Source organism: Trichosurus vulpecula, chromosome 4 (assembly GCF_011100635.1).
Source record: "Trichosurus vulpecula isolate mTriVul1 chromosome 4, mTriVul1.pri, whole genome shotgun sequence".
NCBI lineage: Eukaryota > Metazoa > Chordata > Mammalia > Diprotodontia > Phalangeridae > Trichosurus > Trichosurus vulpecula.
Genome location: NC_050576.1, coordinates 163,998,158 through 164,067,570, shown reverse-complemented (window position 1 = coordinate 164,067,570; position 69,413 = coordinate 163,998,158). Strand labels below are relative to the sequence as shown.

General features: G+C 45.0%; 5 protein-coding genes and 1 long non-coding RNA gene across 17 annotated transcripts; 3 read left to right on the top strand and 3 right to left on the bottom strand.

Moving 5' to 3' along the window:
* Nucleotides 1–21,613: 21,613 nt before the first annotated feature.
* Nucleotides 21,614–33,110, bottom strand: S100A16 (S100 calcium binding protein A16). Of its 3 annotated transcripts, none has more exons than XM_036755261.1 (3): nt 33,063–33,110; nt 22,718–22,893; nt 21,614–22,281 (listed from the first exon to the last, which is right to left on the bottom strand). In XM_036755261.1, the coding sequence occupies exons 2-3, from the start codon at nt 22,874–22,876 to the stop codon at nt 22,123–22,125; spliced, it is 318 nt and encodes a 105-aa protein (XP_036611156.1). In that variant the 5' UTR covers nt 22,877–22,893; nt 33,063–33,110; the 3' UTR covers nt 21,614–22,122. The 3 variants fall into 3 exon arrangements, with proteins under 3 accessions (XP_036611156.1, XP_036611155.1, XP_036611154.1); XM_036755260.1 differs by lacking the exon at nt 33,063–33,110 and adding an exon at nt 30,636–30,759; XM_036755259.1 differs by lacking the exon at nt 33,063–33,110 and adding an exon at nt 23,665–23,991.
* LOC118846565 lies at nt 22,888–27,249 on the top strand. Its single transcript, XR_005010202.1, has 4 exons — nt 22,888–23,019; nt 23,113–23,279; nt 24,148–24,252; nt 24,713–27,249. It is a non-coding gene; the product is annotated as an uncharacterized LOC118846565 (long non-coding RNA).
* On the bottom strand, nt 31,973–34,821 carry S100A14 (S100 calcium binding protein A14). Its single transcript, XM_036755263.1, has 4 exons — nt 34,718–34,821; nt 34,070–34,200; nt 33,063–33,209; nt 31,973–32,762 (listed from the first exon to the last, which is right to left on the bottom strand). Exons 2-4 carry the CDS (start codon nt 34,097–34,099, stop codon nt 32,625–32,627), a joined length of 315 nt encoding a protein of 104 aa, XP_036611158.1. The 5' UTR covers nt 34,100–34,200; nt 34,718–34,821; the 3' UTR covers nt 31,973–32,624.
* A 2,379-nt stretch (nt 34,822–37,200) lies between these two features.
* On the bottom strand, nt 37,201–47,614 carry S100A13 (S100 calcium binding protein A13). Of its 3 annotated transcripts, none has more exons than XM_036755264.1 (4): nt 47,525–47,614; nt 46,939–47,149; nt 45,876–46,085; nt 37,201–37,431 (listed from the first exon to the last, which is right to left on the bottom strand). In XM_036755264.1, exons 3-4 carry the CDS (start codon nt 46,026–46,028, stop codon nt 37,276–37,278), a joined length of 309 nt encoding a protein of 102 aa, XP_036611159.1. In that variant the 5' UTR covers nt 46,029–46,085; nt 46,939–47,149; nt 47,525–47,614; the 3' UTR covers nt 37,201–37,275. The 3 variants fall into 3 exon arrangements, with proteins under 3 accessions (XP_036611159.1, XP_036611161.1, XP_036611160.1); XM_036755266.1 differs by having other exon boundaries at nt 45,876–46,036; XM_036755265.1 differs by lacking the exons at nt 46,939–47,149; nt 47,525–47,614 and adding an exon at nt 46,544–46,720.
* Nucleotides 47,615–47,805: 191 nt separating this feature from the next.
* Nucleotides 47,806–51,605, top strand: S100A1 (S100 calcium binding protein A1). 2 transcript variants are annotated; one of them, XM_036756853.1, is made up of 3 exons: nt 47,806–47,917; nt 50,558–50,711; nt 51,283–51,605. In XM_036756853.1, exons 2-3 carry the CDS (start codon nt 50,571–50,573, stop codon nt 51,424–51,426), a joined length of 285 nt encoding a protein of 94 aa, XP_036612748.1. In that variant the 5' UTR covers nt 47,806–47,917; nt 50,558–50,570; the 3' UTR covers nt 51,427–51,605. The 2 variants fall into 2 exon arrangements, with proteins under 2 accessions (XP_036612748.1, XP_036612747.1); XM_036756852.1 differs by having other exon boundaries at nt 50,554–50,711.
* Nucleotides 51,606–52,842: 1,237 nt separating this feature from the next.
* Nucleotides 52,843–62,937, top strand: LOC118846329 (chromatin target of PRMT1). 7 transcript variants are annotated; one of them, XM_036754745.1, is made up of 7 exons: nt 52,879–53,129; nt 54,076–54,157; nt 56,251–56,404; nt 57,049–57,132; nt 58,895–59,078; nt 59,798–59,935; nt 61,596–62,937. In XM_036754745.1, the coding sequence occupies exons 2-7, from the start codon at nt 54,093–54,095 to the stop codon at nt 61,796–61,798; spliced, it is 828 nt and encodes a 275-aa protein (XP_036610640.1). In that variant the 5' UTR covers nt 52,879–53,129; nt 54,076–54,092; the 3' UTR covers nt 61,799–62,937. The 7 variants fall into 7 exon arrangements, with proteins under 7 accessions (XP_036610641.1, XP_036610642.1, XP_036610640.1 ...); XM_036754744.1 differs by having other exon boundaries at nt 58,892–59,078; XM_036754746.1 differs by lacking the exon at nt 57,049–57,132 and having other exon boundaries at nt 52,843–53,129; nt 58,892–59,078.
* The last annotated feature ends 6,476 nt before the right edge of the window (nt 62,938–69,413 follow it).

Genomic DNA, 69,413 nt, shown 5'->3' with positions numbered 1-69,413 from the left:
CTCCAAATAATGCTTTTACTAGGAAGAAACTCCTAAGACAAAGGAATGACTCTCTAAGGGTGGATTTTTAGGCATTAGCCAGAGGGTTGGGCAGCATTTTGGGTGGAGATGGGGCAAGAAGACATTCTCAGGGCCTGGAATCCCACATAGCTGTTGGAGAGAAACTGAAATTTGTAAAGACGGATAACAGGGAACAGACCTACCCCAGCAAGGGAGTAAGTGCAGGAAACAGCAAGTCCCTCTAGGAACTGCGGAAATGGAGCAAACCTCAGTTACTGCAGATGGAGATGGCGCAGAGGGCTGGGTTAAAGAAATGAAGGCTGAAGCAGAACTCAAAGGAATAAAGTCATAGTGTGAGTCAAGAGTAGGGTGCAGCAATCAAAAAAGATCTTAGACGGCCCTAGCAAAAGCAGAGGTCCATGTAAGTGGTCCAGGGAAGTGGCCCTGACCCTGTTGGACCATGTCCAGAATGGTTTTCAATTCTGAGCACCACATCAAAAAAGGGACATTGATTGAGAAGCTTCTGAGCAACCAAAGAAGGGTAGCCATGGTAATGATGGGCCAAAAGACCATGAAGGACCTGAAGATAATGAGCCTGTGGGAGAGAAGAGACAGGGCAGGGACAGGGGGCGGGGGGCAGGGGAGACATTATAACTGTCTTCAAGAATCTGAAGAGCTGTGGGAGAAGTATTAGACTTGTTTTTGGGGAGCACAGCTATGAGAGATTTAGAGAAATGGTAGAGATGCAGATTTCATCTTCTTGCAAAGAAAAGCTTTCTAACAATCAGAACTCAGGACAAGTGGGCTGGGCTCCTCCTGGGAGTGGTGGGTGACCCATCACTGGATGCCTTCAAGGAGAGGCTGTACAAGCACTTGGTATGGAGGTTCCTGCTCCAATACAGACTGAGCAAGAGGACCTCTGAGGTCTATTCCTACAAGGAAGATTCTATGAGACAGGAAGAGAGGCAGAGACAGAAACAAAGGGTCAGAGATGATGGCACAACAGAGACAAAGACTGAGAGAAAAATAGACAGGTGATGGCACAAAAGACAGAGACAGAGAAAAAGAAATGGATGATGGTACCATAGAGACAAAGAGACAGAGGTGGATTAGCATAAGAACAGAGACAGAAAAAGAGACAGGATAGCACAGTATAGAGAGAGACAGAGATGATTGCACCATAGAAACAGAGACAGAAAAAGAGATAGGTGATATCACAATAGACAGAGACAGAAAGAGACAGACAGAGATGATGACACCGTAGAGACAGAGACAAAAAAAACAGAGATGATGCCACCATAGAGACAGACACAGATGACGATGGAGCAAGAGACAAAGCTAGAGAAAAAGAAACAGGTGATGGTCCAGTAGAGACAGAGAAAGAAAAAGACAGACGAGGGCACAGCAGAGACAGAAAAGGAGTTGGTGGCATAGTACAGACGGAGACAAAGAGATAGATGATGGTACAATAAAGATGGACAAAGAGACAGGGATAGCATACTAAGTAGAGAGAGAGTGACGAGACAGCATGGGATAGTGAAAAGAAAAATGGGAGAGACAGAGAAACAAAGAGGCACAGATTCAGACAAAGAAACAGATACAAGAGACAGATCCACTAAAACTAGTAGAGACGAAAAGAAGAGCTATCAAGGAAGGGAAAAAGGGAAATTGGCAATGAGAGGGAAAGGGAGATTCAGAAAGTGAATGAGGGACAGATGCTGACAAAGGAGATGCCAAGGCTTAGGAAGCAGCACATGGGTGCCTTCATAACTAAGAAATCTCCATTCCTGCAACAAATGCAGAGAAATCAAAAGCACGTGTAGTGTTATCTGGTAGTCTGTGGTTCTATGAGACATACTAAGAGGAGCCAAAAGATAAAAAGACACACCCCCACCCACCCACGTAGGGCAATGAACAAGGAGCCCTTTTACAGGACCTCCAAAACCAGTCTTGGGTCTTACCATCGAAACACAGCCCTACCCTGTTCCCAGTCTCTGCCAAAGAATCTCAAGCTTGAGTAGGGTTTTGTCCAGCTATGGCCTGCCCCCTCGTGGTAGGAAGGGGCCAAATAAGCCTTGCTGGGGAAAATGAGATGTCTCTTTGCCCTCCTTTTCCCACCTTTCTCCTCCTCCATCAATTCCTCCCTTATCTACCCCGCCCCTGCAGTCCCAGTGATTCATTGAAGAGCCTAATAAGCTGATTCATCTCTAATTAGGGGCTACCTCTTCACTAATTAGGGGCAGTTAGGTGGCTCAGTGGATAGAGTGCCAGGCCCGGAGTCAGGAAGACTCATCTTTCTGAATTTAAATCTGACCTCAGACATTTACTAGCTATGTGACCCTGGGCACTTAAAAAAAAAAAAAACAACAAACCACAATTTTGCACAACCCCCTGGTGCATGCTCTAACGACTGTCCCCTCTTTCCTTTGAGTGGAAGCTTCTTTTTTTCAGTAAGTCAGAGTCAATAAACATTTTTTTTTTCAAGCATTTACTATGTGCCAAGCCCTGAACTAAGTGCTGGGAATAGAAAGAAAGACACAAGATACTCCTGGCTCTTGAGTTCATTGTAATGGAAGATAGAAGGTGCACACCACAACTATACACGAACAAGCTAATTAACAAGAGGGAAGACATCAGAAGAAAGGGTGACAGGGAAAGGCTTCTCACAGAAGACAGGATTTTAGCTGGGTGAAGGAAGCCAGGAGGTGGAAATGAGGAGGGAGAAAAATTCTCGGTGGGAGTCAGGAGACGGAACATCTTGTTCTAGAAACAGCAAGGAAAGAAGTGTTACTGGATCTGGGAATGGAGGTAGGAGTAGGAAAGGCAGTGAAGGTAAATCATAAGAAGACTGGAAAGGTGGGAGGGGGAAGCAGATACCAAATAGGGTTTTATAAAGTATAAAATATTTTGTATTTTTACTAGAGGTGACAGGGAGCCACTAGAGTTTACTGAGGTGTGGTAAGGAAAGTGGGGTGACAACAGTCAGATCTGAGCGTTAGGACTCTCACTTTAACAATGGAGTAGCAGTTAGATGGGAGGGTAAAGAGACTTGAGGCAGGCAGACCCACCAGCAGGCTACCCCAATGGTCCCGTTGTGAGGTGATGAGGGCCTGCACCAGAGCGGTGGCAGTGTCAGAGGAGAGAAGAGACTGTATGGCAGAGATGTTGCAAAGGTAAAGTTGACAGGTCTTGGCACTGTCACCCTTTTCTCGCCTGCATTTGGCTTCTGCCGTGAAAGAGTCAAGCACACAAGATTCTCAGCAGATTCTTTTTATTTGCAATTCAAAGGATATGCATAGATAGGGATATATCTAAATACAATCTCAAGCAGACTTTACTATAGGGCTTCTTTTACACAGAAAAGCAACACTACAGAAGGAAATGCTTTCTCTCTTCTGACTGGCTACACTAATAAGGTAGAGGAACGCACGGCAGTACAGAAAAAACACTCAATTAGGAATTATCTGTGGTAAAAAGAAAGATAGATATAAGTGATATATGGTAGGGAAAATTAACTGCAGCTAACAAGACATCTACAGTTTTGGAAAATGATAAACAGCACAGGCTATTTCTTCAGATACACATTGCCTGCCAGGCACCGTGCTTACTCAGCAAACTACAGCAGGCCAGTACTTACTTAAATGATAATTGGATGAAGTTACTTAAGTTCATAATGAAACTCAGTATCTCTTGTCTTCCCCTCTCTACTCTATTAAGACTTCTCTCTCGGAGGTCACCATTCACCTCCCCATTGTTTTGGTTTTTTTTCCAGACTTGGTCTCCCTCTCTCACCCAGGCTGGAAGCTCAGCAGCCACTGTGTGTGTGTGTGTGTGTGTGTGTGTGTGTGTGTGTGTGTGTGTGTGTGTGTCTGCGTCTGTGTGTCTGTGTGTCTGTGTGTGGAGGGGGCCTGACCCTACCACTGATCATCCTGCAGCTCTGACCTTCTCCATTTCTGAACCTAGCCATTCGTTCCTCATTAGGGAGCTAATGGACACTCTACTTCAGGGATGGAGAACCTTCAGCCTGGAGGCCACACTTGAGGACCTAGAGGGCCACATGTGGCCTCCAGGCCGAAGGTTCCCCACCCCTGCTCTACCTCCTCCCTATTTCTCCCTCTTTGGCTTGAGTCCACTGCAACTCAGAATTTTCAAACCCAATCAATCCACCAGCCTCGATTTTCCCAGTAGCAGGGTCTTTTCATTTATTTGTTCATTCATTCGACAATCAACAAGTATTTCTTGAATGCCTACTGAGTGCAGAACATTGTTCAAGGCACTGGGATAAACATAAAGTTCAGAGAAGAGTCAGTGCTTTCCCTCAGGGACTTTATATTCTATTTAGGAGAAGAGGCACAAACAAAAAAATAGTGATTGATTGATAATGAATAATATTACATGATAGTTACATTAGAACAATTGTAAAATAAAATGCTTGTTGAGGTCAATGGGCAGGTCTTGCTATTCATCTGCAATATCAGGAAAGGCATTATAGATTTATTAACCCAATCACTGTGACTCACCTTGAGGTTCTAAATGGTAGGGATTTGACTAGGGGTGGGGACAGGAAATGGGGAGAGATATGTGCCCCATTCAAGGCCGGAGAGAAAAGTAGGCTTCTCCTTACCACCGAGTCCACTCACCTTGCTCTGTGATGGGCCAAATGTGGTGAGAAGAAATTGGAAGCTTCTGCCAACCAGTGACAAGTTGGCCATGACCCAGTTACCATGCCCCAGGCTGAGCTGAGATCTTGAATCCAACCATAGGTTCCCAAAGTAGCACTGGAACAATTCGGGGCGGGGGGGGGGGGGGGGCAGTATTATTTTGCAATGATGCAAATTTAAAAAAAAACTATTAAAGGGTTAAAGAAAATAGATTTCCATGTGGTCAGTGAGTATTTTTTTAAAAGGGGTGATCTGGCAAATAAGTTTGGGAACCTCTGAACCAGATCCTAAGTACCTCACTCAGGCAGTGAGCTCCAAGTCCAAATTTCTTCAGAGTTTTTGCTTCTACTTTTGATGGTCATTCAATCAGTCAATTGACATGCATTTATTAAGCTCTTACTATCTGCCGGTCAGAGTGCTATGTGTTGGAGATACAAAGAAAGCAAAAAACGCTGTCCCTGCCCTCAAGGAGCTCATATTCTAACGGCGAAGACAACATTCAAACAATTAGGTACGTACAAGATACTAGTATGAACGGAAGGTAATCACAGACCGAAGACTCTCAAAAGCAGATGGGGAGAGCAGCACCAGGAAAAGCCTCATTCAGAAAGCAGAATCTGAGCTGTCTGGAAGAAGGGCAGCTATTCCTACAAAAAGTATAATTCAAACATCCCTGAGAAATTGTGTTGGTTATATTCCTTTATTGTGTCACAGGTGACTTAATTGTGGACAACTAAACACACTCATGTTTTAGAATTCCTAGAACTCCTGGGTCCCGATCAATCCTATTTTGGAGAGAATTTCTAGGCTTTAGAGGAACAGCTGGCTCAAAGCCCCTTCTTAAATATTTTTTTCCCCATTATGTTCTTGCTGTAAGCTGTTTATTTATCAGTTTTATATGCAGTTATTACTTCGTACAGTACCCAGGTATTCCTGTATCCAGTCTTTGCAGTTGTGTCCAACATTTCGTGATCCCATTTGGAGTTTTCTTGACAAACTGGAGTGGTTTGTCATTTCCTTCTCCAGCTCATTTTACAAATGAAGAAACTGAGGCAAACAAGGTTAAGCGACTTGCCCAGGATCACAGTGCCTGAGGCAGGATTTGAACTCAAGTCCTGACTCTATCCGCTACACTTCCTACTGCGTATAGTGGGCTCTACTATGCCAGATGACCAGTTCTCACCAAAATACAGCCAGATCTTGAAAAGAAACAAGGCTTTGGTGGTTGGTGGATTTTTGTTGTTGAATGGTGTCAGACTCTTTTTTTTAACAGATGAAGAAACTGGGGCAAACAGGACAGGGTTAAGTGATTTGCCCAGAGTCTGACAGCTTAAATAAGCGTCAAGGTCAGATTTGAACTTACAAAGACGAGTCTTCCTGACTCCAGGCCCAGCTCTCTATTCACTTCACCACCTAACCACCTGGCTGGTGGGTACTCAGAGTCTAAATGAGTGGATTCACAAAGCTACACACTCCTTGACACTGAGTCAGGTACTAATCCCTAGAGGGAGGCTGAGCTGAAGGACAGAAGATTGCTACTCTTTGAGAACCATAGAAAGCCCAGCATTTTACTCCATACTTCTACCCGAGTGTGGCATTTAAAAATTGACAGTGAGCTTGGGATTCTCAAAAACGACACAGAAAAGGTAGGATTTCAGATGAATAGGTCAAGATGAGGAACCAAGTAGAAGAGGGAACATTCCTATCATAGTGAACAGCATAAGCAGAGACAGATAGTAGAGAGGACCAAAGAAAGTAGTTGGCTTAAATGGAATTCAAGGGGAGTGATATGATATGGAACTAAAAGGAGTAATGCTGGATTGTGGCATACTTTGGGTGGCATATAAAGAAATTTGAACTTTACCCAATAGGCCATTGGAGCCACCGAAAATTTTTGGGCATGACCATATCTACCAGTAAGAAAAGGTATTTTAGCAGGAGCAAGAAGAATAGAGTAGAGATTAACACCCAACCTGTTTATCAGGTATTTTAGTCTCAGAGATCTGCAACAAAAAGGATCTCAACAGCCTTCTAATCCAACCCTGACATTTTACAGAAGAGGAAAATCAAAACCTAAGTAGGTTAAGTAATTGGCCCAAGGTCACCCAAGTAGTAACATCAGAGAGAGGAAACTACACCCAGGACCTCCAGTTCCACAACTACTGTAACAGGATGCCTCCTCAAACTCTCAGAGTGAATATTAGGCTAAGGGCTCCTGGAAAAACAAGGGCAGATCCGCACTGAGAAGTCAAGCCCCTGAAGTTTGAGTACTCTGCCCTCTAGTGCTGAAGCTTCCATTTGAGAAATTATTTTTCTTTTCCCTCCCCACCCCCACCTCAGCCCTGCCACCCCGTTTAGGAATCTGGCTTCAGACACTTACTAGTTATATGACCCTGGGCAAGTCACTTCATCCTGTTTTCCTCATCTGTAAAATGAACTGGAGAAGAAAATGGCAAACCACTTTAATGTTTTTGCCTAGAAAACCCTAAATGGGATCACAAAGAGTGGGACATGATTGAAACCGACTGAACAACAAAGGAATCTCTTAGCTGAAAATTCTAATGCCTTCTCTGTGTTGATTATTTCCAGTTTAGCCTGTGTGTAGCTGTTTTGTACAAGATTGTTTGTCCCTCCCTCCCCCCACCCCCCACCCCATTAGACTGCTAGATCCTTAAAAGCAGAGGTTGTTTTTTGCTTTTGTTTTTGTCTCCCGAGCATTTAGTACACAGCCTCAAACATAATAGGTGGGGGAATTATAACCCACAGCCTCTGGGCAATTGTCACTTGGAAATTCTGCCTCCACCACAGCCCAGTGCATACACACCCTGTCCTCTCCTCAACCATCATCTCTGTGGCTCTGTGCTCTGGAGCATCATAAGAGCCTCACCCAGCCAGGTTTCATTTTTTGGTGAGAAAGAGTGATTTTTCTGCATTGAAATTCAACCTCTTAGGTAGCTATATTGATCAAATTAACTGAATAATTATGTAGTGTATCACTCTGGGCTCACTTTCCAAACTCCCACTCTCCCTCACTCCTTGGGTCCCCAGAGAGCAGCTGATGACTTTTCCCCTCAAGGTCCTAGGGGTAAACCTGAGGGGTTGTGATTTAAATTACTGATTTTCATGTTTCTGCCATGTGGGTAGGAACTTAATAAATATTGATTAACTGATTTTCTCCTTCTCAAAGTATCAGAGGATTGGGGGTTGAGAAGGAACCTTAAAGTCATCAATTCCCACCGTTCATTTTATTTAATTAATTTGTTTATTTCTTTAAAAATAAGAACAAGCTAAAGGTAAAACTATGGAGGCAGGAAGGCTTTCTAGAAGACTATTGCGGTTGTCTAGATAAGAGGTATGAAGGGTCTGTAGGATCATAGATTTCAAGCTCAAAGGAATGGTCATCTAGTCCAGCGCCCTTATCTTAAAGTAGGGTGGTGGAAGTGAGAACAAGCAGGAGACGGACTTGAGAGATGTTCCAGAAATGGATTTGATGGGAATTGGGAAATGTTAACGCATATTTTGCATTCTGGCTTCTGATCTCATCACACAACTGAAACTGCTCTCTCCAAAGTGTCGACCTGAAAGTTTGGTTAAAGAGGTAATCAGGCCAGGTGACATGTAAATTCATATTGTTTATTCCCTTAAAGCTAGAAGAATACATACATGTATGGCGCCAGATGAAGTCTGAACAAAAGAATAAGAAGGCTTAAATACATTTTAGAACAGTCCTAACTCAGAATGTCTGTGTCACTCAAATTTATGATCTCCATGTAATCATAGTATGAAAAAGGAATTTTCTTAATTGAATAGGTGGTAAATACAATAAGAAAGTTGACGAAGTGTCAATTGAAATTACGATCCAAGATATCTGTATTTTCTTTACTATTAACATGCCATAATATAGCATATGTCCATAAAATAATATGATAAGAAAAAAATCCCATTATTGAAGAGAGTGTCTCAGGTTAAGGTTCTCATCCTTAATGGCCATGAACAGAGGAAAGAATGCTCTTAAGTCAGCCTCATCCGGCCTTGTTGACATAGGAAGAGGTATTCTCTGAGTTTACTCAGAGAACAAAAAAGCTGTTAGGTCCAAGCTCGTCTTCTGGTTGACTAGTTCAGGCTCTGGACATTATTTCGGTTATTAAATTGATATTAAATGATTATCAAGTTACCCACAATCTCTTAAATGCCCAATCTAATGGTCTTTTATCATTCCTCATCCTTCTTGACCTCTTTGCTGCTTCTGACACTGTTGATCCCCCTCTCCTCCTAGATTCTCTCTCCCTTCTGGATTTTCTTGATACTACATCTTTCTGGTTCTCCTCCTACCTTTCTGGCCTCCCTTCTCAATCTCCATCATTACTTCATCATGTCATGTCCCTTAACTAAGGGTATCCCCCAAGATTCTGTCCCAAGCCCTCTTCTCTTCTCTTACCATCCTCTCTACCGGTGATCTAATCAGCTCCCATGAGTTTAATTATCTCCATGCAGCTGACTCCCTTATCTATATATCCTACCACAGTCTCTCTCTCCCAAGCGCCAGTCCCACGTCACCTATTGACCATTTTGAAAAGGGAGTTCTGTAGGCGTCTCAAACTCAACACATCAAAAACAGAACTCATCTTTTCCTCCAAACTCTCCACTCTACCCAGCTTTACTATTCTTCAATCTCCCAGGTTCACAACTTCAGCATCATCCTCAGCTTCTCCCTTGCCCTTGCCTCATGTGCCCGATCAGTTGCGAAAACTTGTCATTTCTGCCTCTAAACATCCCTCATATCTGACCCACTCTCTCTACTCGCATAGCTAACACATTAGTTCAGAGTTTCATTACCACTTGTCTGGACTACTGCAACGTTCTCCTAATTGGTCTCCCTGACTCATCTCTCCTCACTCCAATCCATTCTCTACTGAGCTGCCAAAGTTATTTTCCCTAATCAAAAATCTCAATTTGCCCTACTCAATAATCTCCAGGTGCTTCCTCTAACATAAACCATAACCTTCCAATTTGGCTTTTAAAGCCCTTCACTTATAAGCGAGGTTCCTCTGTGGATAGTACACTAGACCAAAAGTCAGGAAATTCTAAGTTCAAATCTTGGCTCAGACATTTACTAGCTTTGTGATCCTGGGCAAGCCACTTAATCGTGTTTGCCTCAGTTTCCTCATCTGTAAACAAAAAGAAACATTCCAGTATCTATGACCCTGGACAAGTCACTTAACCTTTATCTGCCTCAGTATTGGTTGGTGGTTGTTGTCCTTCATTCTCAAAGAGGACCAAAATGATATCACTATGCTTGAGTCAAGATTCAACGTGTCTGACTGTGGCTGATCAGGCCAATACAAACTTGGAATGCGCTAACACAGGTCGGGCACAAATAATTCATGTGAACGTTTGGAGTGGCTACTCCAAACTTGCGCATCCTGCATTTCCTTTGAGCTGTTTCAATTCTGTTTTGCTCACAGAGCACAGCACCTTCTCTGATGTGGGAACACCATGCTTAGCAGTCCTCTGCCAGTGTCTCCCACGTCACACAATCAATTGCAAAGTTCTTGAGAGAGACCTTGAGAGTATCCTTGTATCACTTCTTCTGACCCCCATGTAAATGCTTGCCCGGTGTGAGTTCCCCACAAAATAATCCTTGAGGCAAGCATATGTTTTGCACTCAAACAATGTGGCCAACCCGTCAGAGTTTCACTCTCTGAAGCAGAATTTGAATGCTTGGCAGTTTAGTTAGACTAAGGACCTCAGTGGCTGGTAACTTATCCTGCCAGGTGATCTTCAGAATCCTCCTAAGACAATTCAAAAGGAAGCGATTCAGTTTCACAGGCATACAACAATGAAGTCAGCACCACAGCTCTGTAGACCTTCAGTTTGGTAGTCAGTCTAATACCTCCTCTCTCCCATACCTTCCTCCGGAGCCTCCCAAACACTGAGCTGGCTCTGGCAATGTGTGCATCAACTTCATTATCAATGTGTACATCCCTGGAAAGTACACCACCAAGGTAAGTGAACTTATCCACAGCATTCAAAACCTCTCCATTTGCTGTAACCGATGGTTCCACATATGGATGGTGTGGTGGCTGAAGGAGCACCTGTGTATTCTTGGTGTTAATTGTTAGGCCAAAATTAGCACAAGCAGCACTACCTCCCGGGGTTGTGATGAGGATAAAATGAGACAATATTTGTAAAGTGCTTTGCAAACTTTAAAGTGCTATATAAATGCTTGCTCCTTAAAGCCCTTAGCAAAACTTAGGTCTAACCTATCTTTCCAGCCTGATTATATACTATTCTACTCCCTCATCTATAGTCCAAGCAAACTGGCCTTCTCTCTGTTCTTCACACAATGCACTTCACCTTCACATCTTCTGTCTCTATGCCTTTAAACTATCCCCCCACTACCACCTCCATGTCTGGAATTCACTCCTCCCTCACCTCTGCTTGATAGAATCTCTCACTTTTTTCCAGATGCAGCTCAAGCATCTTCTACATGAAACCTTCTCTGATACCCCAATTACTAGCACCTTTCCTAGCTACCCTGTAATTATTTTCTATTACATAGATATGTATATATATATATATACATACACACACATATGCACACATATATTTGTACACACTTATATATGTACATTTTTGTTTCACCAGTAGAACATAAGTTCCTCAGCAGCAGGGAATGTTTCTTTTTTTGTTTTTGTATCCCCAAATATCACAGTACCTGGAACATAGTGGCCAATTACTAGATTCTTGTTGATTGATTGATATGAGAGATGAGGGAAAAGAATCAAAGATGACCCCAAGCTCTCAAACATGGGGAACTGGGTAAATGATGGTGCTAGAAACAGCCTCTTCTTGGTATCCACCCTCCTTGATGTCTCTGTACAATTCAACACCAAAGCGGAAAAGAAGTGGTTAAATACACTCTAAGTTTGATGGAGGGATGGGGGGCAGTATAGGACAATATAGTTGATTATATGTGTATAAGCCTCAGGTTTTTGTTCCCAAAGCCTGCCACTTCCATGACTCTGAAATGCTTTTATCTGATTCTAATTTCACATCATTCCACCTGTCTCTTTCTCTCTGTCTCTTTCTGTCTCTCTGTCTGTATCTCTCTTTTTCTCTGTGTCTCTGTCGTCTATTGCTCTGTGTCTCTGTCTGTCTCTGTCTCTCTCTGTCTCTGTCTCTGTCTGTCTGTCTCTCTCTCTCTCACTCTCGCTCTCTCCCTCTGTCTGTCTCTCTCTGTCTCTCTCTTCTATTACACACAATCTTTATCCTCACCATGATTTCAAATCCCTCCACCTCCACTGGTTCCCAAACCATCATTTCTGTTCCGATTATGTTCTCTTCCCTTTTCAATCTAATAAACCATTTCAACTCTAAATTCTCCTCTACTCTCAAGCCCTGGCTCATTTGTCTGATGACTTGCCAAGGCTCATCTTAGGTTATTCCCACCATTGGACTCCTCTGCTCTTATCAACATGCTGCTGAAAAAAGCTGAAGAAGTCACAAAACTTTACTGACTAAGTCAACTACAATTTTATGTTATTATTGTTCATTCATTTCAGTTGTGACCAACTCTCTGTGACCCCATTTGGGATATTCTTGGTAAAGATACAGGAGTGGTTTGCAATTTCCTTCTCCAGATCATTTTACAGATGAGGAAACTGAGGCAAATAGGGCTAAGTAACTTGCCCAGGGTCACACAATCAGTAAGTGTGTGAGGTCAGATTTGAACTCAGGAAGATGAGTCTTCCTGACTCCAGGCCCAGTGCTCTGCGCAATATGGCGCCACCTAGTGACATAACAATTTTGTTATCCGAACTCATTTTAGCCCTCACTGCAGCAAGACAATCCTTCTGATGGGCTCAATTGATTCCCTATCCCATTCACCATAGGATCTGTTCCAAACTTTCTCTTCTCTCCTCAAGCCTCCCACATCATCCACACCTTCTCAGCCAAGAAAATTGAATCTAATGCGCCCATAAACTCACTTTTCTCCTCTCTTCCTTATGTCAAAATCCCTGACATCATCTTTCATTGTCTCCTCCTTTATTCCAGTCTCTCTTGAAGAAGTGGCCCTTCTCCTTGACAAGGTCAATCCCTACATATGTACTCTTTTTTTAAAAAAAAATAATATTTTATTTTTTCCCAATTAGGTGTAAAAGCAATTTTGAACCTTCATTTTTTACAATTTTGAGTTCAAAATTCTCTCCCACCCTCCCACATCATTGAAAAGGCAAGCGACTCTATGAATGTGCAGTCATGCAAAAACATACTTCCACATCAGTCGTGTTGTGAAAGAAAACAGACCAAAAAAGAAAAAGAAAGTTTTAAAACAGTATGCTTCAATATGCATTCAGATTCCATCAGTTCTTTCTTTGGAGGTGGATAGCATTTTTCAATTTCAATTTCAATTCCTTTAGGATTGTCTTTGATCTTTATGTTGCTGGGAATAGCTAAGTCATTCACAGTTGATCATCATGCAATATTGCTGTTACTGTGTATAACATTCTCCTGGTTCTGCTCACTTCACTTTGCATCAGTTCATGTAAGACTTTCCAGATTTTTCTGAAACCATCTTGTTCATCATTTCTTATAGCACAGTAGTATTTCATCACAATCATATACCACAACTTATTCAGCCATTCCTCAGTTGATGGGCATCCACTCAATTTCCAATTCTTTGCCACTACAAAAAGAGCTGCTATAAGTATTTTTGTGCATATAGATCCTTTTCCTTTTTTTTTTTTTAATTCTGTGGGATACAGACCTACTAGTAGCATTGCTTCATCAAAGGGTATGCACAATTTGATAGCCCTTTGGACATAGTTCCACACTGCTCTCCTGAATGGATGAAGCTCTTCACAACTCTACCAATAGTTCATTACTATCCCAATTTTTCCACATGCCTTCCAACATTTGTTATTTTCCTTTTCTGTCATATTAGCCAATCTGATAGGTATGAGGTAGTACCTCAGAGTTGTTTTAATTTGTATTTCTCTATCCAATAGTGATTTAGGGCATTTTTTCATATGACTATAGATAGTTTTGATTTCTATACCTGAAAACTGCCTGTTCATGTCCTTTGATCATTTATCAATTGGGGATGACTCATATTATTATAAATTTGACTCAGTTCTCTATATATTTGAGACATGAGGCCTTTATCAGAGAAACTTGCTATAACTATTTTTTCCCCTTTCCTTCTAATCTTGGATGCATTAGTTTTGTTTATACAAAACCTTTTTGATTTGATATAATTAAAATAATCCATTTTACATTCTATAATGTTCTCTGTCTCTTGTTAGGTAATACATTCTTCCATAGATCTGACAGGTAAACTATTCCATGCTACCTAATTTGCTTGTGGTATTTTATGTCTAAATCATGTACCCATTTTGACCTTATCTTGTGTGAGGTGTTTGTACCCATTTTCTGCTTTCCAGTTTTCCCAGTAGTTTTTGTAAAATAGTGAGTTCTTGTGTTTCCATCTCTGTATTATGTACCCAGTCTATTCCACTGATCCACCGTTCTATTTCTTAGGTGATACCAGATAGATTTGATGATTACCACTTTGTAATACAGGGTGTTCCTAAAGTCTGGACACATAGGCAACAGTGCATATTTCCAAGAAATGAAATTAATGAAATTTTCAACAACATTTTATTTAATTGGAATATTAACAACATCTTCAATATGATTTCCATCATTTGTGATGCAAAGGCTGATGCGCTGTGCAAGATTCCCGTGAATTCGATGCAATAACTCCGCATTGCTGTCAATTTTAGCACATTCCCTCTTTATGCATTCAATGAAGTGTTTTGCATCTGTGATTTTCATTGAGTGCACCTTCTCCTTTAGCATACCCCAGAAAAAGAAGTCAAGTGGGCTAAGTAAGGTCTATTAATATTCCAATTAAATAAAATGTTGTTGAAAATTTCATTTTTTTCTTATGTGTCCAGACTTTAGGGACACCCTGTATAGTTTAAGATCTAGTAAGGTGAGGCCACCTTCCTTCACATTTTTTTTCATTAATTCCATTGATATTCTTGACCTTTTGTTCTTCCAGATGCATTTTGTTATTACTCTTTCTAGCTCTATAAAATAATTTTTAGTAGTTTGATTGTCATGTCACTGAATAAGTATATTAATTTAGGTAGAATTGTAATTTCTATTATGTTAGTACAGTCTACCCATGAGCAATTAATATTTTTCCAGTTGTTTAGATCTGACATTATTTGTGTGAAAAGTGTTTTATAATTGTGTTCATATAGTTTTATTTTTTACCAATTACATGTAAAAACAATTTCTGACCTTCATTTTTTTACAAAATGGGCTTGCCTTGGCAGGCAGAATCCCAAATATTTTATATTATCTACAATTATTTAAAATGGAATTTCTCTTTCTATCTCTTGATGCTGGATTTTGGTGGTAATATATAGAAATGCTGGTGATTTATGTGGGTTTATTTCATATCCTGCAAATTTGCTAAAGTTGTTAAATATCTCAACTAGTTTTTAGTTGATTCTCTGGGATTCTCCAAGTATGCCATCGTATCATCTACAAAGAGTGACAGTTTTGTTTCTTCGTTGCCTATTCTATTTTCTTCAATTTATTCTGTCATTGCTGGGGCAGCTAGGTTGCGTAGTGAGTAGATCACTGGCATCAGGAGGACCTGAGTTCAAATCTGGCCTCAGACCCTTGACACACTTACTAGCTGTGTGACCTTGGGCAAGTCACTTAACCCCAATTGCCCTACCTTCCCCCCTGCCAAAAAATAAATAAACCTCAATTATTCTGTCATTGCTATAGCTAGCATTTCTAGCACAGTATTGAATAATAGTGGTGATAATGGGCATCCTTACTTCATCCCAATCTTATTGGGATGACTTCTAGTTTACACATATGTGCTCTTGATCCTACCCCATCTTTCCCAGCAGATTGTCCCTACTACCATGTCTTCTCTCTACAATCTTCAGTCTCTCCCTATCTACTGATTCCTTCCTTGCAGCCTACAAAACACCCAAGTCTTCCCTGTTCTTAAAAAACTCTCACTGGATCTTATCCTCTCCTCTAGCTATCATCCTATACTTCATCTTCCTTTCTCACCCAAACCATAAAAATGCTGCCTATACTTGGTGCCTTTAGTTACATCATATATATCAATTATAGATCTATAGATATACATATATACACATACAGTGCACGTGTATGCGTATATATACACATATAACCATATACACAAATGAACACATACATGACATGTATGTATATTCATATAGCTATATCACATATGTTTGTGTGTGTATATTTACATATATACAAATTTATATGTGTGTGTAGGATAGGTGACACAGTGGATAGCGTGCCAGGCCTGGAGGTAGGATAACCCATCTTCCTGAGTTCAAATCTAACCTCAGACATTTGCTAGCTGTATGACCCTGGGGCAAGTCACTTAACTCTGCCTCAGTTTCTTCATCTGTAAAATGTGCTGGAGAAGGAAATGGTAAACTACTTCAGTATCTCTGCCAAGAAAACCCCAAGTGGGGTCACAAAGAGTCAGACACAACTGAACAACAATATATAGTTTCCCCCATCAGAATATTAGAATTCTGCCTTGAAGGCAGAAACATTCTCACTTTTCTCTTTGTACTTGTAGTACCTTACACAGTGAGTTTAATGAATACTTAATGAGAGAGTGAGTCATTGAATGAGTGGGTAAGTGGGTGGGTGGGCAGGTGGGTGGATGGGTAAGTAAATGCTATAGCAGTTCAAGTCCTGAGCAACTGACTGAATTTGTGCACTAGAAATCTCTTCTTCCCTTGGTTCTTAGGCTATCACTATTGTATCCTGGCTCACCAATCTACCTCTCCTACCTTTGGTGGCCTTTTGATTCCTCTTCCTCCCTAAATGACTGTTCTTCGAGGTTCAACCCCTGCTCTCTGTATATTTTCCCAGCTTCAACTATCACTTCCATGCTGATGACTTTCAAATCTATATGTCCATATATCTGTCTAGACCACCTTTCCTAAATTATTATTTATCTCCTACTCACCACAGGACTCATTCCTATCTTCTTAGACAATTTTGTCAGCGGGCTTGAATTTCTTCTTTTCCCCATATGACTCCAATACCTACACTGCCAATGAATCAAGCCCCTTGACCTCATAGCTCCTCACTTGCCTTGACTCCGAATTGTAGAAGGTTGGTTTCTGTGATGTCCATAGTCAGCTGGCACAACTTCCTACCCGATACATGAATGCTCTGTACAACATCCCTGACAAGTGGTTACCCATTTGACTCTATTGACTTTTTTCTTCCCTCCAAATTGGTCACATATCCTGAATCTCATTATCGTATTTCAATACTCTGCCTCAGAGATATCGAACGTGATATTCTCCTATTCCAACTACATCTTTTTTTGGGGGGAGGGGGGAAGGCAGGGCAATTGGGGTTAAGTGACTTGACCAAGGTCACACAGCTAGTAAATGTGTCAAGTGTCTGAGGCCGGATTTGAACTCAGGTCCTTCTGACTCCAAAGTTAGTGCTCTACTCACTGAGCCACCTAGCTGCCCCCCAACTACATCTTCTAATTTTTTCACTCCCCATATTCACGAAACTAGCCCTTTGCTTTCTTTCAGAGCTCTGATCACTCATGTCTCTCTCACTTCCCCTGGTGTATTAACTGGTATACTCACCCCCAACAACACTGGGCTCCCTGTCCTCCTTGATCCCATATGAATCACTTCAGTAATGATCTCACCACCAATTAAATATCTTTGCCTGATTGACCTTTAATCACTACCAATTCCAGTCTCCCCTGGAGACTGGATCACTTCCAGAGTTTATCCATCTTCTCCATTCTAGCTACCAAACCACAGAATGTGTCTAGAGGAAGACAATGTTGTACTTACCTACTGCACTGCCAATCCAACCTGACACCACATGGGTGTTCCCACTGGCAAACAATGCTTTTATTTATCTCTTGTAAATGTAAAATATTATTATTATATTTAGAGTATGATTATTATTATGCTAAACTAAAGCCAACCAGATAAGCTCCTTGTCCCCACTTAAACATATCCTTGTCTCTAATCTATCCCTCCGTCCTTCCCTCCAGTCCCAGAAGAAGGAAGAGACATCTCTTCTCTCTACACCAGTGTCCATGCTCCCATCCATTCCCAAGTCCTCTGATTGACCACGGCCAGACTAATCTTCAATGATAATAGGAATACTAGCAACTGTTATTTATGTAAGACTGGTAGGCTGAGCTTTCAAAAACTATTTCCAGGCAGTATGACGTGATAGGGATTCCTGGGATTGGAACTGGAAGAGACCAGGATTTGAATTCTGACTCTAGGACTTGCCAATTTTGTGACTGTGGGCAAGTCACATAACCTTTCTAAACCTCACTTGGTCCATTTATAAAATGGTGATAACAATAGCTATAGATCTTAACCTCGCAGGGCTGTTGTGAGGATCCAATGAGATAATAATTTATGTAAATTGTTTTATGAACCTCAAAGTGCTAAAAGTTATGAGCTCTTATATCCACTCAAAAAATTTCAGTGACTTCTCATTTCCTACCACACTAAGTCTAAACTCCCACCTACCTCCCTCAGCCATCTGCCATCTGTCCTCCAACTCTACCCAGCCAATTTTCTAGGTCAATGCCTCAAGAACTATAATCTGGCTATATAGTTTTAGAGAGACACCCAAGAGTCAGAAATATTTTAATGATTTACCTGGGGTCGCACAGCCGGTATCGGAAGAAGGCATTTGAAACCAGGTCCCTCGACTCCAAGTCTAGAACTTTAACCACTAGGCCTGGATACTTCTAATCATACCCTATGTTTGTCTGTTCCTAAACATTGACACTCTTCTCTTAGGCAAGAAGCTTCGCTGTCCTTCGACGATGTCACATCTAAGCCACCTCTAAGCTTTCCCTTGTGTCATGTCGTGTCATTTATTCAACAAATATTTACGGAGCAACTACCAAGCATTAGCGTTAGTCTTCTCATCCTCTTCTCCACTAGGAGCTCCACTGGTCCTGGAGAGGACCGGGGTTCAAATATACCAGGTCTGTCACTTGTTACTGATGTAAATGGCAGGGGGGCATCTCCAGTCTATCCTGATCTATATCTTGCCACTAGACCCAGATGGCTCTGGAGGAGTGAGGCTGGTGACTTAGCACAGCCCTTCCTCACTTGGATCCAATCCACCTACATGTATTGGCATCACCTCCCTGATGTCATGGTTCTCTTCCAGAATGAAGGACCAACAATGACAAGGTAAACTGGGACAGGTCACTTACTTCTTACAAGTCACTCACAACTTCTCTAAATCTCAGTTACCTCCTTTGTAAGAGAATTGGACTAGACAACTTCCAAGCCTCCTCCCACTTGTGAATGTACAGCCTCATGGTCAAATATTATTCATGATTTCAGTTCCATGCCAGAGCTCATGCTTTCTATGAAGCAGTCCCTCTGACTACACATCCCATAGTGACCTTGGATAAATGCCCAAGGGACCATTTTATCATATACCATTTTGTATTATTTGATCCTGTTTTATGTTTCTTTGTTGTCTCCCCTTGACTAAAATTGTAACCTCCTTGAAAGCAAGGACCGTGTTATATACTTCCACCTTCTCCATATCCTTTCCACACATAAATTGGTAATTAATTGATTGATTGTGGGGTGGTTGAAAGCCAGAGACAAGAAGGCACTGTGCTACAAGTGAATAAAGCTTGAGTGCCAAAGATGAGTAAGCTTGTCGATGGAAATAGGAGAGAGGAGCACTGTGTCTGGGACAGGAGGCTTAGTATCAGGGATGGGGACATAAATCTCAAGGATGGGCATGTGTCAAAAGACAAGCGTCAAGGATATGGGAATATGCTGGGGCTTGGGGATGTGTCTGGGACAGGAGAAGAACGGATGGATAAATGTCAGGAATAGGGCATAAGTGTCAGAGAGCGGACAAGTGTCAAACACAAAGGATGAGTCTCACAGGTGAGGAATCTGTGTCAGGAACTGAGAGATAAGGGTCAGGAATGAGGATAAGTATGGAGTGGGAAGGTAATTGTCAGGAATGACGGATAAGTATCAAGGATGAAGGGTAAGGACTGAGTGAAGAAATAATTGTCAGAAATAGGAGATAACATTGAGGACGTAGATAAGTATCAGAGATGTAGAGATAGATAAGGAAGTGGGCAGTGGGGGAAGGGAAGGGCAGAAGGAAGGAAGGCAGTGGAGATAATCCAAAATGAGGAATGTTAGGAAAGGAGAGACAAGCATCAAAAGCAGCAGTTTCAAGAATTGGGAAAATGTCAGAAACTGAGAGATAAAGGTCAAAAGTAGGATGGGCAGGGAATGAATCAAAGACGGCAAATAAATGCCAAGTTTTTAGGTGACCATAGAGGCAGCATAGTGGTTCCAGTCAGTCTTGGAGTCGGACAATTTCTTAGATGAGGTTGTATGCCATGAGTCAGTTAAGTGTTTCTTCCTAATAAACCCAGAAAACCCTAAAAATGAAAAAAATTCCCCACTTTGACACTTACTAGCTGCCTTAGCAAGTTATTTAACTTGCTTCAAGCCACTCCCTATGACTTCTAAATCACAGGCTGCAGTCTGCTTTCCAGGGAGTTTCCATGCTGGGAGTTCTTCCCACACTGATAAAAATGCAGATTTTTCCTGTATTCACTCATTAGAAGAACAGGTCAGGGGGATAATGTGGAATAAACATAAGGTGGGGAGAAAATGTCAAAGATGGGGGAATGTGTCAGGGGTAGGTAGATAAGTCTCAGCCATAGAGGGTAAGTCTCAGGTTTGGGAAAATAAATGTCAGGTATGAGAGGGAAATGCTAGGCTAAGTACCAAGGATCAGAACTAAATGCTGGGCCTCGGATTTCAGTGACAAAATGGGGTGCAGCTATAACATTGTCTCAGGGCAAAAAAGTGGAAGAAGAGACCTGAGGATGGCTGTTATACAAGACCTCGTACAAGGTACAAGAGGTCATTCTAGGCATCCTCCTGCCTCTGTTCTAGAAGACCCTACTGAGTCTCGCTTAGAAGCAGAGTTTCTCCCTTTGGAAAGAAAGAAGGGAAATAACTGAGAGGAGGAGTTGGGGTCCCTGCAGCTAGAAACGGAGACTGGAGGTGGAATAGTTGTTTAAGGGACGGGAGAAGCAAGCATGGCTTCCTGGCTGCTGTCACTCAATGGGCTTCCATTTTCTCATCTGTCAAATGGGGATAATTCCCACCCTGCCTAAGTCCCAGGATAGTTGTGAGAACTAAATGAGAGAACAGGTATAAAAGTGTTTGGGGAAATATGACACCCTGTGGGAGGAATTCAAGAGGTTCTCTCCATTTAGGGCATAAAATGTAAACTCTCAAGGGCAGGGACTGTTTTATTTTGCTTTACATCTTTGTATTACTAGGTGATATAGTGAATAGAGCACCTGGCCCGGAGTCAGGAAGACCTAAGTTCAAATCTGACCTCAGACACTTACTAGCTGTGTGACCCTGGGCAAGTCACTTCACCTTTTTTGCCTCAGTTTCTTCATCTGTATAATGAGCTAGAGACGGAAATGAATGAACAACAATGCCCCACCCCCCAGCCCACAGAACAGTGCCTGAACAAATAGTAAGCCCTTAATAAATGGTTGTTGAAAGAATGAATGAATAAATGCCTGGTCCAAGGGACATGCTAAAATCAAGAACTTCTGATTCCCTCTTCAACCCTCAACAAACCAATCAACCAATAATTGATTGATTAAGCACCTGCTGTGTGCCAGACACTGATCTCTCAGCTGATCCTTCAATTACTTATCTCTCAGAGCTCCCTCCTTGATCCTGTGCTCAGGAATTCAAGAACCTTAAGGATGAGGGGAAGTGAACCAAGAGGAAGTAGGGAGATTTAATGAGTGACACATGGGTACCAAAGAGAGGGCATTTATACTCCAAATCCAGCTTTTATTGCAGAATGGAAGAGAAGAGGAGGTGAGGCAGAGGCTTCTGCTGGGGCCATTCACAGACCAAGGTGCAGAGGGTCTCCCCACCCCCACCAGGTGCTCCTTTGTCCCCATTTCCCTGGGGACCGAGGGTTTGGGAATGAATTGGTGCTGCCGGCACCAAAGTCATCAAATCCTCCGTCTCAGCAAATGCAGAGGAGACCTAGAGACTGTTTCAGCTGAAGACAGGCCAGGGAAAGGAGGATAGACAAAGTGGCAAAGGGGAAGGGACCCTGAGACTCCCCACAGGGGGTCTCCTGGATTTCTTAACCTCCCCCAGTTCATTGGGGATGAGAACAGTCGATGGGGAGAAGGAAAAGGTGAGGAAGAGTCGGGGGGGGGGGGCCTGGAAGAAGACTGGAGCCTGAAGAACTGAAGTTCAAGGCCAGAATGCCCTGGTGTGTGATGGGGAGGGGAGGGAGAGATTCTGGAGAAGAAAAAAAGGGTCTGCTAGTCAGAGGTCTGCTGATCCTGCTGGCGTATGAGGTTGGCGATGGGGCCGGTGATCCCACCTATCAAGGTCCAATACTCATCAAAGCAGATGCGCCCGTCATGGTTGGCATCCAGGTTCTGAATGAGCTTGTCAGCAGCCTTCCTGTTGCCTGTGTCCTGGTAGGGAGGTTAAATAAGACAAGGGAGGAGTCAGTGGTAAAGAGTCACTGGGGACTGGGGAGCAAGCTGGATAGCCAAGGGTCAGAGTCCAGGGCTGGACTCTGTATTTACTACTTCTGTGGCCTTAACCTAGTTACTCACCCTCCCTGGGCCTCAGTCTCCTGGTTTGTTAAATGAGAAGGCTGGACTAAATGACCTCTAGGGTCCCTTCCAGCTCTGAATCTATGAGCCTATCATTCAACTGAGGCCTCAGTCATTTACCACCTCCCACCTCCCACCCCCCCTTCGCCCTTAGAGATTTCAAAACAAAGAAAGGTCTGTCCACCAGCCCCACTCCAGGCCTCCTGGGCACACAGCCCACAGCCCTCTGGGAAATTTCCCTGTGGTGGGGGGGGGGGGGGGCGGGGTACTGGAAGGGGGTCCGATCCCTTACTGTCAACATGTTGCGAAATTCTTTCTGCAGCATTTTTCGAAGAGAGCTTTTGCTGATCTTGTTCCGAACGAGGCTGTGGTTGGGTACGTATTTGTAAAAGTTATGCACCAGGGTACAGATTGCGAGTTCCAGTTCGGTGTAAGGTTCCTCCTCAGCCATCTCACCTGCTCAAAGATCTAAAGGAAAGGAGTGGGCATTGAGGAAAGGAGGTCGTCCGGGCCTCTGCCCCGCAGAGCCTCTCCAGCCCCCCAACCCCGACCCTGGAAAGGAAGAACTCCTCCCAACCCTCAAGCCCCAAGTTGGTAAGAAAGTGCTCTCTGGCCCTGGGAATGGAGGGGAGGGTGGGTGTAGGGGCTCGGATCTGGAATGAGGATTATGCGGCTCCCCCATTCCAGGTGTTTCCCCCATCCAACCGCCCGGACCGGTTCTTCCAGTCCCTCCCCAGCCTCAGGCCCAAGGCTAGGAGCACAGCAGAACCTCAACTGTGAGAGAGGCTCCCGTGGGAAGAGAAACCGACTCTAATTGACAGCCCCTCCCAATTCCACACCCTGGCCCCTCCCAGGTATCCTCCGACCCCTCCCACCCACACCCTCCGGGCATTAGAGACCCTCTCCCCATTCCACCCCCCCCACTCAGATTCAGAGTGGAATAATTTTCTAATCCAATATACACCTTCTTGGGACCCTTTCTTCCCCCAATCCACGTCCAGAATGCAACAACCTCCCCCAAAACACACACACATACACACGGCCACGGGCACAGTGCCTGGAGCTGTGGCCACAGCTGTAGCCACCCACCACTGGATCTCTAGGGCACTTTCCAGCTAGACAGGCCCCCGCACCCCACAACCCACAGTGCTCCATGGCATAGGCTCACACGGAATCCGAGAATCTCAGCATTAGAAAGGACCCCCGGTCACCCCCGAGGTCATCCAGGCCAACCCGTACCTGAGCAGCAATCCTCAACAAGTGTCTCTCCAATCTCTTCGGCAAGACCTCTAACAGCGAGGGCCCTCCTCTCTCTTTAAGCAACCCCCTCCAAGCTGGCCCTGGCTCTCAACTCTCCGCCCGCCCAGGCCCTAGTTCTGGGAATCCTCTGGTTACTCGAAATGGAGCCAAGCTCTTTCTCCAGACCCGATCCCTCCGTTCCTTGGCGGGGCACACCCAGCCTTGGCCGCTCGGCTCCAGCTGTTCTAGGACATCACTCTTAAGCCGCCACAATTCTGCTTCCTCCCCACAGTCCAGAGTGCAGGACATACGCACATGCCAACATAATAGAGGCTCCTGAATAACAGGATGTGAGGGAAGGTGTAGTGACTGGGGGATGGGAGGGGGGTGGCAGGCAGGATCTGCTCTATGATTCACCACCCATGCCCAAGTTAATCCAATAATTCAGCGCAGGCCCCACATAATAATAACTGACATTTACAGGATGTTTGCGAAGCGCTTTAGGTAGTTTATCTTCTTTGAACCCTACAACAACGCTGAGATAGAAACTACCATTATTATCAAATGAGGAAACGGAGACAAAGGAAGGTAAGCGACTTGTGGTGGTGGATCTGAACTCGGGGCTTCCTCGCTCCCAAGTCTAACATTCTAACCACTGGGCCACAGTACTGTCCCACCTCCCCATCACTTAGAGGGGAGTGATAACAATGATAATAATTATTAATAACTCCTATTTCTCTAGCATGCAAAGGTTTATAAAATGCTTTCCTCACAACTGCTCTATACAACCCCCATTCTGACCCCTGTTTTCTATTTCATTTTTATGAGTTGTCATCTATTAAATGTAAACTCCTTAAGGGCTTTTTCTTTGTATTTATGCTCAAAGAACTTAGCGCAGTGACTGGCACATAGTAAACACTTAATAAATGATCATCACCTGCCTACAAGTACTATTGCACCCGTTTTACAGAAACAGGCTCAGAGAAGGTAAGTAATTTGTCCAATCGGTGTCAGAGCTTTGATTTCTACTCCTTTCCTCTCGTCCTAGGTGACTGAGAAGGTACAGGTTAGTAGACTGGGGACACCCCAGTTCCAGGGCCTAGATACCCATCCTTACGGGCTACCCGCTCCCCAAGGCCTGCCTGGAATCTAAGATGGAAGAAGTTTACAGATGCTCTAACCAGGACCATTCCGGTGCTTCCTGAACATCTACGTACTAATGAGGCCCTCTTCCTGACACTCCTGCCTGCTTTTAGATAATCAAATCACCCCCACGGTCGAGTCTAGGACTATTGATTTACTCCCAGCGCCTGTTAGGGAGAAAAATAGGATTTCAAGCATGGATGAAAGCTCGGCAGCAAAGCTCTCCTGGCGCCCTCACTCTCCTTTAGCCCTCATACCTCATCCACTCCTGCCTCCTTGGTTTTCCTTATACCAACAGCATCTGCTTTTTCCAAACCAAAACTTGGTTTGGGCGCAAAGTCTGACAAAAGACATTTTGCAGAACCCTCTCTGATCTCATCAGTTCCCATGGGTTCAGTGATTACATCTAGGCAGATGATTCCCAGATCTCTGTTTCCAGCCTTAGTCTCCTGATCTCCAGTACCATATTAGACATTTCCAATTAGATGTCCAGTAAATATCTTGAACTCAACGCTTTTTTTAAACTCAGAATTCAATATTTTGACCTCGACATGCCCAAAACATTATCTTTCCTCCCCAAAAAAACTTAACTCCTCTTCCTAACTTTCCTGTATCTATCAAAGTCAACATCAGCTTAGTTACCCAGGTTCTCAGCTTCTGAGTCATCATTAACTATTCACTGTCTGATTCAGTGCCTCTGTATCAATCAGTCACCAAGTCTTAGGGTTTCTACCTCCACCCTTCTCAAATCTGTACCCTTCCCTCCACTCAAACTGCAGCCACCCTAGGGCAGATTCTCATCCCCTCTCACCTGAGCTAATTCAACAGCCTCTTAGTTGATTTCCTTCTCTGAAATTTTTTGTCTCTCCAATTCATCCTCCACTCAACTGCCAGAGTGATATTCCCAAAAGACCAGTCATTTCTTTGCTTAAAAATCTCCAGTGGCTCTCTATTCCCCGTAGGATAAAATACAAGCTTCTCTTAATGTCCTTGACAACATGCCTGCTTTTCCACATTATTACACATCATTCCACTTCCTAAATTCTATGATCCAGCCAAATTGGCTTTCCTGCTCTTCCTCACACATGACATTCTATGTGTCCTCTCTCACCCCTGTTCTTTGCCTTAGCTGTCCTCTATGCTCAGAATGCCCTCTCTCCTCACCTCTGCCTCCTAGAATCTTTAACTCCCTTCAAAATTCACCTCCTATAAGGCCTTTCCTGATCCCCCTTAGCTGCTAATGCTCCCTCGCAAATGCATTTTTATTTACTTTGTACATATCTCATTGTCTCTCTAGGGAGAATGTTAGCTTCTTGAAGACAGAATCTGTCTCATTTCTGTCCTTATATCCCAACATCTAGCATGCTGCCTCGCACATAATAAGTAGCACCTCATAAATGCTTGATGACTGATTAATTAAAAGTAAATACACTTTCTTTTCTTGAAGTTGAACCTGTCCCAGAAAAGCTAAGATGTTCGTAGTCATGGTAGCCCTGCAAACTCTTCCGCTAGTCTGGTATCCCCTGACCCTTATGCATTTTTTTAACCTAGCTGAATACCACCCCAGCCCACAGTGATCCTGCTTCTCCAGTCCTGAACTCCCACAAGATTTGTTTTCCAAGACACTGCTCCCACATTTCACCAAATACCACCTCTTGCTATTAGTAGCTAGTAACATGCACTATCTTGTCTCCCCAGCTAAGTTAGAAACTCCTTGAAAGCAGAAACTGTGTATTTGTATTCCTCTTGTTAGCATAGTACCCCAAGAAAGTAGAAGTATTTGTTAAATGGATAATTATGTCCTGGTCCCCCATTTCCCTCTCCCCTCAGGTCCTGACCTCCAGTGTTCTAGGTCCTGGACCTTCCTTCTGGGACCTGATAAAAGCTTATGGGCATCGATATTTAAGTGGTTTTTAAAGTGGGAGTGGAGAAAGAAGGAAAAGGGCAGGCAGGGGCTTTCCTGCCTCCATTTGGATCCCATTTTTCCTAGATCATAGGATGTGGATGGAGTTCTTGGAGATCACTTAGTCCAATTCACCCATCTTAGAGATAAGGTAACTGAGGCCCAGAGAAGGGTAACTAAATCACCCAGGGTCACAGAGATGGCAAAGTTCAGAACAAAGATTCAAAGTCAGTTTCTCTGACCTGCTCTCTCCATTCTACCACATGACCTCCATCAAGACTCAGCTCATATGCTCCTTCTTCTGTCGAGTCTTTTCTGCTCCTTCTAGTCAGAGACAACTGTCCTTCCTTTGACATGTGTTCTTATCGTGTTACAGTATGTAAAAAATTCATTTGGACATGTGTCATCCCTCCTACCAGATTAGAATCTACAGGTCAGGAACCCTGGCTTACTCATCTTTGTATTATACACACACACCCCTGCCCCAAACAGTGTCCTGTACACAGTAGAATAAATAAATAGAATAGAATAAAAATAAATATTTGTTGGATGAAACTGAACTGAGTTGGTCATTGCCCCCTCTTCCCTTACTATCTTCCTTAGCTCCTTCCCACAAACCCCTTAGGGCCTGAGTTCATAGTTAGGAAAGAGGATATGCCAAGAGACGCATGTAAGTTTAGGGGTACAGAGGGTACTGAGGGGGAGTAGGATTAGTGTGTGTAGTAGGGGAGAATCTCAAAGGAAACCTGCATTGTTGGCCCTTCTCCTGAGAAAACAAGAGTTCAGACTAGCCTGTGCCTCCTGGAACATAGCTTTCCTCAGGCACCTTCCTCAGGAGGGTAGTGTTCCAAGCCTGTTCCCCAAAATATATAAGGACCAGGGTGAAGCTGGGAATTTCCACACGAGAAGAACATGAGAAAGACACAGATCCCACAGAAACAGTATCCCAGACTTCAGAGAGCATCCTGCCTTCATCTCAGACCTAAGTCCCCCAAAGGAAAAGGAGACAGAGAGAGGGAAGGGGTGGGGGACACGCTAGTTTATCAGATGGCATCCCTCTGCCTTCTCTACTCCCCCACCCTACTCCACCTAACTCCCAACCACCCTTTCCTTCCTTCCTTCCTCATGGTATTTCTTTAACCAGAAGGGTCTTGCTCTCTCCTTCCCAGAGCTGTCCAGCAATAATAAGGAAGGCAAAAGTTGGTGGGGGGCGGTTGGTGCCAAAAGATCTGACTCCCCTGTCCCCACTTGGTCTCTGGGCCATACTGGGAAGTCATTTTCCTAGGGTTGCCCCTCTTTGTTCCTTGCTTCTCATGTACTGCTCACAACATCCATTCCAATCTACTCCACCCCCCAGCCCTCACACACACCCCCACCCCACTCCCTATGTAAAATGGGCAATCCAGGAGATAGCATCTGAAAAAATGCCTAGAGATCCTCAGAGAGCGGAGACATGCAAGGCATCGTTACCTTCTCTTCTCCCCTGGGGGTGGCAGACTGGCTTGGCCACTCTGCCCATCCCTAATCACCTTCATTCACGCAGCCCACAGACTCCCTCTCCCATTCCACTGCCTCCCCCGCCTTAACTCCGCTGACCCCACCCTCCTGCTGTTTCCAGCCCCTTTTGGAGAGTCCTAAGGCAGAGCAGACCAGGAAAGAGGATGTCCAGGCTATTGACACAACCTCCTTCCTACAAGAGGATGTGAAGAGGGTGTGTCCAGCAGGGACTTTGCTATTTGGTGGGTTCTCTGATGTGTACTCAGGTGGAGGGGAAAACAGAGAAGGTTTGAGTGTTAGTGGGGCAGGACGATGTAGAGTTTAGGAACAAAATCCTTTTGCCAATTCAGAAATCCCTCAAATTGGGCAGAGAAACCTGAGTAAGGGATCTCTCATCCAGGGTCTCTCAGTCCTTTAAGACAGTCATTGCCTTCTCCTAGGTTCACTTGTGTGCAATGAGCTGCCCCCATCCCCTCCCCTGCCCTCCTACCATGTACACAGCCCCACCCCAAGACTTGCTGACTTCTCCAAAAAAACCAAATTATACCCCCCCCACACACACACACATCTCCCTGGAACTTCTCTTAACCCTTTAGTCTCTTTCCCTCCCTTCCCTTCTTACCAATCCCCGCCGCCCCCCCCCCCCCCCGGCCAATGTGCCTGGCTCCACTCTTGCCAACTGCACTCTTGACCCTTAAACCCCTTCCTGCCCAACCCAGAAACATCACAGTTTTCAACAGTACCCCTAACTTGTATCTCCAAAACATCTCTCACCCTTACTCCCCACCACCCTGTCCTTCCCCTCCTACCTTTGCCAGCTCATCTTCACTCACTCACCTCTCTAAAACACCTGTGGCAGATTTAGAGGTACTTTGACTTGCCTTCCTTCCTATATGCCTCTCTGCTCCACTCCACCCTTACCCAATTTTCACTAGAAGTCTTGAAGTCAAATTCTTCTCAGTTACTCCAGGAAGTGAGACGTGCCTTCTGACCCTGCCCTTCTCAGACCCTGGCCTCCTCCCACTATCAGCTTTGACCTCCTCCTTCTACCTCCCTACCTTGCCTAGTATTCTAGTCATAGTGTTCTTGTCACAGAATCCCTCATATAGACACTATATAGGAGAGAGAGGCCATTCATTCATTCTTTCTAGCTCCAATCCCAGGATCCCTCCTCTCCCAAAGATGGTAGAATCTGCTCTGGGCCAGGAACTGTTTTGCACTATTTTCAAGGCTGTTGTAAACTCCCTCCAGCCCTAGCTTTATTATACTTTGCCCACCACACACCCTCTCCTTCTAACTACTCTGGCTCATTTTCCAGAATTCCCCTTGAGCCCATAAGCACTAGAATAGCCACTCTCACATGATACCTACCTACCAACCACATCAACTCCCAAAATCCTTAAGCTGTTCTTTTTACTGATACCTCTTCACCATTCATTCTCCCCTCCTCCTTCTTAGGTCTATCCCACCCACTCCACCACCCACATCTGCCCTCTGCTCTTGGATGATGTGGAGAGTATGAAAGCGCTTGGGTCTACCATCACCCAGTCCCATTCCAGCTTAGTGATGCTGGAGGGAACTGGAACAGACCAGGTACACACACACACACACACACACACACACACACACACACACCCCTTTTCCTGGTCTCTCCAGCAGCCTAGATACTCTTTTCATCCATGATGAGATGGAGGAATTGGGATAGGGGACTGATTTACTCTTCCTCCTTCTCAGCCCTTAGAACCTCTAAGGTACCCATATTATACCCAAGGTATCCCTGGCTCCTAGAATTGGTCGGGGAAAGCACTCTCTGGTGCTGAGCTGTACAGGTGTGTCCACACCACGAAGAGTGGTTCAAGCTGAAACTTGTTTCCTTTCCTGGGTGCAGAAGTCCTAGCTGTTCTTTCCCCCCCTTGCCCCCCAGCTATCCTGATCCCTTGCAACTCCCCCTGTCACTACTCCCTTCATGTTTGCCTGCACTAGGCCCTGCTCTTCCCCTCTTTGGATTCTCTTCATCTTCCCCCTAAAAGGGAATTAGGCCCATGTCCAGGGAGTTGGGAGCACTGTGAGGGGTAAGACTTGCTTTGCTTTGCTTTTGCTTTTTCTTCCCTCCAGAAGTAGGCACTGAGGCCTTCTGGTCACCCCCCTGGTATACTGAGATTTGTTCTGCCTAGGCCCGGGGTCCTCCCACCTGCCTGCTCCTCCAACCTCAACACTGCCACACTTGGCTCTTGGCCCTCCCAAAATAAATCATTAACTCCCCCTTCCCTGTTTCCTCCAGGCTAGCTCCTAGACAGGCCTCCAGTCCCCCTCCTCCCAACCTCAACCTTTCCCCTTGTCCCCTTCCCTGCCACTCCCTCCCTTCCTCCCCTTGGACTCGGGTACTTCTACCCTTCTCCCATTGGCCCCAAGGCTCTTCCAGTCTCACCTGCCTCCTCAGAGTCCTCTTCCTCCAGCGGGTCTCTCTGGCCTGACTTCTGGTACTGCCAAGTAGCTCCTAGACCTGCCCAGACTCCTCCCTGACTTCTTCCCAAAGTCTCCCCTAACGCCCTCCCTGATTTGCCTGGCTGAGCTGGCTGAGTCGGGATATAAAGAGACTTAGCTCAATCTTTATTTGGCCTTGGGGTTGGGCCCTTGTTAAAGAGACACACACCTTTCTTTCCCCCCCACCAAAGGGTGTGCCGGGGAGGCTGGCTCTTCCCCAACTTACCCTCCTTCTTATTCTCCACCTTCTTCATCCCTCCCTGAAGTAACAGAGAAGGCGCTGTCATCAGCCACTTGGTTCACCTGAATCATTCAGGGGACTAGTTTCGGGGGCCATAATCACCCTTGCAGATGGACCAGTTAACATACCAGCCCTGCCCAGCCCAGCCTTGGGCAGGACAGGGACCCACACTAGCCCTTACATTCCATATCCAAACCTGAATTCCTTTAGGTCTTGGGCTTCCTAGTCAGAAAACAATAGAACCCCTGGAGCCTTGCTTTCTGGAACCAACTGGGGCTCAGCCGGGTCCCCACTCCTCAAAAATCTGGGCCTTCCTTCCACAAAGGTTCCTGTGCATTTCTACCCTTTTCCTAGACCATTCCTTCCTTTCTTTCATTACCCCTCCTGGGCACCAAGCAAGTGGGATGGGGTACCTGGCTCCTTCACTCCCCCTACCACACTCAGTCTCCCCAGGAACCAAGAGATGTAGCCGTGGTATTTGGGGAAAAGCAGTATTTCTGGAGTTAGGAGGCCTAGGTTCAAATCCCAGCCCTTCCACTAACAAGCTGTGTGACCTTAGGTTAATCAGTTAACATCTCTGTTCCTATGTTCTCATTTGCAAAAATGGGGCGAACAATACCTGTACTATCTACTGTACAGGATTGTTGTAAGTAACACACGAGATAATGTAAAGTGCTTTGTAAACTGTCAAGATGTATGTACATGCCCATATGGGTGTATATATATGCATATGAATATACAGATATATAAAAGTTATTTCCAGGAAACCCCTACCAGAATTTGCATCAACAGAAGGAGGCCCAGAGGGAAGTCCCCTCAACAAAAGTCACCTAAGGGACTCAAAGCCAAGATAGGAAAGCAGGTATGCTACTGTCCAGTCCAGAAACCATTCTTGTTCAGCCTCAAAAGAACAAACTGATATACATTCATTTCTATGCTCACTACTATGGAGAAGCCATCACCGACACCCATACCCCCACGAGGCTCTAGGTCCTCTCTCCTTAAGAGCCAGAAGAAAGTCTTGAATCACATCATCATATTTCTTTTTTTTATTAAATCAAATGATACAAAATGACCATCATTCCACAAATGTCCAAAGCACCAAGCCCCTTCACCCTCAAAATCATACCCTCCCTAGTCCCAACGCAACCACTGTCCCCTCTGCCCACCCCTTTCTTTTCTAAAGGGACAAAACCCTAGAAAGGCTAGGGTCCCAGGATATGTGGGTGGAAGAGGAGAGCAAGAAGGAGGACAAAGGAAGGGACCTGGATGACTGGATGGTTCTACTTCAGAATGGGGTGAGGGCCAGAAGCTCACTTAGCACCAAATATCCAATCTACTAGCCCCCATGCCTATCCCTCCCTTAATCTAATCAGTTCCCAGTCCCTTTCTGAATGCCCTCTCCACTCCAGTTCATGCCACCATTGTCCCTAAAGATCTGACCCTCCACCTTGGCTCCCTTCCCGTATCTCCTAGTGTGTGGAGACCCCAATTTCACCTTCCAAAGCCCTATGGAGCATTCAGTGGGATGAATGCCCCAGTAGGAGAGGAAGATATATACAAAGCCTTGGGGGGGGGGGAGAGGAATAGGGTGGGGAGCTAGGGAAGAAGCTAGAAACTTTTATTTTTATGTTTACACAGTCTCTGGGGCACCCCTTCCCACGATTTCTGGGTAGTGGTGGTGGTGGAGGCTCATTTTCTCTGGTTCATGTTCTCTAGCTTCACACTCTTGGCTGCTTCTCCAATTAGTTCCCAGAAGCTCCCAAATTCTAACTTGGAGTCATTGCAGCTGCCCAAGTTGGCGATTTTCTCATCCAGCCCACAGCTGCCCTGAGGAAAGACAAGGAGTGGAGTAGAGGGGAAACACCCACAGCTCAGAAAGACAGTCTTCATCCTAGCCTTCCCACTCCACCCCACTCCACCCCACTCCACCCCTCCAAAGAAAGACATAGGCCCAAGGGGGGCCCTTTCCCCTAACCTAGGGAGTAGGCTAATCAATCAGCAAGTATTTATGAAGCCCAAGGTCCTGCTCCCCAGATTTAGCTGGGGAAGAAAGAAAGGGAAAAATGGGAGAGTCGAGGGACAGACCCCCACAGGAATACAGGGCTTAGATGCTTGGGTCTTCCATACCGGCATAAGATGGGGCAGCTGCTGGGTGACCAGATCCCGAAGCTCAGAAGATGTCAGCGTCTCCTTCTTCCCCTCTACTGAATACTTATGAAAGTTTTTGATGAGGGTTTCAATGGCCCGTTCCACATCGCTGAACTCCTGGGCATCCTTAGGACAGGGCCAGGAGAGAGTCAAAATCAAAAATGAGCTTCCCACCCTCAGGAGCCAGGGTCACCACAGAACATCCTATTTAAGGCAGGTGTTCTGGCTCTGGCTCTGCCTGGAAATTTCCCTCACCCACCCACCAGTGACATTATTACTATTTATAGGTTCATCAGTTTGTCCAAACACCTTCTTGCTCTGGAATTTACTTGTCAATCCTATCAGTCCTTCCCATATTCCTCCCTCTTCTGGATCCCCCTCCCCAAACCACAGAAACCTCCCAAAGGCCTTCCCCCCTCTATTGAGTGCCATCCCAGGAAATGCCAACAAGGAAAAGAGGGGGACACGATACACTCAGCCCCTCGACTCTCGGCTCCTCTTCATTGTCCAGAATAATTCTCCATTTTTCTCCTGGTCCGGCTTTTTCCCTCTGCCCCCACCAGTCCCACGTGGGAAACCTTGAGTAATAGGTTGGGCAAACCTGCCCCCCCACCCCCCTTCACTCTCCCAGCCAGGGCAGGTCCCAGCACGTGGGTCCTGCCTGGCTGGCTCTCCCAGGGAAGGCTCTCCAGTGACAGGATATGTGGGAAAAAGAGAGCAGGCTCTTCCCTATCTTTGGGAACTCTAAACCAAGCTGGAGCTTATAGCAGAGAAAACTATGGAACCGGGCAGAAGTCAGAGGGAAACCTGGTGAAGAGGGGATGAAGATCAAGTGTGAATGAAAGGTAGGTGGGTCCCAGAGTTGGGGGGGGGGGGAGGGGGAGTCCAAGAGAGAAACTTCAGAAAGAACAGGGAGAAAGAGAAAAGAAGGGTCAGAGGCTAGTGAGGGATTCTTGGGCAGAAGGCAGGGGAATGAATGAACCAACCTCAGCATTTGCAGAATGACATTGTCCCATGATGACCTGGGTGAGTGGGGGGGGACGGGGGGTCACTTCTTTGGTATCTGGGTGTTTTCTCCTATGGCGTGTCCCTGAGGGACCAGTGGCTCATCTTCTGCCTGGCAAATGTGAGAGATCTGATATGAGGGGGAAGCTGAGGATTCCATCTCCCCCTCGCCCCACCCACCCACATGACTTTGCCCCTCCCTCCAGGAAGCTGGAAACAGGAGGTGGGGAGATGGTCAGGGCCAGTTCTCCATCACTCCACACCCAGAAACACAGACACACATGCACCCTTAGGAAAGGGGGGAGTTTCTGTAGCAGGATACCCTTGCCTCAAAGCCCTCCTCAGCCTTGATGCCCCCAGACCCTGAAATGGTGCCACCTCTACTTCCTCAGCCTGGTCACAAACATTACCCTAATTATCCTGTCCTCCAAGCCCCAGCCCTACAATGTTTGGGTCTCCTAGTCCCACAGGCTCCCTTCCCCTTGGACCTTAAAGGAGGTAGGGTGGGGTGGTATTAGTATCCCTAAAGGAAGTCTTCTTTGAGGTTGGGGGTGAGGCATCCCCAAGAGCAGCAGGAATGGGGAGAGAGTTATGGAGACCCTACTATGTTAAGGCATGGGCTCACTTACCTGCTAGGGCTTCTGGGACCGAGACAGGAGGAGCCGGCTCACCTGGCCCAGCCCTTATACCTGGGGGAGTGGAAAGGAGGAGGAGGAAGAGGAGGAGAAGCATAGTAGGGAGGAGAGACTGAAGAGGGGGAAGGGTTTTCAGCTGGGTGATGCCAGCAGCAGCTGCTGTACACACCAGGCTCAGAGCCAGAGGGTCCGCCCCACTGCCAGGAGGGAGGGACGGACAAAGGACTCCAAAACCAGGCTAGGCAGCTGCCCCTTCGACCCAGACAGGACAAGAGAAAGAGGGAACCTGGGAAACATGTCAATTGGGCAATGGGACGATGGGGATGGGGATGGGATGGGAGCTGGAAACCAGCTGAGAAAGATTAGGGGAAAATTCAGGGCCCGGGAAAGGGTAAGGGAGGTTGGAAAGGGAGAAGCTGGGAAGGGAGACGGTCAGTGGCCAGTATCACCAAGATGAGAAAGGGGTTGATGAGTTTGCCCCTGCCTCCAGGAGGCAGGATAGGGAAGTGGGGGAGGGGCCTGGTACAAAGGGTTAGTGTAGGAAGCTGAGACTGTCTGCCCAGCCTTCCTCAGTCGCTTGGGTCACTCTGCAGCTGATTCCTGACCTGCTGGATTGGGGAGAGGAGTCACCTGAAGCTTACACCCCCACATTGTGTAAATTTGTACAATCGGTCTTTTTATTTTTGGTCTTATCCTGTGATTTCATTGGTGTAGGGGACTCCCTACATCTGCAAAATGAAATTGCTCTGTCAAGAGCATTGAAAGGTTAAGTGATTTGCCTAGTGTGGGGAGGAAATGATTTGAACCCAGTTTCCTAACTCTGAGGCTGGCTCTCAGTCCATTTTCATGGCTGTTAAACTTAATTCTCCTCACTCCAGCCTACTCCCATTTTCTGGGGGGAGGAAGTCCGGGGCCAGTTAGTGGGAACAAGTTCCAATGAAGGCATCTTGTCAAGAAGCCAGCCAGATACATGAATGGCCAATGTGAGAATTAGTATTCTGCTTGCCTATGCCTATTTACAAGGGCTGTTTTTATTATTCTGTTGAAGGAGAGAGAGAGAGAAAGAGAAAGAGAGAGAGAGAGAGAAACAAATGCTTGTTAATTGGGAAAATAAAAATATTTTTATAGAAGATATCAATAAAAAATTTACTTTAACAAGAAGACAGAGCCAGCCTGCCATTGGGAGCTGTGGTTTCTTTTCCTCCTTGAAGATTCCTCTGGATAGGATCTTGGTACAGATGTCGAGTGGGGCCCAAATGGGAGGCGGGTGGGGAAGGGGGACTCTAACTCTCCAAACTGGTAGAGTTGCCTGCCACTCCCTTTCTGTCGTCCCGGGTTCCCACCTCCCCCAACAAGAGATTAGGCAGAGGGCCCTCCAGTCCCTGGAGCAAGTTCCTAGGAATTACAAGACCCTTAGACCTCCAGCCTAGGATACCTCACTAGCCCTCCCCAACTCCCATAGCCGGTAGCATGGCCCTCCTGTAAGCGTCAGGTGGAGAGAATGGAGGAGGAAGCAGAGGGCAAGGTGGGGAGTCTAGGTGCTTTCTTCCAATGCTTTGAAACTATTGAGGGGCTACTGGGTTTCTCCCTTGTAGGATTCTCAGTCTGAGCCCCTCTGGGCAGTGTCTGGTCAGCTCGAAGGCCTGTGGACTGCCCTGCCCTTGCCCCATCTTGTGGTGAGAACCTTGAACCTGAGAACCCCTATCTCAGGCAAGAGATTTGAGGATGGGAAGTCGCTGTACCCCTATATTCCTCTCCCCACCCCACCATCGATCTGGAAATATAGGCAGTAAGCTCAGATATGGAGAGAAAAGGAAGCAAGTGTCTAAAACTCTAATGTGGAAGCCCAAATGAGGGGCAAATATGAAGTATACCAGGAGCCATGCTAGAGGTATCAATAATCTAGCATGCCAGGAGCCAAGACGCTGGGCATCCTCACCCCATCAGCAATCTAGGCCTCCACGAGAAGCTTCAGAGAAGACAGGAACCACCAAACTCCCTTGCCCCTTCCTCCTGAGTTGCATCACTATTGGTCATTCATTCACTCAGCAAATATTTATTGGATGATACTATAGTCAATACTAGAAGCATTGTGTGGTGAATAGAAAGACAGCCTTGAAGACAAGAAAACTTGGTTGAAGTCACCTCCTGATGCCTATAGGTTGTGTGACCCTGGTCAAGGTGGCTCTCCCAGGTTGTAATGTTTCCTCACCTTAGAGTTTCCTATACTGATGAAACCACAGGTCCAGTTCCTAGCCCTACTGTGTGCAGTGCCACTGTATGCAATACAGGCCTCTTGGCCTCAGTTTCTTCATCTGTAAAATGGAATCCCTGCCTAATTCACAAGGTGATTGTGATGACAGCCCTTTGTAAACCTTAAAATATAATGTTACTCTGCCTCAGATCATGCAACCTCTCCTGAGCTCAGGAAGGAATGTCTGAAGAATCTGGGAGGAATAAAAAACCAAAAAGTACACTTGTATTTCAAGACAACTTTATTAGGGGGACAGGGGTCACCTTGTCACCTTCCCCTCCTCTCCCCCCAAACCTCCCTAGGTCAGCTTCGACTTCTTCCGGAACTCTGACGCTGTCTTTTTCTTCATCTCCCTGGCCAGTTCCCCAATAAGCCTCCAGTATTCATGGAACTTGAGCTCAGAATCCTGATTCACATCCAGACTCTTCATCTTCTCATCCAAGGAGCCCACGTCCTAGGGAGACATAGAAGGTGTGTGTGGGGGGGCAGCAGAGAAGAAACCCCAGGGGAGATGAAATGGAACCTTCATAGAACGTCAGAACTAGAAAATCATTTCCTCAATCCAGGAACTCCCAAACTGTGTTTTGAGAAAGTCTAGTGTTCCCAGAGTTGGGGAACGGGATTTCTGTAGGAAGTTTCCAATGCTAATAATATTTTTCCTCCTAAATATTAAATATGAAATTGAATATTAAAACTACTACTTATACATAGTTGGGGTATAAAAACAGACTTAGTTTTCTTTATTTTGCTCCAGGTCCTCATTTATCCTAAGGGAATTCTATAACTCTCGATCAGCATTTATCGTTGTTGGTACATTTGCCAGCTGCGTCCAACTTTCCTGACACCATTTGGGGTTTTCTCAGCAGAGATACTGGAATGGTTTGCCATTTCCTTCTCCAGCTTATTTTACAGATGAGGAAACTGAGGCAAACATTGTTGAATGACTTGCTCAGCATCACACAGCTAGGAAGTATCTGAGGCCAGATTTGAACTCAAGAAGATGAGTCTTCCTGACTCCTAGCCTGACACTCTATCCACTTTACCATCTAGATGCTCTCAGCATTTATATATGTATGTATGTATGTATACATATATATATACACACACACACATATATACATGTATATATGCATATGTATATATACACATGTATGTATGCACATATATATAAATATTACATAATATATAATGATTATATATTATATACATTCATTATGTAAAATAATTCCTATTTAAAATCATTATACCATATGTGTATTGTTAATCATAAATCAATATATTTAAAATCCCAAATTATTCTCTGGACAAATCAGCTTAGAAAAGGTTGAAAGAGGGAAAAGGAAGGGTGAGGAGACCTTATTCAGCCCTGTTCTGGCCCAGTTATGTTTGAAATGAAGCATCACAGATTTAGAAATAGAAGGGCCCTTGGAGGTCATCCATCCCAACGCCCTTATTTTACAGATGAGGATCCCGAGGCCCAGAGATAAGGGACTTGCCCAAAGTCATCCAGATATTAAGCGACACAGCTGGGACTCAGGCTCCTAAGCCAATGTTCTTTCTAACCCACTAACAGGCAGGGCTTTTGTTTTGTATTGTTTTGTTTTAATATTCCGGTAAATGTATTTCAACAGAATTTGTTTCAGTAGACTCCCAAAGGGGTTCAAGACATAAAAGGGTTAAAAAACCCTGAGCTAGAGGAAATGATGAGGAAAGATGGGGATGGGGGACATGGGGACAGAGAATGGGAAAGGAAAGGGACTCTAGGCCTCGGTCAGTGTGAGTGTTACTGAGTGCCAGGGCATCAAGGCAATGCTAAAACAGGACAGCCAGTGCAAGTGTGTGCCTGTCCTTGGACTCTGTCCAAAATAACCTTGACCTGTAGGAAGAGTTCTGGAAGATAAATGTGTCATGCCAGGGCTGGGAAAACATTTACTCCTGTGATTATGTGACTAAGAGGAGACTTGAATGATGCTGGATTTTGTGGGATCTTGTCTCCAGTCACTGGTACTCTGCCTGAACTCATTCCTTAATGATTAACACACTCCCATTCTATCATATTCTCTCCACCTGTAGGATTCTGAAAGCCTAGCTATCACTGTTCAAACCTGGAGTCTTTATTCCCACCTCCACCAACCCAACCCCTCCAATGTTGCACTCCGGATCTACCCGAACCTTCCACTGTGCTATCTGGAATGCCTGTTCCATAATTAACACATCTGCTTTCAATCTTAAACCTTCCTTTCTCACTGAGTCCTGGCTCCCTCCTGATAACACAGCATCTCTGGTGACCTCTCCTAATACTGGCTGAATTTTCACTCATAAACCCAGTCACTACTCACGGTGGGGGAGTTGAAATATTCCTTGCTCCCTATTGCCACATTCAGACTCTTCCTCTACCAACATCACTCATTATATTCTACTCTCCTCCTTTGAAGTTTATTGACTCCATACTTATCACCCAGTAAAGATTCTGGTAACTATTATCTACCTATCCGCAGGATACTGTCCTTCCTTCCTCAATGAATTCAGTCACTGGTTTATAGTCTCTCTCCTTCTCAATTCCTGCCCTCATACTAAGGAACTTGAACATTCACATCGATGTTCCCTTAAACACTCCAAATTCCCAGTTACTCTATTCCACAACCTATTTCTACATTACACCTCACATTTATGCAGAGATGGTTATGCCCTTTATCTTGCCACCACCCAAGAACACTTCTATGTTCATGAACTCTAAAATAGCTTTATATGATTATAACATTTTGTGATTCCACCTTTCGTTTTGCCTTATGACCCCCTAACACTTTTCTTTGTCCTTACCATGACTTCCAATTCCTCTGCCTCTCACTTCTTTCCCAGGCCATCACCCCTATACTAATTATATTCTTCTCCCTTCCCTAGCTTGACCCTTTGGGTGAAACGGTTCAACTCTATAGTGTCCTATATATTCGAGTCCCTTGCCCCCTTGACATACTGCTGCTGATCATGCCCTATCAAGCCCAGTGGATCATTCCCACCATGCTCCGCCTTTGCTCCTGCTCTGGGGCTACTGCAGAAATCCAGAGAAAAATCAAGAAGCTACCACGACTGGGTCCACTACAAATTTACATTGCATATTACCAACTGGGGCCTGACTACAACAAGGCAATCCTTTTACACCTCCACAGTTAAATCCCAAGCACTACAGCAGCTTTTTCCAAACCTTTTCATTGTTCCCCAAAAGTTCTGTGCCTTCCCTTTCCCCTACCCTCTTAGCTGAAAATCCTGCCCTTGTAGCTAAGCCAGTGGTAGCTAGGTGGTACAATAGATAAAGGTTGGACTTGGGGTTCAGGAAAACCTAAATTCAAATCCTGTCTCAGACAACATGTACTAGCTGTGGAACCCTGGGCAAGTCATTTATTCTTTCTCAGACTCAGTTTTCTTATCTATGAAATAGGGATAATAAAAGTGGCTACCTCACAGGGTTGTAAGGATCCAAAGGGATAATACATTAAAAATGCTATATAAATGTTAGCCTTTATTATTATCTCACTGAAAAACTTGGAGCCAACATGGTGGAGTCCTGCATAACTGTCCTAGGGTTAGGAGGAGCACTAACACACCAAAGCTTGCAGGTGCAAGGAAGCAGGAAATCCTGGTCACAGTTCTAAGGTGGAAAAGAGTGCTTGTGGTCACTCACAGACCAGAGGACAGGCCAGGAGATCAGTGACCACACCTTTCCTTAAATCACACCACTCTGGAAAAACTGAAAACTTATAGACTCCCAGAACTAGCTCTGAGAACAGAAGCAAGAAAGCATGTAAAATAGATAATTTTGATTACATTAAATTAAAAAGCCAAGATTAGAAGGAAAGGAGAAAACTAGGGGAAAATTTTACAAGTTTCTCTGAGAAAGGCCTCATCTCTCAAATATATAGAGAACTAAGTCGAATTTATAAAAAATATAACTATTCTCCAATTGATAAATGGTCCAAGGATGTGAACAGGCAGTCTTCAGACAAAGAAATCAAAGCTATCTATGGTTTTATGAAAAAATGCTCTAAATAACTATTGATTAGAGAAATGAAAATTAAAACAACTCTGAGGTACCACCTCACACCTATCAAATTGGCTAATATGACAGAAAAGGAAAAGACAAATATTGGAGGGGATATGGGAAAATTGCTACACTAATACACTGTTGGTAGAGTTGTGAACTGATTCAACCATTCTGGAGAGCAATTTGGAACTATGCCCAAGGGGTATTGAACTATGCAAACCCTTTGACCCAGCAATACTACAAGATCTATATCCCAAAGAGATTTTTTTAAAATGGGAAAAGATCTATATGTACAAAAAAATTTACAGCATGCTTTCTCCCCGATGTGTATTTGCCTTTCTTTCTATGTCCAGTGCTTATTAGCCTAGCGCCTGACACTAAGTAAGTACACTGTAAAAGCTTGTTCCAACTCTTTTCTGAGCCTAATGCCTGGCCGGGTTGAAGGCTACAGCCTAAGATCCGTCCACTTAAAGGCTGTTAAAAGCCTGATAAATATGCAACTCATTAATTTGTATGTTCATTCATTGATTCCTTTTTTCTTTTACTTAGGAAACAGGTCATGAAAGTACCTATTCTGTGGTGGCCCTAAATTGGGCACTAGGGATAAAAAGATGAATAAAACCTAGCCTTTTCCCTCAAGTGGCTTTGGTTTTACTGGGAGATTTAATATGTGCATATCCGTATGTGCAAATGTGTAATTGTGTATATTTGTTCGACTGTTGCAAAGGATGGAATGTTGGATTTTGAATTGAAAGATATGAGTTTAAATCACATGTCTACCATTCACTACCTTGGTGACCATGGACAAGTCAAGACCACGGACAAGTATTCTGACTTGTCAATAAGCCAGCTATTGTTAAGAGCCTACTGTGTGCCAGGCACTATGCCCTATAACTGCTCAAAGTCTCAGTTTTCTCATTTGTAAAATGAAGGAGGGGGTAGGACTAGATGAACTCTAAGGCTCCTTCCCCACCTAAATCTAAGGCCCTACGACCTTGCCCTTCCAAACACAGCATTAGGGGTCAAGAAGATTGCCCCCCCTTTTCTTTCTCTTTCTCTCATCCCTCACCGCAATTCCTGACTCTGCTAGAACAAAGAAATCCATAGAATCATAAAGCAGATCACAAAATCATAGATTCAGAGCCAAAAAGGACCTTAGAGGTCATCTAATCCAACTCCATTTTACAGATGAGGACACTGAGGCCCAGAGAGAAGCCACTTAACCAAAGTTGCACACAGAGTTAGTGGTATAACTAGATCTTGAGTTCCTAACCCAGTATTCTTTCTAACCCACTGATAGCCAGAGGAAATGATAGCTTATAGGTGGATGGGTGGGAAAACTTAGAGCAAGATGCTTTGTCCTTCATTTTCAAAGAGGACCAAAGACATCTGTAATGGCAAGCAAAGTGGGACTTTTCGCTGTTTTTTTCTTTTGGAATAATGCCTCTCAGCACTAAAGCAATCAAGTGCCTTTGACTGAGTCTTGCCTTTGTTTCAATCAAGAGTCTCTGATTGAATCAAAAATCTTTGATGACTTAAGTCACAAGACAGCCTAAGTCACATGAGTTTGAGTCACATGGTTGTGACACCCTCTGATCCTGAAGAAGCATACTCGGAGGTTAGTATTTTGCTTTGAGGGCTCGCTCATGGGAAGACTGTTCCTGTGATTTGGCCAGACAAGACTCTAAGTCACCGTTAAGGAGCCCCCCGACTTTCAAAACCCAGATGTTGGTGCTTCTCTCTCTGACTATGTATGTATTGCTATGGTCAGACAGAAGCCTGTCTGTTGATTTGTGTTATTTTCTCTGTTTGTAATTTCTGTTTGTATTTACTCAAGTTCAGGGTGCTGACTTTTTCCCCTGAACTAAGTGAATGACATATGTATGTTTAATTAAAGTAAGATTGTTAACCCCTTAAAGTTGCTTTCCTTTGAAAAGCAGATCAAAGAACCTGTGCTAACAGCCCTCCTGTGTGCTGGTGTTATTGCCCTTACAGCTCCACAGCAGCTGCAAGCAGCATTGTTGTTACAACATCACAAGGTGATGTCTTAACTTGTGAGTGAATTGGATTTAAGTGATGCGGTGCTGCACAAAGTCCTCAGCCTCACTCTCTCTTCTAGAGTCGTCAAAGTCCAGTGACAAGACAAAATTCAAGACAATCAGGGATATAGTGGATGGCCTTGGTGTCTTCGATGTCTGACCATCAATTGGGGAATGGATGAACAAGTCATAGTATGTGGTTGTGATGAAATACTATTGTGCCATAAGAAATGCTGAGCAAAATGCTCTCAGAAAAACCTGGAAAGTCTTACATAAACTGATACAAAGTGAAATAAGCAGAACCAGAAGAATACTGTACACAGTAACAGCAATATTGTATGATGATCAACTGTGAATGGCTTAGCTATGCTCAGCAATACAATGATCTAAGACAATTCCAAAAGACTCATGATGAAAAAAGCTATACACCTCCAGAGAAAGAACTGATGAAGTCTGAACGCAGATATTTTTCTTGATTTTTTGGGGGGGGAATGGGTCTGTGTTTTCTTTCACAATATAACTAATATGGAAATATATTTTACATAACTGCACATGCATAATCTATTGCTTGCCTTCTCAATAAGAGGGGAGGGTAGGAGAGGATTCAGAACTCAAAATTTAATTTTAAAAGGATGTTAAAATTATTTTTAAATGTAATTGGAAAAAAAAATGAAAGATACCTTCACCACATTCTTGCTCCTTCCTACCTAAAAGATAATATGTCTATGTATATATACATACATATACATAAGTATATACATACATATGTGTCTATATATTTACCTATATGTATATATATATATGTTGTTGTTCAGTTGTTTCAGTGCTGTCCAACTCTTTGCGACCTCATAGACCTCTGTCCAGGGCTTTTCTTGGCAAAGATACTGGACTGGGTTGCCATTTCTTTCTCCAGTGACAAAGTGACCTACCCAAGGTCACACATCTAGGAAATCTCTGAGGTTGGATTTAAACTCAGGTCTTCCTGACTCCAAGTCTATTGCTCTATCCACTGTACCATCTGGCTGCCTCTGTGTGTGTGTGTGTGTGTTCTCTCAAATAGTCATCTGTTATTTAACTTGGAATAACCCTATCTTTGAGAAGCAGCCTCGAATAATAGATAGAGCATCATCCCCTGTCAGGAAGATTCAAGTTCTTCTTCTGACACATACTGGTTGCTATGTGACCCTAGGCAAGTCATCTAACCTCAAAATGCCTCAAGTCACTTTTAAAGATTGAGTTGCTGAAAAGCTGTTGATGTACATTAATAGGCAGGGGGTGTTCCCTATACTATTGAAATCACAAGTCCAGTCTCACACACACACACACACACACACACACACACACACACCTCTAACCTTATTTGTTTTTTCAGCAAAGTTACTAGGATCAAGGGAATGATGATGCTGTAATATATCCAGACTTCAGCAAGACAGGCATTTTATAAAACCTCTCATGATATCCTTGTGTTAGAAGAGAAGATAACTAGTTAGGTTGACAGCAGGTTGAGGAGCTGTACTCAGAGAGTGTTGATTGATCGGTATCAGCGTGGAAGCCATCTATCAACATGTCTCCAGCCCTATTATCAGCTCAGCATTTTTGTCAACAACTTGGATACACAGAAACCATGCCTATCAAATTACAGAAAATGGATGAGCTGGGGGGAATACCTAATAAGTTGTCTAACAGAATTAGTTTGCAAAAAAAAAAAAACCTCACAGGTAGGCTGAAACTAATAAGATTCTATGATAGTGTACAATTCTCTTTTCTTTTTTCTTTTCTATTACATATGTAGAAATCTCCATTTTTAAATTTTTACATTCAGAATAATTTTTTAAATTCTACAATGAAAGTTGAAATAATGAGCTCCTTGTCATTAAATGTGACAGTTCTTAGCCCAGTGCCTGGCACACAGTAGATTCTTATAAATGCTTGTGATTGACTGACAAGTATTCAATTTTGATGACCCATCTGTCAGGAATGTTGTAAAGACAAGTATGTTTTAGGTAAGAAGTTGGAATAAACTATCTCTAAGGTTTAGCTGCATGGCCTTCAGAAAATCCTTGGGTCTTAATGTCCTCATCTACAAAGCAAAAAGCTTGCCCTAGCTCGTCATGAAGGTTCCTTCTGGATCGAACATTCTAGGATTTTAAGTATTTATAGAGTACTTACGGAATGCCCAGCACCATCCTAGCCAATATGGGGATATAAAAAAGTATGTATGAGGTATGTCTCTACCCTCACAGAAGTTACGTTCTAGTCAGGGAGAGAAAAGCCTTATTAATGCACAGTGTTAATTTTTATAGGAGTCACAGTCATGGGCTCACACTCTACCACACTCAGACCATCATAGTTGCACAAGATCACAAGACCTCATTCATCTAAACACATGTAAGAAGCAACATGACATATCTAGATCAAGACTCAAGTCTATACTAGCAGTGTGACCATAGACGGGCAAGTCACTTAAACTCGCTGTGCCCAGGGACCATTCCCCAAGTTACTGAGTACTCGTTGATCTATATCCTTGGAGACAGTTTCTAGTGTAGTATGAAATCATGGGATCATCCCAGTTATAGACCACGAAAACAAACACACAGTGCTTTGTCCAAATGCACAACTGCATTCATTGTCTTCCACAGTTGTATATTGAAACCACAAGCTGTAACACAATCACATTCACAGACACACTGCCATACCCAAGGTGTCACGCAAGTTGTCAAGTACCTACAAAACCACATCCGTGCAAGCCATCACATTCCATCCTAAATTACCTTCTCTCTGTCACAGCATCCTCCCAGTTTACCCTGGGTTCCCAGTTACCTTGAGGAGGTGGGGCAGTTGTTGCGTGGCCAGCTCCCTAAATTCATTGACACTGAGGCTGTCTTTCTTTCCCTCTCGATGAGCAAAAGTGAAGAAGGTTTTCACCACCGTTTCAATAGCAGCCTCCAGTTCTGTCAGTGGCTGGGCAGCCATGGAGAAGGCTAGAGGTGGGGAAGCTTGCTCTTAGACTAACTGTGGATCCAAGGTTGGCTAAGGAGAAAGGAATATCCAAAGGTAACTTCTAGGGAGGAACCCTGCCCAGGTGTTACCTACTCATTCCCCCATCTCTGTGGGGTATTCTAGAGCCTTAGAAAGAGATCTGTCCCCACTCCTGTGAGGAGTCTCGGACCGGGGAGCCCCTCTGTGTGCACTCATTATGGGGGGGGTGTCTCACTTTGTGAGCAATCAGGCTGACAGCCTCTGTCTGGGGTCTAGCACCCTGACACACGGAGCTATTTAAAATGTCTCTGCCTCAGCTCTTTCTAAGGCATCTTCTTGAAATGAGAGGGGGCGTCAGAGTGGGTCAGAGATGCCCTCTTCCCACTCCATCAACTAAAGGACCAAACGACACAAATGATAAAGTTGGTATTATCTCAACCAGTGTCCTTCAAGTCCCCCACGGAAAACATACAGATGTTTCTCAGCCTAAAGAGCAGAAAGATACGCACCCTCAACAAAATACAGACTGTTCCGAAGTTAAGCTAACGGTAATGAGTCCTGGCTTCGGGGTTCCTCCCATCTTTTAAGCTACAGAGTCGGAGGCAGGAACTAAGCTGCCAGCTATCTCTTTACAGCCCCCACAGTTTAGTTCTAAGAGGACAGAGGGTTGGAGAACAAGGAAAATCCCAAGCCCTCTCTAACTTATATCTGACCCTCTTCCAACCTGTTCAAGCCCGAAGACCACCCCCCGCCGCCCGCTCCAGTCCTTCCTTCAGAGCCCCAAAGTCACTTCCTGAATTCCCAGGTCCAGGACTGGGGGGAGGAGCTCATCTTTCTCCAGAGAAAGCGGGTCCCTCATCCACTCCACTCCAAAAGGAGTAGGTGAAGTAGGTTTGATACTCACCCTCAGGTTTTGCCTCAAGCAGAAGTAGGGATGGGCTGAGGTTTATAAAAGCCCAAGAGGTGGGGCTGGGGAGACCGAGTCCTCCGCGAATATCCCGAGGTATTGAGTTTCCCGTGGTGAACTTCGGCAAAGGGCACGCCCACCCACTCCTCCTCACCCATCAGCGCAGCCCGGGTTCGGTACCACCAACTTAGCCAGCTTTCCCCCAGCCCTTAAGCAAACAAATGTCAAACCTCACTTTCCCGGTCTCATCCACCCTTCCAGCCCCAGAGACATAGCCCCCACCCCGAGCCTGCATCTCGTCCTTTAAATCCCTCCCGCTCACTTCCCATCTCTCCCTCTTATCTATCCCCAGCCTCTCAAAAAGTCCTAATTCGTGCATCCCAGCCGGCACTTGATGAAATTAAGAGTAAAGAAGGCACTGTCTTTTGAGGAATTCTGGAGATGAGGCCTCTATCTGAGAGACTTCATTGGAGGAGTCCCCTTCTTTTTCCGCTCAATAGGGCATAGGGACCATGCCTCGGCACTATGGACAGGGCGGTCCAAGGACCAGAAGGGTTCAACAGCCTGTGGTCTCTGATCTCACCTCTCTTTCTCTCCCCGCTACTTTATCCTTTCTTGCCCTCTCTGCTCTGTGCCAGGCCTGAGCTGGCACCAAGATCAACCAAGAACCCCCGTGGATTGCTAGCATGCATGTGGAGAATGGAATGTTTAAAAAAAAAAAAAACCCGGACCTGGGGGAGGAGGTAAAATAGGGCCAGCTTGTCCCAACCCTCGAGACAGAGGGCGCTTCTGTCTGCTAACTGGCCGTTTGCTCCACTGGCTGACAGCCCGATGAGAGGGTGGAGCTAAAGGTAGGAGGGGGTGTCCAGAGTGGGGAGAAGGACGCCTGAAGTGAGATCTCCCCACACCGGCTCTGGTCACAGGACACGCAGCTTCGTCCCTCTCATCTGCTCCCCCTTCAGCCCCGAACCCACCCGTGAGTATTCTGCTTTCTCGGATACAGAGGGTGTGCTAACTACAAAGGGGATGGTGGTCTCAAAGAGTCTGGGAATGTTGCTCAGTTGAAGGGAACTATGAGTGAGCAATAGGGGACTTTGGGGCTGAGTGAAGGATCTGAAGGGTCCATTCATGGAGGGAGGATCCAGTTACCTGGGGACTTAAATGGTGGAATGGGACGATAAATTTCTCTTCTCTCCAAAAGCAAGACAGCCCCTTCCTCAGAGAATGGTCCTTTCTAGCTGAGGAATCCCCAAGATTCCCCCTTTTATCCTTGGGGCTTCCTAGACCCCAACTCATCTCTCTCTTGGGTTTGAGGGTGGAGGATTGAAACATCTGGGCCCTAGGCCTTTACTCTGCTTTCTCTGGGGTAAGTAGCCCTGGCATGAGCCAAGTAGAAGACAGATAAGTTTTGACTGGGCAGCTGTTCCCAAGCCCAGGCTTTCTTCAACCCCCAAGGGCCCTGGGGTGGGGGGGAGGTTAAGACTCCAAAGTATTCCTTCCCAGGGTCTGAGCCTACTCCCATGCTTTGCCCCAAGTTTAAACCCCTAATAACATCCAAGAACAATAGATGAAAAGTTTCTATGAGTGGATGCCAAGGTGGGGGGGCGGGGGATTCTAGGAAGGTTGCCCCACTCACCTGCCTCTCTACTCAGTAACCCATTGCCTTCTTTTCCCTCTTCTCTTTCTTTCCTAACTTCCTTACTTCTTCCCCTCCTCCCTCTGGCATTTTTTAACTATACCCTCAACAAAGTCTCTACTGAGTTGACACCTTTCAGAGATACCACATATCACACTGTACTCTTCAGGGCTTCCCAAAGGGTCCATAGGCATTTTTGTGGGGGAAAACTCAAGGTTCCCTTGGCTCCTCAGGACCTCCACATCAGTGATGGGTGATGAGGCTGGTAATAGGAGATGCCAGCCCCCCTTCCCCTTATCCCCCCATCAGACCCAGGCTTCAGGTTCCCATTCCACACCCCCTCCCCCCTCCTTGGTCTCTGTGACAACCATCTCTCATGTCCGAAGTTCGGGTGACACTCACAAGGGATCCATTGAGGAGCTAGAGTGTCATCCGATAGGACCCATTGTCCATCCCCCCAGTCCTGGAGAAAGAGGTGAGAGATACTTGATCTAGGACATCCGAGATCCCCTGTGAGGATGAAGGGGGGAGGGGAGGGGAGGGGAGAACTGGTGCTGTTTATTCCCAGAGCAGAGGAATGTCCTGGGTTTTGAAGCTCCTCTCCAATGCCATACCCCACTATAACCTCACACCTCATCCTCCTTCCTCCCCTCCAATTTCTTGCCCCTTGCCTCAGATGGAGCCCCAGGCATACAATTCTCCATCATTTCTGATCACCCCAACTACACTCCCATCTACTCTTCCACTTCTTAAGTTCAAGCTGCTGGTGGGGAGAGGAGATTGCACTTGGACCCTAGTTTCCCCACCCCCACCGCACCAAGGAGCCCAGCTCTGGAGGATAAGGATCAAACATTCCCTTCTCCGTTCCCACTATCCAGGTCTGATTAGAAAGAGTTGGTTCTCAAGACAGACTTCAGTCTGGCAGATTCTAAAGCATAGAAGGTGGGGGCAGGGGGCAAAGGAACTAAAAGTAGGGAGATATTAGAGATGTCAGAGGGATGTGAGTAGGGGGTTGCGAACCCCTGGGCAGAGGGAGAATTTAGGGGCATCAAATATAAGAAGTTAGGAAAAAGCATGAATATGACACTGCGTAAGCGGTCCTTCATCCCTACCCCTCTTCGTTCTCAGTGTGGAGAGGGCAGGGATAGTTGCAGAAGAGACACCCTAGCTGGGGCAGAACATGCTAGGCCTTTGATAAAAATAGCACCAGAGAAAGACCGGTCAGTTCCTAAGACCCACCCTCATTCCCAGGGGCAGCTGCCTAGTGAGCAAGATGTCCTTTTTGTCCATCCACCACTGAATTCCTCTTGCTCCCTGGTGCTGCCCAGTGTTCCCTGTTTCTACCCCTCCTTCTAGTGTACCCACAATGCCCCCCTCCTCAGACCCCCCTCAGCTCCTGCCCATCAACTTCCCCCATATTCCCTGCCCTGTGCCCACCTCTAGCCCCCTGTCTCTTTCCTTCCCTAGCCTTGAGCCTTCAACCTCCTCCCCTTTCTCTGAACTTTTACTTTGGTTTTTAGACCATGGGGAGAGGCAGCATAGTGTGCTAGAAAGAAGCCAAGGAAATCCAGGTTCTAGTCGCAGCTCTGCACTAACCAAATACATGATCTTGGGCAAGTCATTTCTCCTTGCTAGTCCTCAGTTTACTCATCTGTAAAATTAGGGAATTGGAATCCATCGCTAAGATCCCTTACAGGTCTGAGGCTTATGATGCTTTAAAAAAGGAAGGGCTGAATTAATCAGTTCTTTTGGCTTCTGCTAACTAAAAATAATAAATGAGCATGTAAAGAGTTAATTTAAAAAATAAACAATAATATTGAATATGGTCCTAGAGGATAGAATCCACATCACGAAGGATGGAGTGCATTATAGTATATGGGCTTTAGGAACCCAGGGCTCTCTTCTTTCTAGCAGCCCTGGGTCTTGATCCCTGTTCCCTATCCCAACCTCACTCCAATCTGGCCTGGTGGGGGAAGGTAGGTGTGTTGCAGCCATGGGCTCGGAGCTGGAGACTGCCATGGAATCTCTCATCAACGTATTCCACGCCCATTCTGGCAAAGAAGGTGATAAGTATAAACTGAGCAAGAAGGAGCTGAAGGAGCTACTGCAGGCTGAGCTTTCCGGCTTCCTGGATGTGAGTGTTTGGTGGTTGAGGGGGTGGGGGAGGACCCTAGGGCTCCCAGCCTGGGAGCCAGCTACTGGACTCAAACTGAATGGGAAGCAGCTTCTATATTTCCCTTCTGTCATGTTGCCATTCTCCATCCCAGTTCCTTCCTCTGTCCCTCAAAGGCCTCTCAGACTCTCTCTTAATTAATTTAAATCAATTCAACAAACATTTCTTAAGGGCCAGTTATATGCAAAACACTGCGATAGGCATTAGGGACCCTAAAGATGAATTCCATTGCCCAGTCCTTGAGGAGCTCACACTCTGAGGGTTATATTAAATACATGAAGAGAGCTACAAAGTAGTCCAAGTCCCAGTCCAGCCCGGTCTTGCCTTCCCATCCCACTCACACCCCCTCCCCATCCCTTGCCCTCTAAATTTCCTTTTTACTCCCAGTTTCTTCCATGTCCATCCTCATCACCCTATACAGTCTGGCTCAAGTTCCCCTGTGAGTCCCTCCTCCTAGTCCTTGCCAATTCTCCATTCCCCCTAAAGTCTTCCCAGCCCTCCATCACAGAAACGCCCTTCTCTCTTATTCTAGACCCAGAAGGATGCAGACGCAGTGGACAAGGTGATGAAGGAGCTAGATGAGAACGGCGATGGTGAAGTTGACTTCCAGGAGTATGTGGTGCTGGTGGCTGCGCTTACCGTGGCCTGCAACAATTTCTTCTGGGAGAACAGTTGAGCAAGCAGCCCAGCCCTGGCCAGCACCAATAACCCCGTTCCCTCTCCCCTCATTCCCACCCTCGCTTTCCACATTGGTCCTCCCCCTGCCCTCAGACTCCCCCAATTCACTGTCCCAGGCTTGGCCGTAGCATTTGTGGTGTACCGCTCCATTACGCATTAAAGCCTTCTCTCCCAATAGTTGTGATGTTTGTCTCCTTTGGGGTTTAGTAAAGAAGAGGTAATAACTCTCCCTGAGGGCAATTATGGGAAGGGCTCATGACTTTCCTGAAAATTCCAGTATGCTATAGGGATCTGGAGATCGAGTATTTGGGGTTCCAGACTGATGGGTGGAGGGGGGGGTAGAGTTGTATAGCACAACCTCAGTGTGCTTCATTTTCTCCCTTTGAAAGGTGGGAAGGGGAGAAACCCTCTTTCCCAAAAGGACTAAGATGCTAAGACAGGTAAGGAGAGCTGATCCCATCAACTAAGTCTCCCTCCAGGTCACCAGAATGCAATCAAAGGTTGAGAAGTTAGAGGTAAAGTTGTTAGAAGTTGTAAGAAGGTGAGAAGGGGCAGAGGCCCAAAAATTATTTAGGACGATAAGATCTAGAATTGAGACTTTTAAAATGTTTTTAATCCAGGAGCTCTTTTTGTTAACTTTTTGTGTGTCAAGGATACTTTTGGCAATCTGGTGCCAGGCGCTTAATAAAATGTTTATTGACTGGTGAAGCTCATGGAACCCTCTCCTCGGAATACTTTTTTAAGTACATAAGATGCATATGATTACAAAAGAAACCACCTATCTTGAAATAGTTATCAAAATATTTTTTAAAAACAAGTTATGAACCCCAGGCTAAGACCCTGCCTCTTCTAGTCCAACTATCATTTCACAGATGAGGAAACAGTCCCAGTGAAAGAAGTGTCTAATTAGCAACAGGTTGGGATTGGAAGCAGCCATCTCAGCACAACGTTTGGATTAAACCTCGGTTTGGTACCGGTCACGGTACAGGATCTCCAGTTACGGCCGGGAGATGCACAGGGAAAGGGACAAGTAACAAGCGACACAAGGGTTGGGACCGGCCCGGGGTCAGTGGCAGAGGGGCAGGGAGGGAATGACTCGGAGTACAGGACCCAGGTTTACCGCCGCCACCTGTTCTCACCCTGGGTCAGAGGTTGGGAATGCACCGGGAGCAAGTGCCTGCCAGAGCCCAAGGATTTCAGGGTCTGATGGACACACGTTAACTGTGTGCACTATAAATGCCCTCTTGGAACATAACGCTGGGTCCACAGAAGCACCAAGTGGCCACTCAACAGACCTCACCCTCCCCTCCCCTCCCCTCCCCTCCCGGTATGCACGTGTTAGCAACGACGCCGGGGGGCGGAGCCCACAAGAGCCCCGCCCCTTCGCGACGAGCGTGAGGCTCACGTCAACATCAACGCGCCGGCGCCATTTTGGCCAGCGCCATTCGACTCTGAGCGTGGCGGCCATTTTGTTCGGGTCGCCAAGGGGGACTTGGTTGCGGCAGTGGGTGGGAGGGCAGACCGAAAGAAGAACGAGGACCCAACAGCCAACCCGTCACGCAAGCGACTAACTACCCTCGGTCTCAGCCCAGCATCTCCACCCGCCCCAGACAAGCCCAGCGCGGCCGGTCCCCGGCCCCACAACCGCAACCGCAGTGGCAGCGGCGGCCCCCGGCGGAGCGCTGGCGTCTGTGTCCTTTGGTGCGTGCGCGCGTGCGCGGCCCGGCCTGGGGCCAGAGGTGGGGGAGGGGGTGAAGAAAAATCTTGGGGGGGGGGGCTTGAAAAAGAAGGGTTAAGGTAGGAAGAAGAGAGGGAACGACTAAGGGGGAGGGGGAGGGGAGCGACCGCGGGGTGGGGGGGGGCCGCCTAACACGTGACTCGGAAGCGCTGCGGGGGCCGAGCGATGGGCGGGGGAGTGGGGGGGAGGCGAGCTCGTGAGGACGGAGAACGACTGAGGGGGCGAGCGGGTGAGGAGGGAGAGAGGAGGAGAGCGTTTAAGGGGGGACCCTGAGCCCCAAGAGGCAGAGGCTGGGGAGGAGGGAGGAGCACCAGAGGAATGGCGGGCGTTGGGCGAAGAGCACGAGAGAAAAGGACTCTGGGGGCGGGGAGCCGAGAGCGGAGGAGGGACCGAGATGGAGAAAAGGGGAAGTGAAAGGTTTAGGCCGCGAGAGAAGTAGGGGCGCGATGTGTGCTTTTGTACTCAGTGTTGGGCCCGAAAATGTTAGTTGATTTTGAATAAGTGGCTGGTTTGGAGGCACCAGGGCCCCGTGGAGACGAAAGTCAGAGGGGTTCTGAGGAAGACAGGGTGCAGTTACGTGAAGGGCGCCCTGCTTAGAGGCAGGCGTTTTCCCCACTTGGGGGGAAGTCCGTTCAGTCCGCACTTGGTCATAAGCAGCGTCCAGCCTTTCTCGGGACCAGATGAGGAGGCATGTGCTTAATAGCACCGCCACTGCTGGATTCTCCCTGGGGGAGGGGTGATCGGGGCAGGCAGGCAGGCCGGCCTCGCTTGGTAACTTTACGTTGGGAGGACTGCTTTATAGTCTCCGGCTCCGCAAAACCACGATACCTCTGCTGACTGCTGGTTGTAGCTGTCCCTTATAGAGATAGTGTCACCTGTTTTGCTTAATCCGCCCGTTATCCTTTACAGATTCCCGGGATTTGAAGATGGCTGCACAGTCAGCTCCGAAAGTCGTGCTAAAAAGCACCACCAAGATGTCTCTAAATGAGCGGTGAGGCAGCCAACAGAAACTTCAACTCCTACATAAGGAAACTTTACTTAAATTGGCCCCGGGGTCCAATAGACTAAAACCATCTCGATTTCTGCCCAGTTTTTAAGTAAAAGCTAACCTAAATATCAACAGAAGGCTAAAGACCTCTGTTCTTAAGTTGCTGCATATGGTGGTACGCAAAGCAAATTGGGCAATGTTTCAAAATCCATTATCGGTAGCTGTTTACACTAAAGTATTTGAACCGTTAATCTGGTGGGATGTGTTTTAAATTAAAACACTTCACACCCTCCCTTTTTATTCATGTTTTTTTACATTGATATAGGGGATGCTGCAGCACAGTAGCATGTTACCCTGGCTGTAGGAGGCTTGCTGCCCAGTCCAAGGCCGACAGGATTGTGGTCCGGCCTGTAAGAGGCAGGTAGCAGGCCAAAACTCAGCCCAAAGGCTCTTGAATGCTATTCTTGGGCCTTGTAAGAGGCACCCTCTTTGCTTCATCTCTGCATCTTTCAGTACTGCTTTAGGCTTTGTTTTTACTTCTTTTTCTATTAAATGTTCTTTCCTGTCACATTGAGCTTTCATAGATGACACTCATTGGAGTGTCATCACATTCTCAGTCTAAGTTGTTGCACTAATGCATGACTTTTTCAAGAAGACTCACTTGGGGTAATTAGGTGAGATGCCATTGAAGTCCAGGAAAGTTAAGCTGTTAAAATATAACACCATAAAGATTTCTGTGTTAAAATTTTTTATGTGGTTCTTTTAACTAAATGGAAGGTAAATTACAGTATGGGACATAGCAAACTAGAAGGGAGGTTGCTTTAACTGTTGTTAAGCTTAATATTCACCATGAGAAGCAAGCATTACATAGTAGATAAAGAACAGACTTTGGGGTCAAAAAGATCCAAATTCAGGTCTTGCTTTTGACATTCTGACTCTATTACCCTGGGCAAGTAATTTATTTTCAGTGCCCTGGGCAACTCTTTTGAGACTTTTAAGTTAAGGCAGGAGTAAACCTGCCTTGGTGGAGGGAACCTCCTTACTGATAGCTCTCTATACCGATAAAGTCCAGGCCAGAAAAAAAGAAAACTGTTCAACATGAAGGCCCATCTGGGTGTGGGTAGATAGGAAGGCCAGCTGAGTCAGGAAAGCCTGGATTCAAGGAGCCACTGGCTGTGTGACCTTAGGTCACTTAACGTCCCAGAATTCCCAAACAACTCTGTGAGAAGTGTTTGTATAGGGACCCTGACTTAAAGTCAGACCTCATTGGAATCCTACCTCAGAAGCTTAGTAATTGTGTGACCTTGAGCAAGTCACTAATTACCCTCTCTGGGCCCCAGCTCCTCTTTCTGTAAAATAAGGCAGTTGGAATAGGTTATGCCTCTGAGATCTCCCTGATCTGAGTTTAAGAGCAAGTGCCATTCTGTATTGGTAAAGGGACTTTCCTCACTGGATTTCCTACACTGATGAAATCATAGGTGCAGGGGCTCTCCCTTAAAAATTTTCACCGTATGCCCTAGATTTTGTCTTAGTTCATGGCATGTGGTGAGATTATAAAATGACTTCTTTGCATGTAACTAGATTGACAGAGACAATAGAAAACTTGATACACTCCTCTGTTGATATGGAGGCATCATTTCCATGGACCTTAGAGGGTGCCGTAACCAGTCCACAGTCACCCATAAGGTGCACCTCAGACCAGTTCCCTCTAAAATTACTTCTCTGATTTACCCCACCCCAGGGTATTTGTTTTGTGCTTTCCTCTGATTCTTTGTAACATCTTCTGTATTCCTGTCATCACCATATCTGCTTATTGCGTGTTTTTCATTCCTTCCACTTTTCTAAAAGCAGTAACCTAAGCCCTTGTTATCACTTTTGAATGAATGTACTGCACTTACCTGCATTTCTAAGTTTCTGATTCTTGCACGTTTGTGGAAACAGAGGAGTCCTTGACCCACATCAGCCTTGATCTAAGCGTACCACTTTACATAAAGTTCGTGGGATCTGGAGCTCCTGGTCTAGAGAGCCATGAAAATGCCAATAAATGTTTTGTAATAAAGCTTTTATTTAAACACCCATTTTGTTCGACCTTGAAGCTTTACTAATATGCTGAAGAACAAACAGCCGATGCCAGTGAATATTCGGGCTACGATGCAGCAGCAACAGCAGCTAGCCAGTGCCAGAAACAGAAGACTGGCCCAGCAGATGGAGAATAGACCCTCTGTCCAGGCAGCATTGAAACTTAAGCAGGTGAGAGAGTAGGTCATAATCCTCCAGAGGCAGCTGGTGATGCCTGTCAGGCAGCCCTACTGATGGCTATGCAGGATATGGTGGATTATTACAAGGTGGCTCAGGGTAAGAGCTGAGGATTTTCTGGAGGGAAAAAGGAGTTCAGAGAATTTTATTTTGGTTGAGAAGTAAAATAAGTAACCTACTGCATTTCTCTTTGGGGGTTGCAGTTTAATGTGGCCTGGATCATGTTTATAGGTAATAGTGTGTCTGTAATTTTCTATTTTCTGGGACTTCCTCAAGAACTAATTAAGTTTCTTGGCATATCTCATACCTCTCTTTAATTCTCTCATTGTTATGGAGGTATTTATTGTCAAATGACTTAAAAGCTAGGAAAACAGGCTTTTTCTCTCTCTTCCCCCCATCTAGAAATTCTGGATAATCTTAATTTATTTGTATTGACAATGCTAAGTAACTTGGGAAAACAGTGATTTTAGAGGTAGTGAAGGAAGCCATTCCCCAAAACAACTGGTATGTCTAGAAGAAAACAAGAAGTCTGAATATACGATTAGAGACGATTATGGTTTTCAACCCAAATTTCCAGTAAGGCACAATCCATATTTCCACCTAGGTCTGAAGTAAAACCTGCTCTTTATTATTCATAGACTGTGTATGCAAGTCCGGAGAGTGGCTGTGGAAGGATATGTCCAAGCTGTGGCTGGCAGTCTGGAGGCCGGTGCCATGCAACTGTAAGGACTTTAAATGGGAGCACTTGCATGGCTGTGCTTAGATCTAGTTAAATATAACACACTCTGAACCACTGGGCTCACTGGCCAAAAATAAACAAAGCTTCAGCTACCACAGAGTGGCTAAAATATTTTATCATTTAAAAAAAAAAAAAGATGGTAGGTAACACTAGCTTCTTCAAAGAGTTCAAAATGAGGACAAGTTCCTAGAGATAAGACTCTCTAGGTCTTTCAAAAGAATTGTTATGAGTGAAGTCTATATGGAAAGTTTGCCTCCAGAAACTTAAACAGGGTATTAATTGTTGCCTCGTCACTATAAATATTTAGGGACCAGTAGTGATAGCAGGGAAAAACTAGGCCTTTTGCTGTGAGAAAAACAGCCCTGTGTGGCCGTTAATGTGGCTCGTGGAATGGATTTCTGACCTGTGGTGTGTCTTTCTAAAGAAAAAGAACAGCGTAGGGAGACCATTAATAGTCATGGTTCATCTTACAGTAGGGTATACAGTGCATCAAAGCCTACTTAATTGTTTAGAAAGAGAATTTATGTTCACATTTGACCTTATTACACTGGGAAATTTTTTCATCACCAGCATATTTTCCAATGACTAGGAGCTCAAAGGTGACTACTATTAAAGGTAACTAAAAGCAAGGGTTTGTGCATGTTAATATTGGTGATTTTAGAGAATGAAAAGACATTTACCAGGCCTCTGGTTTTCCTCAAGGCTACACCTGATTTCATTTGTGAGGGGACATTTTTCTCTCTTGAGAGAAGGGAGGGATCTGTGAAATCTTCACACATACGTAGTACAGACTTGTTCTGAAAGGTAGTCAAGAATTGTATTGACTTAAAGATGAAAACATTTAAGGTTAGTTGTTTGTTTTGTACTAAAACGTAATTAATAATGATACCTATTGGGAAAATAGATGTGGGGTCATGAATTTATGAAATTTCAAGAGCTTATAACTTTTCATGTTTATTCGTCAAATCCTAAGGTAAAGGAAGAGACATCTACAGGTGTAACCCTGAGAGTGAATTGAAGGACCACATTACAAGCAGGAAAATCAGATTAGGTCTTAACTATCCACAACTCAGATAAATTTGTAATTTAAATTCTGACAAAAGATGAAGACTGTAATTCTCAAAAAATCAGAATTCCCAGTTTTGGAAGGTAGAGTTGTTGGTTTATATAGTGTTTTGTTGGTATAACTAGTCGTGTCAGCAAGGTGCAGCAGAAAATGTTGGAAAAATCTAGCTCTCTATTTAACTGTGAGACCTGGAGCCTTCAACTCTGGTCTCAGTTTCCTTATCTGTGAAATGAAGGAATTGGACCAGGTGACCTCTAAGGTCCCAGCTCTGAATCTATGATCCTTTGATTTATTTTAGGATTCCCTTATAGCATTCACAAAGTTAACTAATCGAAAGTGGAAAAACAACCAGTAAAATCCAGGATTTGAAGATAGAACTTAAAAGGCTGAAGAGATTTTGGTGTGTGGTGACTGAATTCAAAGCATATTCAGGTAGTTTGTAGTGCTTTCCAAATTCAGGACCAAATTCAAGCTTCTTAAGAGTGTTCAGGACAAAACTCAGCTTCTTTCTTCTCCTGAGGCAAGTACTAGCTTTTTCTGGATGGGGATTCTTAGGGTACTCACTGCAGGGCTTTCCCTCCATGCAAAGCATCTCACTTGCTTCTCTGTGCACTGTGAATCTCCATCTCCTCTGGACTGTTTCCTGATCTTAACCTCTTCAAAACTTTCCTTTCAGAAGAGCTTAAAACAACGTCTAGGTAAAAGTAACATCCAGGCACGGTTAGGCCGTCCCACTGGCCCCCTGGCCAGGGGAGCAGTTGGAGGACGGGGCTTGCCCATGGGCCAGAGAGGCTTGCCACGAGGAGGACTTCGTGGAGGACGTGCTACAAGAACCCTGCTAAGAGGAGGAATGTCTCTTCGAGGTCAGTCCTTAAAATCCATTATGCCATGCCTCTCTTCCCCTTTCCTTCGTGTTACTTAAGGTCATATAGCTCTTAATCTGGCTGCAAAGGTTATGTTTTAAGATTACTTGTCTTAATTATATGGAGTGTTCTTTTCTGATTATACCGACAGTGGTGAAAGTCTTTGATTTGCATAAGAAGTAATCCATATCTTCCCTATGCCATTTTAATTAAACTTGCCACCCTCCTCATTCACTAAAAAATAGGTCAAGTTTACTTAAGCAAACCTATGAGGTTTGTTCTGTTGGGCCAGAACTCATTAGATAGGCCAGCTTCTTCTGTGTATACTGTACTCTGGTATACCATGATTAGAGGACTTTTAAAAACAACATTGATGAACATAGTACAGTTTTGCACTTAATCATACGCTTGCGGATTCTTTGTATATAAGTTGTCCCTAACAAGATTGTAAGCTCCTTGACGATAAGAACAGTCAACTATTTTATAATTTACCAGAATGTTAGGGGCACGTAGGAGGAGCTCAATATATACTTGTTGAAATTAGCACATGAAAAGCAGATTTCTAGTTAAGTGCTCATCCTCCCAGTGTAGACTTGCTCTGGCCAACCTGGAAAGTGTCCATATTATTCCCGTTTAAACCTCACCACCTTTCCCTGGCTGGGATTTAAACTTTATATCTTGAATTTACCTGCATGTGCATTGTGTCTCCCCTCTCCAAGGTCAAAACCTGCTCCGAGGTGGACGAGGCGTAGCTCCCCGAATGGGATTAAGAAGAGGTGGTGTCCGAGGTCGTGGAGGCCCTGGGAGAGGGGGCCTAGGGCGAGGAGCAATGGGCCGTGGAGGAATCGGTGGTAGAGGTTAGTCAGCTACCATCTTCAGAGAGTGTTTCTCCCTAAAAAACTTAGACACATCTTCTTGCGTAGCTTTGTCATCTGCAGGCTTTAGAAGGAGGAGGGGGAACTTCTATTCAAATTCATAAACTAGAAGCTGTGCCATTGTGTAGAGGTACTCCTAGGATTTTCCCAAAGGTTGATTAAGCACATAAAACAGTTTTTAAATATAATTTCTACCAACCTGAATTGCTAATAGTTTCTTTTCAGGTTCTCATTACAACTGACCCAGATAAGAAGTATTAAATTCAACCAATATTTATTGAGCTCCTACTATGTGCAATTCAGGTATTTGCAGGATTGGACAGGTGGTGGTGATGAGCAATATCAAGAACCTTTGGGCCACTAGGCAGCAATATCTGGAACTTAACCTTAGTTCTGAAATCACCAAATAGCAAGATAGAATTGGAACCTGTGGGGAACCCTGAGACTTAAGTCCCTTATTGGCCAAAGTATTCAGATGTGTTGATTTGGCATATGTAGGAATGAAGTTAGTGTTTTACTGCTGATTCCTAGTTTTTGCTCAGATTTTGAAATGGTTTATTCCACCCTACCTGTGCAACCTTTAGTGTTTGCCTAGGGACCTTTTGACCCAGAGAGTGCCAGAACTGGTAAGAGCTTTAAATTTTCCAGGCTGGGGGTGGGGGCAGTTCCCAATGTATGAATTACTACTGGCATAACTTAGGCCTGTGGTACCCAAGGCTCTTAGAAAATGAAAACTAATGCCTTGGATTACCTGTATTTTCATTGTGTGCCGTCTGGTTTGTTGAGTGAATGCTAAGCTAAATTTGGATTGCAGGATGAAATTGCATATTGCCAAACCATTTTAGAACTGATTGCCTGGGGATAAGGCTAAAGTGGCTGTTTTACTGAGTGAATTGGAACTTTCTTAGTGAACACTAGTAAATGATTAATTGCTTATTGGCATAAGCATGACCAGTCCTTAGAGGGGAATGTATTGACAGCTGGGGTTACTTATTGGTTCCTTTCCGATCTCCCCACACAGTTCCTGTGTCAAACTACACACAGGACAGTAGAGAAATGGCTTCTGAGAGCACTAAGCCTCATGGAGGTATTCTATAATATAATACATTGCCAAATGGTCTGGTTTGGATGTGCAATTCAGAGGTAATGGTGATAAAATTGCAAAGCCTCTCAAGGCTAAGAGATTTCATGTCTTTTCAAATCCATTAACTTAAGTCTTTCTACTAGATCATGAGATGTCAGCAGGTCTCTAGTTTTAATTAAAGTAATCAGAAAGTAATTAAAGTAATTAAAGTCAATCAGAAAAGAGGGTAGGGCAATGAAAATGTGAAATTCAGTGGGGGGAAAAAAATCCTTGCCCATAAGGTAGCGGATAGAATCATGCTGAAGAAAGTGTTATAACAACTTTATCCAGTACGTGTTATGCTTATTGTTTCAAAAGATTGACTATGTACTCTTCCTAAGTTGCTTACTGCTTAGTGTTCATTTTGATCAGAATCCTTTTTAAAAAAAACTTATGTTCCTTTACCTTTATCTATTAGAGTCCCTTATTAGCATGAAGATCACTATCCACTACCACATAGTAAGCAGCCTTAAGGCCTCAGCTTAAATGTATAACTTTCTTTTCCTTTTCCTGGGTCAGGTCGAGGCATGGTAGGCCGAGGACGAGGGGGCTTTGGCGGTCGAGGTAGAGGTCGGGGACGAGGTAGAGGTTCTGCCCGTCCTGCGCTGACCAAGGAGCAGCTTGACAACCAATTGGATGCATATATGTCGAAAACAAAAGGACACCTGGATGCTGAGCTTGATGCATACATGGCTCAGACAGACCCTGAGACCAATGATTGAGGCCCGCCTTCCTGTTAGAGACTGTTCTACAAGTTCATAACATCTGTACAGACCCTGAGCTAACAAATGAGAAGACCTGACAGATGCTGAAAGGATCTGTCATACTAGGTTGTGGACTTTATTCAACCACCAGTTCATACATTTTGTGTGTTCCTTTACTTTTTGATACTGTGTTGGATGAAATGTTTGTGGTTTTGTTTTTTTTTAATTGGTTTTATATTATTTTTTTTTCTGTACTCCTCTGAACTTGAATGTGACTGCCTGGTGACTGGAATACGCCTCCTCCCTCCCTTCACTCCCATATGCACTGACATGCTAATGTTGTCCCCATTCAGCCTTCAGGCTTCGAATTAAGGTCCTAAAGAATACTATAGCACAAATCTCACGTTGGAAGCTCCTCTTCTGTACAGAGGTTTTAAAGAGAGGGCTATAAAAGAACTGGTAATTGTTCTTTTAAAAAAAAACTGCAAAAACTGGGGACGGAAGACATATTCAGACACTGCAGCAAATGAGGGGGAGTTAGTTTGTTACTTTGGGGGCCAGGTAACAATCTTGTATAAATTACCAGTGGTAATCAGGTTTTTACCATGCAAGCCCTTACCTCACCTAGATAAAGGTGTTAACCATAGTAATAAGCCACCTTGTTACATAAGCTTCCCCCCTCTGTACTTCGTATCATGAACAAAATGGGTAACATTAGTCAAGCTCTTACCCACAGCAAAGGAGAGAGGCTGTTTGGCAGATTCTTAAGAGGGGAGAGGAGTGAGAGAATTATGGCAGGGTAACTGCCGGGTGGGTTCTGAGAACGCCTTAGAAGTGCTATTATCTTTATTTGTTAAAAACCAAACAATTTTCAGTCTAGAACACTTTGGATTTTACCACCCACATTGGCTTTGCTTATCTCTTAATTCTTTCTTTCCCTTGAAGTTTTAAAGTTCAATCATACCTTTGTCAGCTGTTCCAGTTTCAATAGAATCTTGTATTTCTGGTTCATTGTAACAAAGAAGAAACCGTTCTCAAGTCCAACCAGGCCTTTGACCTTTTCTTGCTGGGTTCATTCGAAACTTCACAGCCATTTCAGCTGGGGGTTCTACCTGTATGCTTTTCATTCTGGATAGATGATAAACCTTGAAATAACACTAATCGTTTTCCCCTGTGTTCACTAGCTCACTTTTACCATGTCAGTCCACCAGGGGGAGCAGTTTTCTCCCCTAAATCACAGCCATGCTTTGAAAAAGCTTGAGTAAAGTAACTCCAAAAATGGAATATACGCCATCTAGTTTTTGGAGAGGGGTAGATTATCTGTTGGATGTAACTAACGCACAATTGGTATGAAATTAGGAAGACCGTCTAGGACCACCCTACTATTCCTGTCTCCCTAGTTAATCCTGTGTTGTTTCAAAAGGTTCCCGTTAGGACAGCTTATACCCTCACCTTTTGGGAACCTGGGGTCTCTTGGGACTTTTTCAGTGACTGGCTCTAGACCCCAAAAGCTGCTCCCAGTGCCAGTGGGAAGAAAAGGATAGTATCCTTTAATTGAAAATAGAACGAGAAAGTGTCAGCTTGTGAGTAGGTATGCTTTAAATTTTTGATAATGGGCAATTAGGTGCTTTAGTCTTCGATGAGCTACATTATACTTAATGTGGAGGCATAGTAGGTTGACGGTTTGCATTTGGAGTGACCATTCCAGACTACAACTTTCCAAGTACCCTCCTAAAATGACACTAGAGACAATCTCCTAGCCTTGTGCAAAGGTACTGACTGGCCCTCTGCAAATTCCCTGCTTACATAGTTTCACCAGGCATTTTGTTTTGGAGCCAAACTGAAGAGAACTGCTATATGGATTCTACATCACTTGGGGGTCTTTTCAAATGCTGCACCTTAGGCATATCCTCAACCAACAAGTACGTGTACACCAACCTTTCGCAGGTGGTGCTTCCATCACTTGAGCCACCTATTTGCACATGCTGAGGAGTGTTTTATCCTGCTCTGCCAGTTTGCCTCACTACTAACCAGGGCATGAAGTTGTAAAGGAGAAAAGGATATGAATTCTATCAAGTGTGTTGAGGCAAAGTGAAGGTGGTGTAGATGGCTAGGAAGGGAGGAAACTAGTGGGAATTTGTAAATGGCTTTAGGTGAAGAGTTGTGTTTAGTCTGGCACAACTGCTGCTGGCTCCTGCTATCCCCAGTTGCTTAGCCTTTCCAACCAAGTCGTAAAAAATGAAAATCCTGAGACGTTCTGGGTAATTATTTGCTAATTAGGTTATCTAATGATAAATTGATCGTTGGTCTCAATGACTGAAGACAAAACCTGAATACTTAAAAGGGGGTACCCTGACAGGTGAAAACCCCAATTACTGAAGTTACTGAGGGGGTAGACATATTAATGAGGAAGTGGGCTAGAGGTCTTCAGCTCCTGCTGAAAACATGACTTGGTCATGAGACTCAGCCACTTCCAAAAGCTGGACAAAGAAATACCCTCTGCCTAGACCACTGGTTTTTTTCTAGGAGCTGGGTTACCCTAGACTCCAGGGGAGGATTGCAAGGGCATGGATTTAAATGGCTTCAGAGCTAGAATTCACCTGTATTAGATTCTATTTATACTATAAACAAAAGCATTCTCCAGGGTGGAGAGTGCCCTGGGCTAAGGAGCGAGCAGCCTCAGGAGGTGTGAGTGGGAGCAGAAGTGAGATGAGAGTCCTACCTTGGAAAGGGGGGGGGGGCAGGAATTACTGGGTTTAGAGAGCAGGAGGGGTGAAAAAAAAAAGAACCAATAAAGTAAAGGGGCACTAGGGATAAAGTAAGATTTGGGCCAAAGTGGGTGAAAAATCCACTTCCCTGACACAGTGCATCAACATTCCACTCTCCTACCCCCTATCCCTATGTTCCACCCAGTTCAGGCACTAGGGATGCCTGCCAGCCTATCATAAACAACCTGTACTGCCATTGGCAATCTGAGAACATGAAGGTTTTGCCAGGTGAGCTATTGAAAGCCTGGTGAGGAAATTTCAGGAGTAGTGGCGTGAACTGGACTGGCCGTTCAACTGAAGTCACCTGTGGAGTCCAGCTCAGTCTATGTGTATCCAATGTACCCAGGACAGTAGGCTGCTGGTACTGTATGACATTCAGGCAGTCATGACCAGTTTCCCTAGGATCCTAACAGGTGTGCAGATAATCCAATCCACCCCAACAAGCAACAGCCTTTCCTCCCTCCAATATCCCCAAACCTGAAGCATCCCCAGGTTCTTGATGTCATCTCTCTTGACATCTCCAAAAACCTAGGATCTGAATGGACTTTCATACCCTTTGTCCCCAGGGCTGCTAAGTCAGCAGCCCTAAGAGTAAAGTGAAACATCCAGGTTAAGGAAAGGTAGCTAAGGTAGCCTGGAGAACGGGTAGGGGGCCTCAAGGGCCAGAGACTCAGCAGCTGTTGAGTCTGGAGCCTTGAGCTGGAGTCTTGATGTCAATGTCTGGTACTGGAGAGGGAAAAGGAGATAGGGACTAGCCAGGTCCACCAGTGGTGACGCAGCCAAGTTCTCACATACCCAGAGCTTCCCAGCCTCCTTTCCATGGAACCCCAATACCCCATCTTCCTTTGGTAAAAGTTTGAGTAAGCACAGTTTAAGTATTGACCTCCCCCAAATGGAGCTGAAGTCTGGAATCCAGTCACTCCTCTCCTCCATATTGGAAGATGGAGATTGGGAAGTGAGAGTGGATAGAAGAGGTGGAACAGATAGCAATGGACTGAGTAACTGACACTGATATCCACCATCACTGAAAGGAGGCGAGGCATTTAGAAACTGGGGAACTAGTTAGTATCATCTTTTCCATCCCTGGGAAGGGAGAATCCATGATTCTTGGGCCTTATTGTTGTTGAGGAGAAAGAGATGTTGGTAGTGTGTGGGATGGATTTTACGAATCCAAGAATTAAAAACAGAGGCATCTCAAGGTGAAAGTAGAAAGGAAAATTTATTACGATCCCACGGGGAAAGGGCAACCTGGACATCGAAAGGACTGGGGGTCCTCTCAGTGTCAGAGCGCACTGGACACAGAAAATTGGGGTGTTTATATAGGTCCCTAACCGCAGTTCCCCCTCCCAGCCTCCTTCCTCTCAGCTTGCAGACGTAAGCTTTGAGGGTACAATCTGGACGCGATAAATCTATCCCAGGGACAATGGCAAGGAACAAACAGTATGGTTATTTTTGACAAGCAGGTGACGAACATGAACTTCCCACCATTCTTATTTCATTCTCCAATCAATCTGAAGTGATAAATCTATCTTAATGACAATAACAATGAACAAATGGTTTGGTTATCTGTGACAGGCACAAGCCAGTTGTTGGTTACCTCATCTTCACATCTGTGGCAAACTAGCCTTTCCCATCACCCATACATCTGTGACGGATATCCCCAGCACCCTTACACCTTGTCTTGCATCATTCATACCTAACTGGTCTTGCACGTCTACATTGCACCTGGCTTTCCGGCTTTTCATTCATTTTTCTGCTGAGCTGAGGGTCCCTTATCCTGGGGTCAATGCACAGGGGGTGAGCATCCTGTGTCCTATCCTTACTTTCAGAGGATTTTATGGTTGCTGACTTATTCACCTCAACCCTTCTTTCTTTCAGGCCTCTCGCCATTAGGTAAATACACAGGATGCGAGCATCCTGTGTCCTGTTCTTAACCTCTGGGGCCTTACAGTCACTAGCTAAGCTTGTGGAGGGGAAAACATCTAAGTAGAGAAATGGCTTTACAGAAAGGAAAATATCTAAGTAGAGAAATGGGACTCACTATCCTACTTATTTCTATTTATCTAATTTGTTCCCTTTTATGAGAGGTCTTCACTTGTTCCACACAGTAGTCAAGTTATCTGGGTCTTTTGGGAATGACATAGTCCTAGTCTGCCCCAAGAGTTCTCTTGTCCTCCCAGCCCTTTCCCCAAGATTTTTGATGTCTCCTCTCTTGCCTTGACAGTACTGTACTCCTTTCAACATTAGTTTTTTGACTCTGCTCCTATTTTTCCTAACAATGTTCATTGTCAATGTCCTGGTTCTTCCTGCTCCCACACACTTTTTTACTTTGAACCTGATGTCCATGGCCCAGCCCCATGCTCTAATCATAGCCCTAATCCTATCCCAATAACATGGTTTCCATATAGTCCCTCCAAGTGGCTGGCCAGAAGGGCCTACCCCATGTCCCGTATACCCTGCTGTGATGCTGGCCAGACTTTCAGTAGAGGTAGCGAAGGCCAGTTTGGCACCGCCAATTTGCTTTTGACCTCAAACATGATAGCATCTGTCACTATGAGCAAGACATAGGCCCAAGCCACGGCCAGGGAGCATAGAGGGCAGTCAGAACTATATAACTTAAGAAAGAATAGTCACAGAGGGCATGGTATTAAAGCCAGGGTCCATGAAGGAATCAGTGGGCAAGGTAGAAGAAGCTAAGATCCACGGGAGGGCCTGTGGAAAAGGTACTAGAGGAAGTTAGGGTCTGTGGGTAAAGCTGAAGGAATCTGGGGTCCAAGTTGTGGGAGAGGGAGTACAGTTAGAGCTACAAAGGACCAGGGTTCATTAAGGGACGCTAGATAATTCTCATTTTAAATCTGGGTTGAGAATTTCAGGGGGCACAGGGAATTGGGAGGAACAATGAAGATCCACGGGTCATAGAACGCAGCAGATTTGACCTCCCCCCAGCCTAGTCCTCTTTTCATTTCCCCTTGGGTCTGAGTCCTTCGAACTCAATTAAGACGACTAGTCCCTCCATACCATTCCCATATTCTCCAGGCACCAGATGCCTCCAGGCACCAGATGCCTTCCTACAGCAACAACAAAAAGAGTGGTCCTTTCAAGGTGGGTGGGAAAATGGGGTGGCTACAAATGTCCTGGGTCCCCTTCTTCTCCCACTCCTCCAGATACGTTATCCTTTTTGGTGGAAGAAGAGTATATCCCAGATAGCAGGGATATCTATCACACCAACCAACACTCCGCCACTCCCAGAGCCACCATTAACACCTTGGGGCTTCTAAACACCTCTGTCCCTCCTCTCACCTGCTGGTAAGGGCTGGTAGAGGTGGAGAGCGGGCACAGCCCCCATCCCTGGATTTATTCATGGAATCTCAAACTTACAGGGAGCTCACTACCTCATAGAGCAGCCCATCCCATCCTTGGACTAAGATGCCAGTTTTGCTTTCCTGTACTCTCCCGTTACTAACACCCGCCAAGATCTTCAGCGCTTCCAGATATATCGCTGAATTCTTACATACCTTTCTCCAAGCTCTCTAGGCAAATGTTTACTTCTTCCTAGTCTACAAAATTCCTTCTTCACTGGGGATTGCTACCTTCCTGTCTCTTCCAAATAACACTTCCACCATCCAAGGATAGGTTGTTTTAAAATTTTTGTGCAAGAGCTCATAGGTATATGCATATAAATTAAGGTTTACAAAGCACTTTACACACATTATCTCATTCCATTCTCAGAACAATGCTATGAGATAGGTGCTATTATCATCTTCCTTTTATAGATGAGAAAGCTGAGGTTCAGAGAGGTTGTCACTTGCCTATGGTCACACAACTAGGAGGCAGAATTCAAACCCAGATCTTCCTAACTTTGAGTCCAGCACTCTCTCTACCACTCCAAGCTGCTTCTCATAACAACACATTATGTTCTTTGTTTTTTTGGTTAAATCTTCTATTTTCAGATCCACATTCTCTCCCACCTACCTCCCCCAAGTGAGAAACCAAGAAAAACAAAATTCCTGTCACAAACATTTATAGTTGAGCTAAACAAATTCCCACATTGGCCATGTCCAAAAAAAATATGTGTTTTGTTCTGTAGTGAGTCATTCACCTCTCCATTTCTCTTTGACTACAGAATCCACTAGCAGTGACCCCATGGTGCCCATCTTGAAGAGGAAGAGTACAGCCCAAACTGCCTTACCTAGTCTCCATAAATTACATCCTAAGTCACCAAGCCATGGCGATGTCCTAGCTTCTGGATGAAAGGGCAGTGGGAAGAGGGAAGGAGAGGCAGAGTTCCCTATCCATCCCACAGTCCTAAGTGGCTATGCCCACTCTACTCCCCTCCCCCCACAGGTGCTTCTGAGCCCTGGATGGGCAGGGCCGGCTGTGTGCCAACAGCAATCTCTGAGACAGTACTGTATAAGGGGAAGTGGGAAGGACAGGAGGGACAAGGGGACCTGGAGGGTGGGACTGGGTCAGGAAAGGAGTCTGGGAAAAATGGTGATAAAGGGTTGTGGTCATTTCTGTGATCCAGGGTCTCCATCACAGGGCTATCTTATCACAATGCATCCCCAGCTCCTCTAATGCCTGGAGCCGCCCACCCCAATGAGTTCTCCCAGGGAATGGGGAGGTGCACCTACCTTTGACCCTCTGCCCCTTCCCCAGGTCCTGACTTCTGATCTTCCCCATCCCAATACCACCAGCAGATTCTACCTCTTGATCTCTAAACCTGTCCTTCCCTTTTGGTCTCTGACCTCTGTCTCTTCAAGCTGCAGATTCATGGTGCTCCAAGTTTTGCTTTGATTTGGATATACCAATGGATGAGGCATTCCTTGTGCCACTGGTATCCCATGCTCACCGTGGAGTGCTACTCA

Coding starts and splice junctions, on each gene's coding strand:
- S100A1 (XM_036756853.1), top strand. CDS start 50,571: ATGGGCTCGGAGCTGGAGACTGCCATGGAATCTCTCATCAACGTATTC. Junction 50,712..51,282: donor AGCTTTCCGGCTTCCTGGAT/GTGAGTGTTTGG, acceptor CTCTTATTCTAG/ACCCAGAAGGATGCAGACGC.
- S100A14 (XM_036755263.1), bottom strand. CDS start 34,099: ATGGGACAATGTCATTCTGCAAATGCTGAG. Junction 33,210..34,069: donor GTCATTCTGCAAATGCTGAG/GTTGGTTCATTC, acceptor CCCTGTCCTAAG/GATGCCCAGGAGTTCAGCGA. Junction 32,763..33,062: donor AGCTGCCCCATCTTATGCCG/GTATGGAAGACC, acceptor GTCTTTCCTCAG/GGCAGCTGTGGGCTGGATGA.
- S100A16 (XM_036755261.1), bottom strand. CDS start 22,876: ATGGCTGAGGAGGAACCTTACACCGAACTGGAACTCGCAATCTGTACC. Junction 22,282..22,717: donor AATTTCGCAACATGTTGACA/GTAAGGGATCGG, acceptor CCTCCCTACCAG/GACACAGGCAACAGGAAGGC.
- LOC118846329 (XM_036754744.1), top strand. CDS start 54,093: ATGGCTGCACAGTCAGCTCCGAAAGTCGTGCTAAAAAGCACCACCAAG. Junction 54,158..56,250: donor AAGATGTCTCTAAATGAGCG/GTGAGGCAGCCA, acceptor TCGACCTTGAAG/CTTTACTAATATGCTGAAGA. Junction 57,133..58,891: donor GAGGCCGGTGCCATGCAACT/GTAAGGACTTTA, acceptor CTTTCCTTTCAG/AAGAGCTTAAAACAACGTCT.
- S100A13 (XM_036755264.1), bottom strand. CDS start 46,028: ATGGCTGCCCAGCCACTGACAGAACTGGAGGCTGCTATTGAAACGGTG. Junction 37,432..45,875: donor AACTGCCCCACCTCCTCAAG/GTAACTGGGAAC, acceptor ATGTCTCCCTAG/GACGTGGGCTCCTTGGATGA.